Raw genomic sequence first — 72,089 nt, 5'->3', positions numbered from 1 at the left:
TATGCAGGGCGGAAATATCTGGCGTTCAGCTGGGACAACATACAGTACAGCTGGGGACCCCAGAGGAATCTGAGGTTTTCTAATCTTCTTAAACACTTCCTTTTTATTTTTTTTTTCCTAAAAAGTATTTCTTTTCCCATGGAGAGATATTAACTTCATGATGTAATGACTGTGATGAGGGCTGTACTGTAAGTAAAGTGGGCTGTGCAGTCACAGAATTATGAAAAACTATGGGAAAAAATATATTTGTTCATTAAAAATAGCCCATTTTCGTTCAGCATCATACAGAACCGATTTTTAAAGCAGAACTTTGCCTTCAGACACATACACCATTCACCAAAATTCACCAAGCATTTTGCATGGCTTAAGTTTTACTTTCTATTTACTTTTCTATTCTTGTACTTAATCAAAATAAAATCCAACTGCTCAGAGGCTCCAAGCCCACAGAAATAGCAGGGAAGAAGAGTCACTTTAATCTACCTTGATAGTGAAGGTGAATATTCATCTCACAGAAGGTGAATGTTCTTGCAGGGAGTTTTTGAGGTGTTCTTAAAGATCTCCAGGTTCACACACTGGAGAAACCAATATCTGGGCGTCCACCAGAGCGGGATGAGGGTGTCTAGAGTGCCCAGTGTCTACCAGGAGTTGCTCATTCCCTTTGTACCCACCCTCGGGCTGGCTTCTCCTTTCCACGCTCACGTAGCAAGATCAGGAGCCTAAAGGAAGTCTAAGGAAGCTCCTTAGTTCCCTGTGCATTGTCCCAGTCTGAACTTTTAATGTGCTAAATGACTGTTCAGAAACACAGTCTAATGACATGCTAAGAAACACCAGACTCCTTGGAAAGAGAAATTAAGGTGATACAGCAACCTGGAGGGATCCTAGAAGCTAAATTCCTACCTAGGCTATGCATGAGGGCTGTCTCCAGTCCAGGAGAGGGAGGAGCAGCTGCGCAGAGTGCGTCAGCCTGCCTGAAGATAGGTGGGAGGGATGTATATTTAAACCAGCTGTCCCCACAGGGATGCACTTAAAAAAAAAAAATTAGCTGCAGATTAGAGCATTTTCTGAATGACTTTTGCTCTCTTTTACAATGTGCTCAGTTTCTTGGGAGCCTTCTGGAAGAAAAGGCCCCTATCACGGCAGGCCATGAGTCACTTGGAGGCCCCTTGGAGCTGGTCACGAGTCTGAGAGCGCTGCGGGCGTCCGTGGGCGCGTAGGTCTCTGCAGCAGTTGGGGGAAGGTTGGGAACGGTGACCAGGTAGGCCCTGAGCCAAACCAGGATGAGGTTTTTGGTCTGTGAGTCTGAGGACCGTATCCAATAGCTGGGGGAGAAATGAGGCAGGAACATCACCAGGATGACAGCACTGGAAACTGCTAGCAAAAGGCGCAGAGCCAATGGAGAGCAAACGGAGAGACTCCCCAGAGAGTATATCCCATGTACTGTCTTCCTGTCCAAGAATATTTATTGGACATTCAACAGGCTGGTGCCAGTTCAGTTTTCCCAATTCTTCCCATGCTCCTTTTTATCCCCGAAAAACACCGCAGATATCTCTTAATTAAATGTCCCTTAACAGAAATTGTAAGTTCAAGTTACATGGAAATAGTGGGTTAAAGGCTCCATGGCCCACCGAGGCCTGCACACACTGTGCATTTTGCAGGGCTCCCAAGGCTCAAGGCCCACACAGCTGACCCAGTGCCCGTCTCCACTGTCCAAGTAGCTCAATTAGATCCAAGATTTTGAGACAAATCCTCCATTTTTGTCTGATGAGGGACACTTTTCTGCTGGAGTTCTCCCATTTCTTGATAACCTTGCTGGAGGCCTGAAAACCTGCAAGCAGCTTCTGCTGCCCACAAGGTCACATTCAGACATTGGGCTGGACAGCACCACAGCTGTGGAGGAAGATGCAGAAGAGAGCAGTGAGCATCACAGGGGTGCTCTGAGCTTGTGGCTAGGTGAAAAAGTGTTATTGCCAAGAGCCAAGCAGGTCCTGCCATCATTGGTGGGAGTTCTGGCACCAACAATGACAAGAAGGAATAAATCACGGCCTTGGGTGGGCCTTGTGAAATAGAACTGTTGGTGGTGGGCAGCCGCTTTGCCTCTGGTTTCCCACCCTCCTGGAAGCAAGCAGACAAAGCAGCAGTATGTGGCTCCCCACAACACGCTGCCTTGAGGGGACTGTGCCAGGTCACTGCTGGGGAGTGGAGATGACCTTGACGTGCAGCTCCCACATCAGCAGAGGAAGCCGTGCAGCCTGGTGGCACGGATCTGAACAGGGATTACATGGAAATAGTGGTGGTGACAGCCTCATGGGAGAGGGGAACCCAGCCCAGAGGGGCAAGTCCTACCCAGTGCCAAATACACCAGGCAGATTTCCCAAAGCTCTGACACTAAGAGTGCTAACAGTGCAAAATAGTTTGGTTGAAGAATACATGGACTGGAGTCACAGTCACTCTCCAGAATTTGCTGGTTGTTTAAATCGCCACTCTGTCACTATTCACCATTTAATAATACAGGGACGTGGAAAAAGTACCAGATCTAAAGATGTATAAAAGGGCTTTCCAGTGTCTTGCAGGGAATGACAAAGGGTTCCCCTTCCTCTCATTTGCAACCAGAGGTCTAAAAATTTGGTATTTATTAGGAGCCACACATCTGACGTCCTGGGATGGAGAGAGACAGGCACTTCAGCAGGACACACCACCTGAAGGTACCATCTCCCCCACTGGCTGCAACAAGGTGTACAAGCTTGGGCTCCAAAACTGATTTCTACATGTCTATGGCTAAGACAAATCCTGCCCAGACTCCGGAGAATGTGGAAAACTAAATATACATTAAGCTACAAAGGCCTTCAACACATTTTAGCGAGGTTCAAGTGAGTTCATTTTCCTGAGGAAGGCTGAGACTTCAAAGCCTGGAGGATGCTCACAGAAACTTTTCTGGGAGAATTAACACGCACGGAGCAGGGAAGAAATGTTTCTCCTAGGACATATGCAGCTGGATCTGGGGTTAAGATTAAGATCTATTTCCCAGGAATGGCTCCTGCCCACTCAAATTATTTCAGAGTCACAGGCACTGATTAGCACTGTTCTGTCCTCTGTTTTTTAGCATAAATTATTTCCCGCCTGAGACACAGTAAAGGTATATTAAAGATGCAGAGCCTACAATTCAGAAGTTCAGAACCAGAGCGACCTAAGAGACCAAACAAAAACTTGGAAAATAAGAAGTGTGTGAGTCGATACAAACTCAGAGTTTTTTTTTTTTTTTTTTTTTTTCCAATTCCCTTCCTTGCCTCAGGGATTAATAATGGGTTGAAGCAACCATGTTCGGCCATTTTCCCAATTGTAACTGTCATTTCTCCCAGCCCACGTTTCCCTTTATGCCACCAACAGCTACTTGGGCCGGACAACCAGGTCATGGTCATTTTGGTTGGTTCCACAATCTGCTGCCCCAGGCAATAGTTTGCTTGGCTGATACCAACAAGTAGCCTTGGCACGATTCCTCACTCCTGTGAGGCTTTGTCCTCAAAGTCTAATCAATATTAATTTTCCTGGCATGTAAATGCACAGTTATCTTCCTTTCCTAGGGATGAAAAACAAGGCCTATGCCATATGAAACACATTAGGATTGTAGTCTGGCCAAAGGCAAATGAAATATTGAACATTATTGTGCCTTGTTTGAGTATTTCAGTTACGTGAGAATAGTTTAAAGGACAGCAAGATTAGGTCAGTTCAGTATTGCAAAAACTGCTTGACAAAAGCTCAGTCTCATTATTTCAAGGCCGTTATTGCAGACACCAGACCAGAAGCTCCATTTGCAAAGCAGCAGCGAGCTCCTGCATTGCAGCCCCAAGAGCTACTACAGAGAGAGACCTTACCTCACCCATTTGGCTGAACCCTTCAGCTGGGTCCCTCAAACTTCAGCGCTACTTCTGGACATGAAGCTCTCACTGACTGGTTTCAGAAGCATCTCCCTTTGTCATGGGTCCACAGAGAGGACTGAATACCTTGGACTCTGTTCAGAAATAACATGTGAACCCTAGAAATAAAAAAAGAGAATGTCTAAGACTTACACATTGACTGGCAAATTCACCTTTGCTGTGAAGCCATACATGCCAAACAGGATACCGATATTCCCAAAAGGCTGTCAAGTGAAACTGGTCAGAAGGAAGTGATTTTAAAGTCTTCCAAATTCACTGAATTGTCCCAGTTCCTGAATATGGAGGTTACTTCAGCCTTCTATGACACTGTCCAATTTACATCCTTATCACATGATAAATATGAACAATACCAAGCTAATCTCATGTTACAACAATTCTGCTTATTGACATGCACAGAAGGCTGTCAGAAATTTAAAAAAAATCATTTAAATACAGCAGTTTGGGTTTTCTTTGCTTTTGATGGAAATTATATCAAATACAGTAATTGTCCCTGGGTACATCTGGGAGCCCTGGAGAGATGCAGTGTTTTTCTGCAGCCCACAAGCATGACATAGCTCTTTCCAGCTCAAAGCACATCTTCAAAGTTAATGCTAGGGTTCTCATCAGGATGGATTAGGTTCTTTTTCCCTTTGGCTTTGAAGAGGAGCCCTGAAGAGACCAGTAGTTTTATTTAATTTATATTTATTTATTCTTTTAGTTTTATTATTTGGTATCCTGCTCTGAACACCATAGCAACGGTGTTGTCGCTACAGGAATTACAGCTATATCCGGATGGAATATGGAATTTCCTTTTTATGGAAAACTATTTTCCTAGAAAGCTTGCAGGATGCTGCAAAATACATAAAGAAAAGAGCTGACTTGGGCCTGAGCACTTGGCAGGTGAGGGCTGAATGAAGCAGGCCGCTGCGAAGCTGCACGCTCCCAGTTATCTTAACAGCCTGTTTATTTTAAGCCTGGTGCCTGCAGCAGGATGAAAGGCTGCAGACGGCACCACATTGCTCATCTCATAAACAGAATTAAAGGTAAACCTTTGCTTAAGAGCTTTGACTTGTGCAGCATCTAATGCTCCTGAGCAAAGCCAGTGCATGGCTGTCAGCCTGCAGCGTCCCCGGCCTCTTGCACTCCCAGCACACGGGAACCTGGAATTTACACCAGGAAAGCCTGAGGCAGATTTCCCAGAATACAGAAGAGCTGTTCAGGAGGCTATGAAGACCCTTTGAAATGTGCAATCCCATACAAACCACGTCCCAGAGCAGTCCGTCTCCAAGCAGCACCGGCACAAATCCGTTCCAACGCAGGACGAGCGTCGCGCTGCCCCGGGGCCCGGCGGGGACACGGGCACATCTGCAGGTGCTCCTGGCACCTGAGCAGAACCATCAAACTACAACTGGCTGATTGCGTGTCTTCTTACTCCCCGGGTTGGCTCTTAAATTGGGAATCATTGCTAACCTTGAGCAGATCCAAAAGCTGCACGTATTAGTCATCACTCTTGAGATAATTCTCAGATGACAAACAATCAGGACGGGACAAAGCTGTCGATAAAACAATTTTCATAAGGAAAACATTGATTGATCTGTGACACTATAGCCAAAGATACCACAAGTTTCAAGAGAGGGAGGACAACTTCCTCAAGGACACAGCCCAGTTTTAAACGAAGGGACACAGAGGTCACTCTGACAGGCTTTGATGAGGCCTCTCATCGCATGTATCTGGGATCTGGAGAAACTATCAGCCAGGAAAAGAAGTGGGAAATGCAAGGAGCACCCCCATACTGTCATGAGGGAGCTGCTGTGTGTCCTGATGCCAAGGCATGGAAATACTGGGATCAGTGTTCATGGTTTGGTCTCTCTCCAATTCCCTGCACAGCCTTTGGAAAATAATTCTTCTCTCCATTCCTAAATTCCCCAGATGTAAAACAGGAAAATTAATAATACCTCTCCCAATTGTTTTATACTATTAAATTGGGCAGGGCTCTTCTCGACTTGGCATAGTGTCCAGCCTGAGGGTCAGTTAAGGCCCCTGGATGCTACTGGAATTCAAATAAATTTAATAACTCATGCAAAAGTTGCAATGTTAAATTACTATAGGCTCCTAAGTGCCAGGCTATGTGGATCTTTGAAATAATGATGCTTTGTAGATTCTATTAAGGCAATCTCACTCTACTGGAGTGAGTGAGGGAATAAGGCCAATTAAATAGAAAATACACCTTGTTGAAATGTAACACCAAATTAGTTTTTAAAAAATACACTCAGAACTATCAGAAGAGTTTTCCTTCATAAGCCGATTTTTTAAAAAAAATCTGATAACATAAGAGCTCTCTTTTTCCATGATGTAGAAATGGTTTGTTTGATAACAATGAAAAATTAGAAGAGACTAAGGCATGACTGCATCCAAAGGAGCCCACGTGCTCCCCGGCATACCAGGGCTGGCTTCCTGTCCTGCTCATCTCCAGGACCCTCCTCAAAGGGACAGCGTGAGGATCTCAAAACAGAGTCATTTTGCTGGCTGGGGGACAGATTTGCAGAGAGCACGTGAAATCCAAGGAAAACCCCAGAGCATTTCATGGAAAGGTTCCCACTGGCTTTAGCAGGCCTTCCTTTTTTGGGCTCCCACCCAAAACACCACGTTCTCCAGAGCAGAGGAGAACGCTCCTCATGCCTCTGCGGTGCGTGGCTGGGGGCAGGACGGGGAGTCCTGTCCCCGCTCTGAGACCAGGAGCTGGGAACTCCCCAGCGTGGCACACACAGACAGGGGTGATGGAGAGGCTGTGCTGTTTCTGCCTTCGTCATGCAAACACAAATCATCTTTCCAGGCGCTCAGCAGCTTGGAAGAGCTGTGCAGCTTCCTAAGGCAAAACCCTCTGGAAGCCACCGTGCTGAGGAATTTCATAAAGAACTGCACCCCGGCCTGTTGTCTTGCATGTCTATATATTGTTTGTTTGCCCTATATGTTCTACACGGCGGAAATATTTTCTATTTCCTGGCAAGCGGAAATCATTAATGACTTCAGAGCCAGAGAAGTTAACAGACCAGATGGTCTTGCCTTGCTTTTAAAATAAATAAAGAACCAGCAAAATTCACAACACCTGTTCCGAGTCCTATGGCCAGCGCTGTTATTGAGAGCCCAGCGGTCCAGAGGGACCCAGCTGCTGAATGTACACACAGTGTCCCAGGGTTACATACAGCCTCCAGCAATTTCCCTTTCTGAGCAGAGGCCGCCCCATCTTTTCTGCATATGTGCCTGGCTAATTCATGCTGTGCAGCAATGCTGCCCTCCCCCTGGTGCAGCTGCTGTGTTTCCCTACAGCTCCGGCAATGGATTTGCATGTGGTTCAGGGATGCTTTGTGCTCTGCCAGGCTGTGCCAGGCTTTGCAGCTTGACAGCATGAACAATTTAGAGTCACATCCTACCTTCTGGAGTCTGGTGCAACTGCTCTGATGGAAAATCCAGCGCCAAGCAGAGCCTGGAGGAGATGGGATAACCCTGGAACAGATACAGCAAGTCAGGTGGGTTAGGTGCTGTACAAGAACACAAGGAGAAACTGCTTCTGTGCAAAGAGTTTACAAGCCAAACAGCTAAAGAGAAAAGTTTTATTCCACTTAACTGCTGGAAAACTGAGGCACATGGGGGTATAAAACACAAGCTTATGGTCACGTGGAAAAACCTCTGGCTTAGCAGTGACCTGAACTCACTGTGCTGACAGAAAGCCCAGAGTCCTGTCCCAGCCCATAACACTGTCTCTCTGCCTGACCCCCAGCATGACTCCCCCACTGGATCCGTCCCACTAAGGATGCCAGCAATGCTGGGGAAACATTTTCCTCATGGAGGAGGAAATAAAGGGTGGGGTCAGATGAGGGAATTGGGGATTATTATTATCATCATTGTGGGGTGTTTGGCTTTGCAGATGGAGGAGAGCTGCAGTTATCACCACGAGAAGTTTTCCCTGGCAGTTTGATTGCTGCCCTGACTCTAACCTCTCTGCGAAGAGCGAGGAGCCAGCAGCTGCAACGCGGCCAGCGTAGCTGTGGCCTGAGAGCACACACCTGAAAACAGGAGTTTCCACAAGAGCTAAAAGCTTTACAGACTGACAGATCTCTGTGCCTTTGTCCTTAGTTCTTTATTCCCAGATCTTTGGAGGTAACTAAAGCAATAATAGAAAGGATACTGTGTCTTTCAGATATTCTTTCCTGCTACACCTGTTAGATAGAAGGTTGAAGTGCTCTCAGTGGGTCTCAAGCCCAAGACAGTTTGGTTTGAAAACCTGCGTCTGCCCCTGGCTCCCTCTGCACAGAGGATCTGGCCAACAAGGACCGGGTGATTTTGGATCCTGCCTTCCGGAGATGAGCAGCTCCTGCTCGTCTCATTAAATTCAACTTAGAGAACTGGCCTGTTTTAAGAAGGGGCTCAAGATGGCTAGAGGAGTCTGGCTTTGGCACCCACAATTTGCCTACCCTCCTGTGCCTTTGAGGATCTGACTGAAGCCCCAAAAGGCAGCAGGAATCTCTCTATTGGCTTGGGCTCATGTCCGCATACTGAGAAAGCTTTTAGGGTTTGAGCTGTGAGTGCTGGCAAGGAGCCCCAACCCGGCTCCAATCAACCTCACAACTTCAACCCAAGAGAGAAGCTACATGGAAACTGCTTTAGGAAGGGGGACCCAGAGCCACTCTGCTCTTCCACTCACTGCTAGCCTTGTCCTGCGATACAGTAAGGCCTGTTAGGGCTGCTAGCTGCTCAGACTGTCGTAACAGGCCTCACCGCAGAGCTCTTTACCTCTGGGATGCCACATGTGTTCAATCATCTCCCAGGAGCCACCCCCAGCTCTCCCAACAGCTGCACTCACAGAAAAATACCCACAGCCGTGAGTCAAACGGCAATAACAGTTCAGACATCCCAAAGCCTCATTTCCTCTGTCATTTGGGGCTTTTTCCCAAGCCTGCTGACTCCCTGGGACTCTTTCCATTGACCTAAAGGTCAGGGATTGGGTAAGTGCAGCTAGTCAGGGAGTCCATCCCCACTGGCTGTAGGGACGTTGGCTCTTCGTGGTGCAGCAGCGTCGCTCCTTGGAACGGCTTTGCCGAGTCCCAAAGATGGATGAGGAAGGGCAGAGGTGTCTGCAGAGAGGTTTGCTCCGCTGCTCCCCATCGTCCTTCCTGCACCTCGTAGCCCTTTTCCTGGAAGACCTACCTGCCAGCCCATTGAAACGTGCCTTTCCTCAGAAAGCAAGTCACATATGTCCTCATCTGCCACCTCCCTGCACCAGTGCATTTGTTAGGAATGAATTCAGCATCCATCTTCCATGCTTCCTCTTTCCCCTGCTGCCACATCAAGCAGGCTGTGGAGCAACCTCCATCTCTTGCACACAGGTGTTGGCAGCCTGTCCTTGCATCCCCTCTAGCTTGTAGGCCGGCTCCTTTCTCCAAGACTGAAGATTTCCTATAGGACAGGAACAGAGAAAAAAGTGAAGCTCTTCCCTGCTTACGCCGTTGCTCCTGCCTGGAATCAGAGTCAATCCTGGCAGTCCCTGAAGGCAGTCTTGCCCAGTTTTGGGGGATCTGCTCACTGTATCCCATAGGATTAATTGCTGCTCTCCCTCTGCTCTGGGAGAGTTTGGGTTAAAAAGAACCTCAGATTTTTTTTTTCTTTCTTTCCATAGGAAAGGCCTTCTCATGCTTATCCACCCACAGGCCTTTCCCTAGCGATGCTTTCAGCATCAAGGCCCTCTCAGAGAACGGACTGAGGGCAGAAGAGCAAGGAAGATAAAAATGAGGCTCTGGATCCAAATGGCAGGGCCGGGATCTTGCACAATCAGAGCCACGGGGAGGTCAGGGCTTGATTAGAGAAGAGCCTGTCTTTGGCAATGACATTAAAGACAGTCCTCAGGAGAGGTGATTTCAGCTCCTGGCTCTGACATGGGCCTCCTGCCTGACTTGGCCAACTCACTTTCTCTTCCCCCCTTCACTCAATGGCAGCAGTTTTGCTCAGGCTTGTCTATATATATCACCATTTGCTTTTTTTCTTCTTTTTTTTTGGAGGAAAGGTAGGATTAGGCATGTGCGTTCTGGGCTTTGCTCAACCATGGCCATGATTTCCCAGATTTGCTGGGTCCGATCCTACTGTGAGCCCTTCCTGGCAAACTGTAAATGCCCCCTTGGCCCAGAGAGGAGCTTGGATCTGCTCGGGTTCTTTAAAACCAATTAATTATTACAGATATTTCTCAGCTATTAGCACATCATTAATCAACATATCACAAGTACAGCAGCCTTTTTTGCTATTTCAGGCCCCTCTCCAAGAGGTTACTCTGATGTTGATGGCTACTTTGCCTATCTTCTCATGCTGTGCTTTCTTGCTGTGTGCTTTTGCATGCATTTTTCCCCCACTTGTCTCATGAAAAATCTTGCTTTGTCAGAAAAAAAAAGGAAAAGGGGTTTTTATTAAAAAGAAATCTGTCTACATTAGGGAAGGCTTTTCATACTCAAGCTAAAATTCCTGGTTATAAGGAACCCAGCCCAACATTTGCAGTGCTGACAACATTCTGCGTAGAGAATTGACAACATTCTGCATACAAAATTTTATTTTTAAGCACGCTAAATTCTGTATTATACATCTCATGAGGCAGAGCAACAGTTTAAAGAAGGCTTCCCAAACTGTCCCAAAGCCAGGATTAAATTCCCAAGGGTGTAGGCTATTATGAGCCAGTCTCTGCCACCATTCTCATTTGGGAAGAAAACAAAACCCTTCCAGGAATTCCTTTGAGATGGCCCTTACTACCATTGTACAGAAAAACTATTTGTCACCCAGGCCTGTGCCATAGGCAAAATGCCAGTTAGCATTGATTAGCTGTCATTATAACAGCCCAACCAAGGAACTCAGTCACCATCATCACGTTGAAAAGAACAAAAGAAGTCTCCCAAGGCAGTAGAGTTGCTGTTTCTCAATGCTGGAGAGAAGAGCCAGCACAGAGGTCCCACCAGTCCATCCTCTCCTCTAGGACCATATGGGAGGCTTCTTTCACAGCCCCTTTAACTTCGTTATGAATCTGCAGGACGCCTGGAGCCTGTGCCTCAGTTTCTTTATCCCTGCTGAGGGGAGGGAGCTGAGGCTCTTGTTCCTAAGCGTGACCCTACACCAAGCAAATCCCATCTTTGGGAAGACACATTTGGTGCATCAGTTTTCAAGCAATTGGATCCCTCTCTTTTGCTTCACAGCAGTAAATATCTCGTGGTTAACCTCAGCTGTGACCTAAAAAAGAAAAGGAACTACATTCCTCCTGCTTGCATCTCTTTTCCTTCTCCTGAGCCAAAAGGCAAAGCTTTAGGAGTTAATATTTTCCACCCCTACCTCCCCTGTGCCCCAAGGTTTGCAGCAAGCATGTGCCTCAGGGTTTCACTCGCTCAGTCCACGAGAAGCTCTTACACGATGTGCATGACACTGTCCAGGCCCAGGTCTGCACACTGCGATTCCCAAGAAGAGCAGAGCCAAGATCTGCATCTCAGCTGCTGATAGGCAATGCGTTCCCGACAACTTTCCAGCACCGGTCCCCAAAGAGTGATTCAGGGCTTGGAAACTGACACCAAAAGCCAATGGCTCAAGACAGACAGGAAACAGAGTGCTATTTCTATTAAAAAAGAAAAAAGAAAAAAAGAAAAAAAAAAGAAAGGATACTCCTGAGACAGGCTGGGATGAGCCTGAGGAAAGGCCTTCTCCAAGACTATGGAAAAGCGGGAACTGTTGGTGTTAACAGGGTTGCCTTAAGTTTCCTTCCCCCCAATTTCTGCAGGTCCTTTTAACAGAGATGGAAGGTATGAGACACGCAGCACACATGAAGGCTTTCTGCAGGCTTGTCCTCCTCACATTGCACTTTATCTCTCCCTGATCCCAAGGAAATCCAGATTAACATCTTTCTAGCAATGTATACATCTACATATGGGCCCTCGAGACACAGCGCTTCTCGTGCTGACAAAACAAACGACTTGTTCTTTGAGGAACCGCTAACTATTGACTCAAAGGGAGCAACAGAACTTATTTTTGCTCACTGGCAATATCTAACCCTTTAAATGGTATCAGATGGGCATGAGTCAACCTCCCAGTCCTGAATAATGTGTCGCTCAGACTGCCTATAAATAGGTTTTCCTTTCCCTCTTTCATATAAAGCCAGCTCTAACGAGAGCTATGCAGAGCAAAGGGGGCTGATGGGGAAAGGCAGGAGCATGCCTGAAACAAGGGGATATTGAAGTAACTTCATTCCCTCTCCTCTCCTGCTGGCAGAAAGGCCCCTAAACATACAGTAGCCAAAGAGTTGTCCTAGCTCTCACCACGGCTGGGTGGTGCGGGAGTAGGGAAAGCAGCCAAACCCTTAATATCTCCTTAGTCTTGGCTGAAGGGAGCTCAGAAACAGATGATAATTAAATCCTTAATATTTCCAATAAATATAAAGTATGGCTTTTTTTTTTTTTTTTTTTTTTAAACACACAGACAGGCAGAGCCTGGACCACAGGCCACACACAGGGAGCTGCAGCTCGGCTCCACCTGCTCAGGGAGCTGCAATCTTGCAGTCTTTACAGGGGTGCATCTGGGACAGAAATCTCAAATAAAAGACAGCTCTAGTGCCATTTAGGCTCAAGCGCCAGTGATCTGCTGAACCAGATGCCATCAAGGGCACTGGACTTCTTCAACCAGCTAGAAGAAAAAGCCTCATTGCTTTTATTTGAGGGGATGCAGCATGGTCCTTGAGTTGGGACTCAAGGCATGGTCCCAGAAGCAGTAAAATGGCAGCTCTCTCTTTCCTCCGGCTGAAGGAGAAGCTACACAGGTGCCATCAAGTGACTCTGGGGTGAATTTCAGTGGCAGCCTAGACTGCAGCTTGCAGATACTATATCCACTGTCCCCCTGACAGCCAGAGTCAACTGCAGAGCAGAAAAAGGGCCTACTATCAGAGTTCAGGTCCCCCTTGCACCATACTATGACCTTGCCCATTCTGAACCCTAAATTCATGCCATTTTGCCATTTTAGAGGCACAAAACCAACGCCTAGTGAAGAAATTCTGTTTCAGTGAGGTGCTAACCCTACAGCTTTATGACTCAGGTTTGAGGGCCAGGCCTGTTATTGTGGTAATTTTAGCAGAAATCCATCTCCCCTAGGCTTGATGTCAGTAGAAATACTCTATTTTAAGCAGAGGCCATTCACAAGACATCCTGATGCTTCAAGGCCAAGTCCTTTCATTTCACTCATGTTACATATTTACACATCTGGAAGTTCATCTTTTATTCAGCTTTTTGTAATGCATCTGTTCTACAGCATAAAACCAAAGTAGGAGTATTAAGACAAGTTCACAAGAGTTCTCTGCTTCCAAGTTGTGCACTGAAATGAATGGAGAAGACTTTTATGTTCACTTAGGCTTTTCTGTTGGGATTTTCTTTCTTGTTTCTAAAGAGAATTCAGGGTCATGAATACTGAAACCTTGGCTGTATCCATGGGACTTTATGAAATTTCCATTGTTCTAACTCGGACACATGGAAATCAAGATAATTTACTACTGATTTCAAGAGAAGGAGTTCGCCACAGAGTACGTGCTTTGGAAATAGCCCATCCTACATGTCACATCTATTTAGAAATTACAAAAAATTGCTCCTCATTAAGGACATGCATAAGATATGAGCTGTTTTGAAGAAAAATATCCTGAAGAAGCTGGAAATGACAATGAGGAGACCAATACCGTGCAACTAAGTCTACAGTCTGCCCATCCATTGCCAAGCATTGAAAGTGATGAAGCCCTAACTTCACACTGTGGAGCACAAGGGAGAAGAGAATAATCAGAGGACTAACAGGATGTGATTTTGCTGCATACAACAACTCCCATCAAGTACAGCAGCAAAGTGAATCTGTGTGTCAAATACTGTATGTGCTGGGGCAGGGTGACCGACTCAGCTGCGAGTCTAAATTTGGCAATGAATAATTTCCTTCTCAACCTGCTGAATGGGACCCAAAGGTTTACCCAGTTAACTTGACAGAAACAGCTACCAACATAACAGCTCTGTGGTCATCAAACACATTTCCTTCTCTTGCAGCTCAGGGGGGACCAAGTGGCACCAAGACATAAATCAGCAGCAATCTATACTCTGTGAGATAAAGAGAGGCAGGGTCATATCTCTTTCTATGCGTGCTTTTTTCCTGTCCAGAGATGGAGTCTGATAGTAATTTATGATGCTCTCCATGAGTCAAAGATTTGAGGAAGTATCTGACAGACCTGTGCAATGTCGAACAGCAGCTCAGTGAAATCCATCTCTCTTGGAAGCTGCACATGTGCCACCCAACAGATCTGCGACTCCCGAGCCTTCCGTGCAAGAAGCAGACTCACCACAGCCAGCCTGGGGGCACTGGGAAATCCCACAGCAAACAACAGCCATCCCAGGAAGGGGAGGCCCCAACACTGCTAGAGGTCACCCGATCCAGTAAACAAGGGATTACCCGAGGAGCCAAGAAATCCCCAGGGAGCTGTGGTCAGCAGGAAACTCTGCGTTATCAGCCCAAAGAGCAGACCTAGCAAAAAAAACCAAACAAACAAACAAAAAAAACCCATAGTCTTGCCTAGCTCTTGCAATAATTTCAAGTAATAACAGTGCTCTGAGACACAGCAAACAGTGCACGTTCTTCCTCCTTGACCAGGAGTCCATCACACAATAGGACAGCCTCTTTCCTGCAATTTAGGGCTGCATTCCCCCTGTCCTTCACACTTGGCTACTTTCCTTAGCAGCCACAGATTTGACACAGTGCATTTTATGTCCTTCAATTATAAACTCAGAGATTTTAAAGCATCATTAAATCACCTCACCAATTGCTATTTTTAACCCAGTTATCCTTTTCCACAACTGCTTTTTAATCTTATTTTCAACTCCACAAGAGGTGAAGAATCTACCATATAAAGGAAAGGATCTACAAACATTTTGAAGAGACAAATCCAAAAGAAAGGCCAGTAGAAATATCTTTTTGTTGCTCCATCCCATGCTCGACCTTCCCAATCCTGTTATTTTCTTTACTCTGGATGGTGGTAATGATTGAGATCCACAGATAAGTTAAAGACAAGGCAACCTGCCCTTGGAGTACGTAAGGGAAGGAGAAAACCTGAAGGACCAAACGGGAGACATGCCTGCATGAGGAGGGAGAGACACGGAGCTTCTGGGGCACGGAGCTTGCTGAGGAGCGTCAGAGGTTTCTGAGCGAGGCAGTTGTTTGTTTCTCTTGGGATCATAGCAACAGGACTCCATGTACATGGTCTGCAAGTAACTCGTGATTTTTCCAAGGAATACCTCTCTCCAAATAATATAATCAATTTCTCCTCTTAATGGAAAAAAAATCCCACGAACCTGCCAGGCCAGAGGGACGACACTCTCCTCATCCAGCACATTCTCTCATTTTTCCAGAAGCGTTTCCCAGCTTTAATTCCAAGGCAGTGAGTCCCCTTGCCCAGATAGATGAGCAGCCTATTTGCAAGCTACATAAATCACAGATAAGGAGGCTGTTTAGCCAGTTCTTGGAAGCAGTGCAAACCCCGAGTTTGTTTGCTTTCAGCTACTTCCTCCAGGCCATTCACATGGCTGCAGCTGGATGCCGATCAGGCCCTTTCGGAGCTGCTTCCAGCACAGATGAAAGCCCTTCTCCCACAGCAGCTGGGCAGGTAATATTCACCAGAAGGCTCTTTGTTGTGATCCCCCTTCCCTCTGACACTGCAGCAGCCCCCAGGCCTAGACTAAGCAGAGCATTGCAAGAGACTGGGAACTTTCCTGCAGTTGCTGGCTTGGGCTTCAGGCAGAGATCCCTGGAAGGCATCCCAGGTTACTTCCTGCCTCGCTGCAAGGAATGCGCTTCTTTGACCATCTCTTCTCCCTGCAGAGCACAACTGAAGACAGGCAGTTACACCACAGCATATCTGGATTGCAAAAAAACATAAACACGCCGAACACGTGAGCTACTTGTACAACACACGCAAAAAGCACGGACCTCAAGGTTGAATTCAGCAGCAAAGGCTGAATCCAGCAAACGGCTCACGGGACATCACCAGCTATCCCAAAGGGGGCTCATAGCAAAAAGCCTTCCCATGTAAAGGGCTAAGTCACTTCCTAACCAGTGTTGCACTCCTTCAGCATATTTCTATTTGCATCCCCTTTTTCTTTTCCAGCTTCTGGCTTTGCATGCAGGAAGAGATAAATATTATAGCTAACACATGCTTTCTTCATTGCATCACTTCAAGTAGTGCACTTCAAGGGCTTTCTTGGAAATGCTTGCAGAGGGGGTATATCCCATCAAAGACAAAACAACTGTGACCTGATAGCTGGGAAAACTGAGCGAAAGTCATGCTAATCAGAAGCTTAACTGAACTTTTTCCCTCCTTGGGCCTGGAAGCATATATTCTTCCTTAGGTACGTGCAATACCCTGCAAAACTGCTAAAGCAGAACTGTAGTAGTAAAGGAGTAAACACTCGCCAGGTATCCGGCAACAAATAGCCTGCAACACTGCTTTGCAAAAGTGTCTCACTCTTCCCTAACACCATTTCAAAGACATAGAAATCCCATCTGTCTGGGGAGTTCCTAGGAGGCTGGAAGAGCCTAAGGAGGAAGTATCCCAAATAAGAAGCCTGAGCTTTGCCTTCCTCAGACATCCACTCATGGACACTGCCGGAGACACAGCACTGAGCTAGATGGACTCTTGCAGCAATCTAATACAGCTATTTTTATATGGGTAACACCACATCTGCCAACAACAGCATTACACAAGAGCTTAAGAATAGGCAAGAAAAAAATCTATCCACTCTAACAGTTAAAAAATAATAATAATTATATAGAAAGGCTACAGAAAGGTAAATCATAATAAGGGCAGGTCTTTTTGCATTACTCTGCACCTTGTGTTTGGGCAGCAATAAAGCCTGAGGTGACACACATCACCCCAGCACAAGGCACACTGGGTCGTACCATGGGTTTTATAAATATTATTTCATTTTTCCTTTTGCCATTTAGAAGTGGTTTAAAATACTGAGAAGTTAGCAGCAAGTGAATCAGGACTGTACAGGCCTGTTATTCAATGTCTTTCCAAAGACTGTGATGTCTTTGGAAGGAGTAGGGGAGGTTCTTTTTAAAACTAAATTCTCAAGGGACTGTATTTTTTCCAAACTTGAAGACTATAAGAGATAAAGGATGGTGGTAAAAAGTTGAACATATTTGGGAGTCACTAGAAAACAATTCTATATATAAACACCTTCACCTTTCATTTTACAAAGGCATCCTCTGTCAATAGCTGAGGGGCTGGTGCTGATGTTAAGTTAATGCTGATGAAGTTAAGCATAAGGGACACAGCCTGAACTCAGGGCCAAGCCCACAGCTCACTTTTGCATTGGACAGCAGCAACAACAGGGGCAGGAGAGACTTAGAGACCCAGAAGGCTGAACCTGTGCAAGCCTCATGGTGCAGGTACATGTTTCCAGAACCCCTGTGAGTTTATGAAGTGCAAGAGTTAGGCCTGAGTACTCAGCTGCAGGCATTTGCTGCCAAGTCTTTGGTAAAAGTGGTTTTGATGACAAGCTCAAAAACACATTGAATTAAAGCTGTTTACCACACGTGACCCCTACACACTTCACGCTCCCCAGCATGCTTACATTTTCTTTGCTCCCCATACTCAAGTATTTCAGAGCAGAAAAGCAAATTGCAATGTTGCTTCAAGTTCACATTGAACATAGAGGATGGGGCCGGCCTCTTTTCAGTGGTGGCCACCAACAGAACTAGAGGTAATGGCCACAAACTGAAACACCAGAAGTTCCACAGGAATTTAAGGAAACATTTCTTAACAGTGAGGGTGACAGAGCACTGGAACAGGCTGCCCAGGGAGGTTGTGGAGTCTCCTTCTCTGGAGATCTTCAAACCCGCTTGGACGCAGTCCTGTGCCACGTGCTCTAGGTGTCCCTGCGTGTGCAGGGGGGTTGGACTAGATGATCTCTAGAGGTCCCTTCCAACCTTAAGCATTCTATGATTCTATGATAGTAACCCATTCCTTTTGCACATAGATTTCTCTCTGGTTGATCCATTTAATATGCACAATGGTTGCAAATCATCTGTAAAGGTAGCAACCAGGTACTAAAAGCTCCATAAAGTTAAGGTTTATGGTTTATGTCCATAGAGGAACTCAGCCTGGGCAGCACATTTATGTCCAACATTATCAGTTGGACTGTTATCCCATCTTCCATCCCAATCCAATAAATACAGGGTTTAGTGGAGTAAGTCCAGATGGTTATATTAAAACAACAGAGTTCAGAGAGTTTTTGGTTCAAGGTTCTCATGCTGCATCCAGACACTTTTCATGACTTCATAAGCACAACATAAAATATATCCAGATTTTTCTCTGGACGTCCTGTTCTCACAGCACTCTTGAAAGCGGACTAACCTGAAAGGCCAGGAGAAGCAAGGCTTTCTGCTTTTCAGAAATTTCAACAAAAAACTCTGAGGAAAAAAGCTAATTCCTTTTAGTCTGCTTGTTCATAAACACAGCAATTTGCCACCAACCCTGAATTCTCATCATGTAACCAAAGGATTTGGAAATAAATTCCTATGTCACCCATTACATGTCCTTTGTTATGTAGGGCTATAGACATATATGTCTATGTTATCAGAGAGAAAAAAAAAAAAAACAGTTGTTCGAGGGCACAAAAATAATTGAAGCCAACACACACATTACAGGGACAGGGTTAAATAACCGATTCCATTGCTGCTCCAGATTTTAGAAGAGGGAAGGCTCAATCCTAAAGATATGAATTTAAGAAATCTAAGGTAAAAAATCACATCTCTGGATGGGAAAGAGCTGGATGAGGGGTATCTGCCCTTAATTCTCATCCAAAACGTTACTTAAGCAGGGTACTCTAACTTAAGCCTAACCTTAAGAACATAAAAAGTCTCACTGGGCCCAAGGCCTCACCTCTGTGAGTAGATATGTGCTTAAACACCTGGTTAAGCTTGTCACAGACAGTCTCATGGTGGGAGCTGCTGCTATCGCTCTGCCACTCGTTCAATGGTGCCCAAACAAGAGGTCTGCTCCTCCATCTTGGTTCAGCTGTGGTCTCCTAAAAGCTCTGCATTAACATCACATATCATAGCTAGCAAAGGCAGGCGTCTTTTTTTTTTTTTTTTTTTTTGGCTCAAAACCCACCCATTTTACCTGGTGTTCTCTGGGAAAGAAGTGGCTCAGCTCTTTCTGTAGCAGCACTCGCAGAGGTTAGCCAAAGCCTGAGTCACGGCCAGTTTGGGACTCGGCGAGGCCTGCGCGCGATTAGTCACTGGAATTTGGTGGCAGGCTATATTTAATAACACCCTTCCCTCCAGGGCACCAGGAGCCAGAGAATCTTTAAGAACCACAAAGGCATTATAAACCATTTCCACAAGCGAGGAAATACAGCCAACAAGAAAACAGTCAAATGTAGGCAGGAGGGCCCTGGCGCTTGGCTCCTACACTGTGAGGCGAGCAGAGCAGCGCCTGAAGAGGATAACGGTTGTGATTTTTGCTCCACATAGGCCACTTTGAAGACACGTCTAATAATATTTGGAGATGCTCAGACACAACAGAGATTGGTCCCCAGTCAACAGCAAGTGCCATCAAAGAAAGATTTCAGTAGAGTCCAGGGGCCTTGGAGCCTTCAGCCCTGAACACAGAGAGGGTGGCACTGGGAGCAACAGGGCTAGCAGGAGCTTAACGTCACAGGAAAGACATCTCACAGGGATGCAGCTTGTTTAACATGTTAAACAAATTTAAATGTGTTTAGTCTGGAAATGATTATTCTGGTTATTCGGATGCATTTGATGTTCGGCCACACATTGCAAATACGGGCAGTTAACCCCATTCCAAATGAGGAAAAAGAGATCATGGCAGCGTAACCAAAGTGCATTACATCGGACTGAATAATATATCCACACCATAATTAAAATCCCACAATTTAAACTGTGGAGTCAACATTTTATAGTGGCTAAGATGAGTATGATACATGTTCTCCATTTTCAAATGCTACAGTGATTCGTGATACACGGGAAAGCAGATGTTTTTAATAGTCTGAGCCCTCAAAGAAGCTTATTCTTCAGCACTAACAAGAGGCAGTCAAGAACAAACATCACTGCTAGAATGGGTCGAGAAGTTCTGTCAGTTTTTACTGTGGAAAACAACTTTCCTCCCCAAAATAGATATTTTCACAAGAAACCTTATTTTCCCAAAAGCAGTCAGATTATCAGGTTCATGTAATTAAAACAATACATATACTTCTCTGTTTATTTATACTTCTTAAATCTAAAAGTTTTCCAACAGTAATTCTGAAAAAAAAAAAAAAAAGCCCGGGAAAAAGCAATTTGCACAAACCCTATGTTTCTACTGGTATTTTCCCTTTTTCCCCATTTGATTACAATATGAAGCTCTGCATCCCTATGAGTACCTTTATGATACAGTCTTTAATGACCTGGTCACTTACTATCACGCCTCCCTTGAGCCATCCTTATTCATGCTAAGAAGCAAATAAACACTGCCAAGTCAGGCACCCGCTGAAGTGTTACCCAAGGCAGAACCAGGCCCGGCATGCAAGAAGATCCCAAAAGTTCCAAGTGTCCTACATTCAGATTTGAGAGAGGATGCGCCCACTGAAGCACAGGGCTTTTGAGTTCTGAGTGGGAAGAGAGTGACCACGTTGAACCTGAGAAGCTAGGCTGTTTGATGGAACAAGAAGGAAAAGTAAGTTGGTAAAATACTCGTGTGATGCTTCCTCCATAGCCCTTACTCAAGGTGAGGCTTTCTCACCCAGCCTGCTACACTGCATCATGGCATTAGAGGGAACCTAAATCACACACATGGCTTTCGCTTGACAGCGTGTCAAGGTCACACATGAAAATATGCACTGCTCAGATATCAGTCATACAAACAGCTGGGGGAGATTCAAGCAATTCCAAGGCTACCAAAGATGGCATTTCCAATGGCAGGGAGAGAGTGAAAACAAACCCAGATTCTCCAACTGGAGAATATCAACAAGAGAAAGAAAGTGCAGAAGTCCTTTACTAGCAACAGCTTCAGGAAGCAGATTGCTGCAGGACAACAAGCATTTGACCCAGAAAAAAGAGTTTCAAAATACATGTGGAATGGGGAAGCTCTGAGGCACGGCTGCTCTGATTGTCTTACGTTATTAAGCAAGTCATCTGCTGGAGCACTGCTCCTGCTCGTAAGCAGCAGCGCGCATGGCCTTTCCACGCCTCCCGCTCGACACAGACAACAGCTACCCCTCTTAGTTAAGCCAAGCAAGTCATCTCAAGAGCAAACAACCAGAAAGCACTTCCAAATGACCAGTTAGCTACTCACTCTTCTCCCTGCCCAAACCTTCCCTAGCTCTCCACCCAACTCGGCCTAGCAGGTAACCAGCTCCGACACTGCCTGCTCTGACATCTCCCCTAAATCTCTCATGCCTCATCTGAGTCCAAGTCCATACCCACTGGCCCCCTTGCCCAACGTCAGCAGTTCTGGCCACGTACTGCACCAGACACAATTGCTCTAAACTTGAGGCAGCTCCTGAATAGGGTGACTTGAGGATCTCAGCTTTGTATTCAGCCACCTAAGCCTGCCTGTAGGCCAAATATCAACAGCCGCTTGCTAATGAACACAGTACTCCTACAAATGCCAGCTCAACAACGCTCAGGTGGCGGCAAAGGTCCTTGGTTTCCTGAGAACAGAGGTTCTCTTGTCCAGCTGCTGCAAACAGCAGCTGGATTGCATAGGCAGAAAGCAGGATGTGGCCCTCAGGGGTGTTCTGCATAGGATGCAAGTGAGACAGGCAACAGCAAGGCCCCTGCCTTCCAAACCTCAAGCAAGACACAATCACATCACATGAAACCCCTTTCAGCACATTCCCTTTACAGTGACAGGGAGGAACTGGCAGGTTCCTTGCTCCCAGCTGCATACTCTTACTCCATCTGAATTCTTTTCCACCCGGATTCCCAGAAACATGTGTGGTAGAAGACGCCAAGTGTTTCATTGCTTCCAACCAAAATGACTCTTCTTCTGTGCCATTTTCTACTAGCTGTTTGAGCTCACGACCAGAGTCAGACCAGAAGCAAAACTGAGAGCTGTGGGACCCCAACTCCCTTTGCTGCGCAAGCAAGCCAGGTCCCTTGATGGAGTAACCTCTTGCCTCCTCCATCCCAGATACTTTGACTTTGCCCTCCCTCTTCCCTTCTGCTCTGACCAAATGCTGCCTCTATTCTCTGGAAACCTTCTCCAATCCCTCCAACATTTGCCAAATGGCTCCGAGTTTCCCTGGAAAGCCTCAGCCAGTCTCCAATTCAGTGACGTGCTTCCCCTGGTCTGCTTACTGGAAGCCAGCAGAAGAGGGCATCACCTTGTCCTTGGGTAGGCAACACTGCACAGCAGGGCCAACCGCTTTTCCTCAGCACCAGCATATACTATCCTAGGTTAATTGGGTGCTATTGTAGGTAAAAGGGGCTTTGAACTTGGTCCATCAGTCCTGCCTGGTTTCAAAAGGATTGATACCAGGAACTTGAGGACAGAGGCTAAGTTCTCCTGAGTCTGCTTTAGAGACAAGGGGCCTAGGGAGATCTTGTAACTCAGACTAGGAGCAATTGGCCAAGTAGGGAGAAAGGTAGAGGGACCTTGGGAGGCATGGGCTCTCCTCATGCTGCCACTTGCCCCATGAAAGTGCTTGGCGAGAAGCCAGCATCTTTCTCAAAAGCTTCTCTTTTCTCCTCTCATTTGTTGACATGTCTCATCTTTTTAGCCTGATTGCTCTTATGTAAGTGAAGTTTTCAGTGATTTTAGAGGTCTAACTGTCCTCCCATATCTTTCTAGGAGAAAATTGACACAAAACCAAAATGTCTGATCCTCAAATACCATTCTATGCAGTGTGAAGAGCTCCCTTGGACACACAGACCAGGCATTGCCAACCTGCTGACATTACATTTGGTAGGAAATAAGGAAGGACTTGGAGCTCCAGGAGAAGAATGCTCTGCTGCTGCCACTGCCGGGGAGCAAGGACCTCCCAAAAGAAAACAGGGCAACTGCCACTGCTCTGCCATCGTCAGCTCTGTGCTCAGCATAGTGAGACCTCAATATCCAGCAAGGCAGGCAAAGATGGCACAAAGGGCAAATTGTTTCCTCTCCTCCATCTGAAGACCAGGAACACAATACTGACTTCCCAGTTCTGAACTGCTCATCTCCATTTGCTAAATGAATTTCAAAATGCCAAGTCATATTTTCCACTTCTGTGAACATTTTCCCAAAATAACCACAACCAAATAACAGAAATATAAATTATCTTTCCCCATTCCCCACTCCTGAATTCCCATTCCAGAGCTCCCTACCAGGCCTGGTGCTAATAAGAAGAGACAGCAAAGCACAGTTTACTACATATGTGCAAAATGGCAAGGACAGACAGACACATGAGGTATTGCAAAACCACCAGGTTCCAAAGAAATTAACTACAAGATGCCAATTGCTTCTTCAGCCATTTCCTGGTATTTATGTTTTTATGTTCCCATGAAGCTACTACAAAAAATAAAATAACCTCAACCACTTTTTTGGGGGGGAGCGGGGAAGAGTTGTTTGCAGGCCTTTCATTATTAATAAACCCCATAATAACAGGTTTTATTTGTTTGTAAATGTTCCCTTTCACTCTATCATTTGACAGTAACCTTGGCAAGGCCAGTCCATAATTCTTACAGTGTGTGTGCATGTGTCTGCTGTTTGAAATGGACCGAATTAAAGCAGGGCTGGCAGTTAAGGCTCAAGCATTTGGTTTGGTGCACAGAAGGGTAAGGGAGGGACTGAGGGGGCACATCAGTTTGTAAGTATCAGTGTCCCTATTAGCATGGCAGCTCACTTAGACTGAAGTCACTCATTTTGTGTTAATCTTCTTAGAATCAACCTGGGTAATGTATGTGACTAACTCATGCATGGATTCAACTCTGATGCTAAGACCTCTCTATCCACTTGGATTTGAATCCTTATCACCTCTCCCATTCAAAAATCTTGCAACACAACTGAACTATTGTCAGTTCACACAGCCAAGTAAATATCATGGTATTTCTTTCAGCAGTAGATAAGTAGAAGAATTGAGAGAGGTGATTTCCCATTGATTACACCAGAAAGGAGACCACTGCTGAGAATCATTCTGCTGCATCATATCACACTTTAGATAGAAAGGAAAAGTTTGGTTTTCCACCTGGATACTGCTGCTATCAGTGGGATGCACTGAACAAAGTAAAATGCACCTTGTGCACCGGTCATCTGGTCTTCAGACTCTCCCTGGTCTTGCAAAACCACAGCAGAAACCTCATGGTGGAAAAGAAGAAGATTGGAAGCTGTGGGATTTGGGACCAGATGCTGAAGTCCCTTCTGTTCTCTTGGCTTGGCTACCCAGGACACTTCTGGAAAACAGCATCAGGACCCTAGATGAATATTCTCAGGAAACATTTGACTGAGAAACCTGGAAAACAGGTTTTAACTGTCCCAGTGATTCATGACAAAGCTAGTCAAGGAATGCCTTCATATGACATGAATGTGTTATATTTATTAACTTGCTGCCAGTTGGCTATTGCAAAGCCCTCAGAACACAACAAGCATGACTTGTAGTGGCATCTGGGAACACGGCAAGGGCTCTTTCCTGGTAGGATTCCTGCACACGTTTGACTCCATGAGCCTATGATACCTAATGCAGATCAGACTTGATTTGCTGCAAAGTAGCTGCAAACATCCTAGGCAAAAGTCCCCATTGAAGCAGACACCTAGCTGTGCTTCGTGTTATGGAGATGACACCAAGGCACCCAGGATAACTTTATGAAGACAGTATACATATGGCTGTTTGTGGTGGTGGGAAACTGGATTTCCAAACTCAAGAGGAAAAGCCCTCTCCACAGAGAGCAGTCCTTGCAATTACAGTGAGACATATACCAAGCCTGAGTTTCCTTATTGACCAGTTTAAGAGCTTAGAAAGCTGCCCTCTTCCTGACCCTACTCCTGGACAAGGCTGGAGCGTCTCTTCTTCATCCTTCCTGCTGCCCTCTCAAACCTTCCAGGACCTGCACTGGCACCACAGGCAGCAAGTCACAGGTTACTCCTGCAGTCAGGCTGACCTGCATGCATGACAGCTGCTCGGGAGCCCTGCCCAGGAGATCATTTGGCACCAAGGAGGACTAGCCACACCAGCACTTTTATCTGTGCCCACCATCCAACAGCATCTGCAATTCATATTCTCACAGAAGCCAGCATGAACATTTCATAAAATTAAACAAAAATTACTAAAAACAAAAAACAAAAAACCCACAACCTCGGCACAAGAAGTTTCCAAGCAACAACTACTGAAAACATGGAGAATATCTGGAGAGAGTAATATTACTCAGGTGCTCTCTATTTTTAGGCTTTCTCTTGAACCTCTACTGCTGGACCATGGTCTTAAAAACAGACAAGTTTCTGCTTTCTTCTACTATAGGTTCAAATTATGCTTCGCCTCTTTTTTTGCCCTTTTTTTTTTTTTTTTTAAGCTTGACTGGTGGAATTCATAGACAGCCTTAGCAAGTTAATACTTTAATCTAGTCATACCCAAGCTGTAATGAACGCAGCTTTGGGCACTGCCCCACTGCTGGGCTAGCAGCTGGGACATGCATAGGCCCTTCTGTGACAATAGAGACAAATTCTCAAGATTTGTACAGTTTTCTCACTACCTGAGTGACAAGACAGGTGTCTCAGCATATGTCAAGTTTCACATCTAGTCCTGTTTCTACCTCTTGCCAGCGAACTGGAAGAACATCAATTAGATAAGGACAGTCTGGTTGGTTTAAAAACATTAAAAACCATAGATTGATCATCACCCCTCGCACCATCATCTGTCTGCTCAAAATGACTCTTAGAGCCTTCAACTAAATAAACAAAAATAAGCACTCAGTTTGATTCTATTCAAATGCTTTAACATAAAACAGCAGATAGGGAGAACAGAAGAGGGTAAATTTGAAAGATAAAAAAAAAAGGAACTAGTTAATACACTTCCTACTCGCATTGCCTTCGTGTAACTGCAATGTCAGCTGAAAACTGCTGGCAAGGGAATCCCAGAGACGTGTCCCAGCTGAACGGAGTATTTGCTGGTAAGCTGAACGCATGAGCTGACGAGAACAGCATACAACTGTCTCATTTGTACAAGATCAAATATATATTTTTTTATGTCTGTAACAGCTTTTCAAGACTCAGAATCCCTGACAAGACTTAAGCACAGTGCAAAGCACAGTCCAGACTTATTCTAGATGTCCTGCATTCCCCAGCAGAGGATCTTTCCCTACACTGGCCACAGGAAAGTCAGGTACCTAAAGTGATACAAAAGTCTTCCTAACTCAGCATCCCATTTTCCCCCACAAAAACAGAGCAACTCATTGTAGATTCAGATCCCTGCATCACCAAGGCAGTCCAGATTATTATTCCTAACCTTCAGGTAAAATAGGGCTTTGAGCTCAGGATCGGTGCGAAATTCAGTCAGGATCAAATTTCCAAGAGCATTTCAAAGCCTGACAGCAGTTACTGTGATGCTGGTAGCCAGAAACCTAAAACGAGACCAAAAAAAAAAAAAAAAAGCACAGAGTATTCATCACACTGATCTCTTCAGTCTCAAGTGTAGCATCACCCAGCTGATAAGAATGACTGAAGAGGACTTAGGGTTTAGGTGGTCACTTATACAGCCATCCCTCAACATATCTTCTCCCTGCATTCAAAACACTCCTTGAATAACCCTTGCTCCAACTGTAAGGAAGGGATGCTTTATGAAGTGTTGGAGATAATTAAGAATATCTCATTAAAATACTGGAACAAACTAAGGGCTCATTAAAAAAGAAAATATTTGTAGGAAAGGGTTGAGATATTGAAGTTGTAACTTACTCAAGATGTAACATTATAACATCATTCCAGGAGAGAAAGTTCTACAGTTGGAGCTGGAAGTGGCTTTATCTAAAAACAAAGCGTCTTTTATATTGTTTTTCTCCAAGCTCAGCTGTTGAAGCTGAACTCCAGCACTAGAAATTCTTCATGTCCTCAACAGATCCAACAACATACTTTTCTCCTTCTTTATAAGAGGTGTGATTTCTACCCCCTCAGATTCCAAATGGATGGAAAAAGAATGACACAAAATCTTTATTCATTCCTATTAAAAAAAAAAAAACACCTTCCCACCCAGACATAGTGAAGGGAAAAAAAAAAAAAAAAGGTTTGTCCTTGATATATTTGTACCTCCATCTCTCACATTAAAAAGCAGACAGTGCCTCCAGCTTTCTGATTCAAGCGCCTACACTGCACGACTTTACCCGTGAGCAGCAGGGTGCATTTGGCTTGAGGAGTGTAGTGGGTTTTAGAGATTTAGGGTAACAGATAACGAGCAGCTGGTTTGGCTTAGTGAAATCCCACAGCACTTCCCCACAGCCCCTTCGAGTCCAGTGCTCCCAGGAAGGCCACAGCAAGGAGCGTGACAAGACATATGGATTCAAAGCCTTCCCTTCAGTGGTACACAGTAAGCAGTGGCATTGCATCCCACACCCAACCTAAATACTCGCTGTATGTTCCAGGCCATCGCCAAGGCCGTGAGTCAGTTTTTCCTGCTCTTTAATGCTTGGGCAGAGTTACATTTCTCTTCTGCACATAGTGTTCAGCTTCATCTCTGGCAATTTAGCACTGCACTGTAGCACAGAGGCTATTCTCATTCCCACTGGAAGGATTGAATCTCTCCTAATTCCTTCCAACAGGAAAAGCTCTGTCGAGGCAGACACTCTATTTTAGCTTCTTTTCACTCCTCAAGAGGTAATAAATCATGCTGTGAAGAACCAGCTCATAGGTATGAAGACCTGGTCTCTGGAGACATGGGTTTTATTTCTAGCTCTGACACAGGTATCCTGTGTGAAATTCTGCAGATTAAGGGCCTAATTCCAGAAGAATCAGCTCTTAAACCTTGGGCTGCCCATCATTTGTAATGAAGTTGCAAGTAAAATAAAGTGCAGGTCTGTGGTCAAGAGTAAGTCAGCACCACAGCCTGAGTGGTGCTCAAGCCCCCACAGGAGTATGTCTCTTTCCAGCAACCTCTGTCTATTTAGGTTAGCATCTTGGCTATTTAGGTTAGCATCTTGGATCTTCTGCTTCCTAATGCCAACTTTGTTTCCCAAACTCTCACGGTGCCGAATCCTGACAGCCTCACTTGTTCACGACTGGTTAGGGAGAAGATGCTGCCTTTTCCCATGGCCACAGTTCCACCTACCTATCCTTACGCACTGAGCTCTTCCCCATGTTTCCTTAAGCTCTATCACAAATGCAGAGATAAGCCATGTGCAGGGGAATTCACATGTTCATACAGCTGAGCTGTGCCTTTTCTGTAACCCATTCATCCTCAAGACTGCTAGGCCTGGCCACGAAGGAAATAAAACCCAGCATCGATCTTGAGTTTTGAGGTCTTGAGTCTCATCAGTTTGAGGCCGACGTTTTAACCCATCTGTCACTGGAAGGCCACATTAACCAGCCTGTAAGCTGCAGTGGGGGGTTAGCTCACTGCTGTGTTTTATTAAAGACCTGTATGCGAACAGAAGTGCAAGCATGTTTCTAAGTTTTCCATAAATAGCCTCAAGTCTCAGCCAGAGACAACACAGCTAAAATTTCCATGGAAAGCTTTAGCATGAGGGAGGGGAGCAGGGTGGAGGCAATAGTATCAGTCACCTATTTAGTGACAAACTCCTGCCTGGCGGTGCCCCCTCAAAGCATGAGCCAGTGGCAGTCGCTCCTACCAGCCTCCAACACCACCACCCCAAATGGAGCGGCCCTGTTCACGTTTGAGCAATGTTGGTTTAGCAGCCAGATTAGGCCTTATGAATCTGAGGGTGAGAACGGCCTCTGGGGTTTGGCCACTTCATTTCACTGGGTAGCCAAATACCCAGTTCAAAGCACAGGACAAGCATCTTTCGATTCCATCCAGGAAGATTAACAAGCAAGTAGACCATTACCTTTTGCATTGATATAAAAAATTAAAAGGCCTGTGGCAAGAATACCACTTCTCTCTACCTATGGTGGAAAACGCTAACAAGATCAACAGTCTCCTCATTAACATTATAACAATTAGTTACATCTTTGCTTTTCACACTAGCAGACACCACCATCTTTTCCTTTCCAGGCTCTGCCAGTGACCCAAGATCATAAAAGCTTCCCATGGTGCCAGACACTCGGTTCTGGTAGACCCCATTATCTGCCTTTTCTCCACACAATTTGCTCATAAAAAGTTATGGAGAGAGTGTCTGACAATCCTCCCTATTTTCTGAGGCTGAACTTCCGGCCCATGAGAGCTCAGGGATTCGGAGTGATACTGTGCTCTGACCCCGGCAAGATGCTCCTCATGTGGCAGAGCAGCAGGGTCCAGCTCCGTCTTTGTAGTTTCAGGCTGCCTGTCTCTACGCTGTGAGTCTCCACGCAGTCGTGTTCCCATTTACTCCAAATATTACCCTGCTGCCTCTGATCCCAGTGACCAGGCCATACCCACCCTCGATCCCTGTCCTTCAGATGGAGCCTCAGAAGCATCTATTTCATATGTTCCCTGCACACTATCCAACGTGACTTCTCATAGACAGCTCTACACAGACACCTTCCATCTCAGACCTGAACAGAAGAAACCAAGAGTTAAACCACAGACATCAGGAGGCACAAACACTGTCCTGGTGGACATGATTTTAGTCTTTTATCAAAGAGTTCTGACAACGACCAGAAGGTTTCTATCTGGCACCAACATATATGTATCTATTAAAATCAAGCTATTTTAGAGTGTCTTCTGCCAATCGACTCAAACCTGAGGTGCTTAAAACAGTACTACCACCAGCTGCCTACTGCTACACAGCTACAGATCCACAGGAAAGATCCTTTTTGGCTTATTATTAGATATACATCTGATAGAGGATTAACACAGCCCCACTGAAAGCTAGCTGAGCCGAGAAAGCTTCTCAAAACACCTACTTAAACACATACTGCTTCTTGTTATGCTGAAAGCGGTTCCTACAGCTGAACTGAGAGGTGACCATCTCCTTCCCCTGTGCCGGTGATGGCAACCGACAGCAGGAACAGAAGCCAACAAGGTAGCCTGAATGTCTGATGCAGGCACACATGTATTTTTTGCCTTATGTCAACCACTCTTGTCTTTTCAGAGAAGTGTCGGAGTTCTCGGCCTCCTTTCTGCTCTGCGGTTTACGGGATAGATGGAATGGATTCTGGAGTAAAGGTGGTAGCTGGTGTGAGTAAGGGTGGAAGTATTTTGGCTGGGAACTAGCGGGTATGCAAGGGCGTGGGGTTGTGATTCACTGAATGTTTCCCTTCCCCAGTGGTTAGTAACAGCTCACAGTCTGCAGCAGCTCCCACCTCACAAAGCAGCAGCAGTTGAAGCCTGGGAGCAGCAACTCGGTGACTAGGCATTTGGCAGAAGCATTTCTGGAGCAAGCGCCACGGCCCGAGCTAGGTGCCAGCCAAAGCCTCTCCCCAGAGCAATCCTGATGGAAGAGCACCAGCAAACAGCTCTTCCTGAAGCTATTGCAAAGGAAGACAGTATTCATACAGCCCTTGATCCAAGCAGGCGTAAAATGCTGGATGATCAGGTTCTCCCTCCAAAATCAATTACCCCCTCCCCAAACCCAGAGCACAAACTGACTTACTGTGGCTAGAGATTTATTTCTGCCAGACACCATGGGCTACCGTAAGGCCAAAACGGTCTTTCCCAAGTGTGGCTGTCCTAACCTCAGCTTCCCTGATAGGGAACACACATACAAAGGGACACTCCTTCAGTACCAGGCAGGCTGAGCCCAGAATTTAAAGGCTGGAAAGCTCATAGCAGGGCCATCTGATCTGCCTGAGCTTCAGCCCAGGTTCTTCTCTTGGGTACACAACTTGAGGACAAACAATTCAGTATTTTAATCTGAGCAATATCCAACATCACCGGACATGTGGAATTGGCACAAAGAAAAGCCAACAGGATGCCAAACTACTAATGCAGGCCACCTTTGCAATACCCAATATCTTTACTCAAGACCCTTCTCCTGCTGTCATTGAATTTTGTGTGAAAAATTTAGTAACTCTAGTTCAGCAGTGTCTAGGGAACAGGAACTAAGCCCTAACTATTTAAAATCAGAAAATACAGAAAGAGAAATTGTGTTATTTTTTTCAGTTATTAGAGGTTCTGACCCCAGGTTTCTAAGCCCTTAGGGTGAACAATATCTGCTTAGGATCTTGCCTTGGTAGGAAAGTATCACAGGCAGTGTCAAAGTAAAAACTTGATAAACCAGTTTTAGCTGTTCTTTGGGTAAAACTTCAAGAATAGGACAAAGTCACTTAGCTGAAATAATTACCCATTAAACAGCAAGGGCTGGGTGCAAGCAGATCATGAAGCAGTGAAGCCAAGCAACTTGGATCAGGAATGACACATGCACTACTTGAAGCAATTTGAGATATAGTTGGTGCTCATGACCTAGTAAAAACCAAATCAGCCAAAGCGCTTTGTTTTCTTTGGACTTTATGGTTCCCATCACTTAGGAATATCTTAGAACCACTTTATTTTTGGCACATTTTACTCCTGTAAAGCACTATGTTGTACAGGTGAGACCCAAGGCTGTGCAACATAAAAGGCCAGCTGGAGAATGAGGAATGGTACCTCTGCCTCCCAAACCATGGAACTACAAACCATCAGGCCAGTCATCCTTCCTGGAAGAGTAAGAGCAATCACAGATGTGTCCTGAGCAGAGGGCACTCCTCTGACTGGCACTAGCCTTAGCCAAAATATTACTGACGCAATGCTGAGCAACCACAAGCCTTTTACCATGTTGATTTATGGGTGGGCAGCTTCTGCAGGAAACATTCCTCTACATATATGTAGGGTGGAAAAAGCAACAGAAATGTATGCCCTAAGAGCGGGGAGGATCAAAGAGCAGTAAAAGCACTCAGATTATTCAGTCTTTTGGGTTGAACTGCTGAAGACAGAAGAAAGCTCTCACAAGAGAGAAAGAACCTACAGATTTTATCATAGCCCTCTGTCCCCTCAGCCACACACAAAAAGAAACACCTTTCCCTGAATATTTATTTATAAAAGAGTTAAAGTGGTATTATGACGATTCAGAAGCCTCCATACTCCAAGATTACTTTCACTAAAATGCAGCACTGCTCCTTTTAGCTTATTTCCCTTTCTCCTACAATAAATGATTTTTTCCAAGTGAAAATACTTTCTAAGTGGCTAACCAATCCATTTTAGCTCTTTCAAGCAGGACAGTTTAGATGCCTGTGACAATCCTCACAGGGTAGAGCGCTTCCCGCAGAGTAAAGTTCTAGGGAATTGATCCAGGGCATGAACAGCGTGACTGATAGATGGCCACAACTCAGCAATCACAAAACACCACCCCTGTGCATATCTCCAACCTAGGAGGGCTCACGTTATAAGTGGGTTGAAGTCCTAAGTGGTAGCAGATGTTGGCAGTGTGCTCTAACTCTTTGTGTTTTGCAGATTCCCAGATAAATTGCTACTTCTGTGCTAGCCCTTCTTGAGTAATAACAATAATTAAGTGCTGTTTATGTAGGGTATTTTATCCAACAATCCCAAAGCACTCGATAAATTTAACAAACCAATAACACTCCGCAGATATATCGCTTTACATTTTTTGAAGAGGCTGCCTACATATCAAGCAATCCTCTATGTTCTCTCAAACAATAGGTACTGTCACTACCCTCAAATTGCAGATAAAATAAGTCCAACTGAAGCAACAAGATTTTTTTTTTTTATTAATGCAACTTAAGCTAGCTGGGAGGGAATTCACTAGCCCAGACAGGAAACCTAATGGCCACAGGTAACTAATCTTGCTCAAATACCCCATCTGGAGGACCAAACTCCCCCAAGCGCACCCCGAGGGGACCCTGCTTGGCAGAAGGTGCCTTGCCAAGTTTCCAGCACTGTCCTAGTTTCACCCAGGCTTCATTCTCACACACGCTTGCAACACATGCCAAGCACATGCAGAGAGTCACAACTGCTAAGAACCAGCAGCAAAAAAAACAAGGCAAGCACTTGATTTGCCTCTAATCCTTTGGATTCTGTCAGATGAGGAAATAAGCTCTTTCCTAAGCCTAATGTCCACATCAGCTGCTTCATACAAGCAAATACAAGAAGGTAATGCCTATCTATGAGCCAGAGGCCAGAGCACAGTGCTACTGCCCAGACTATCCTCTCTGTTATGCAGATTTTTTTTTCGACTTTCCTCATGTGCCAGGATGACAGAATAAACTGCTGATAAACTACTGTAAAACTAGACCATCCCTCCACCTCCTCAGAATGGCACCACCTGGGAGATCTTGCTGCTTGGTGTCCATTCAATCAAGTCTCCCGAGCTCAGCACCTCAGCACCCACCAGCAGAACCACAGGAGGTGAGCATCCGTGCTCAGCCTGCACAAAACGTCCAGAACAGGGTTCAGATCAGTCACAGTGTAACAACTACCAAAATTATCAACTATGAGGAGGTTGCAGAGCATCCTCATCTGGAGATACTCAAAACCCACCTGGCTGCAATCCTGTGTGATGTGCTCTAGGTGACTCTGCTTGTGTAAAGGACTGGACTAGATGATCTCCAAAGGTCCCTTCCAACCTCAGCCCTTCTATGATGAGCTACGTGACTAACAGCAATTCCATAGTCCAAGCCCTAACGCAAAGCAGAACTTCTGTATTTGAACGTGATGGGCTGCCTGCAGCCGGTCACCCTTGCCATGCTGCTTTTACCAGGGGCAGTCTGAGCTCTCTGATACCCTATTCGAGCCACATTGCATTTGTCCATATGTGAGGCTGCATGAGGACACGTTTGTGGAAATCTCAGAGAGTTACCACAGTTCGTGTGATGGGTACAATAACTTATACAGAGCGGACTGTGTCTGAGTTAATAATTGCAATAATTTGAACTCAATTTTCTTCTCAAACCTTACCTACATATCAAGAGAAGTGCATGCACCTGGCACCACGCTGCAACCAACCACGCAATAAGGCCTGTTGCTCAGAGCATTTTACACTGGACACAGAAAATGCGAAAACTCACGTTCTCTCCTATGCTTCCTTGCCCCAAATTACCCGATGCTTCCTCTCCTTTTGATACCCTACACTCCTGCTATGCACCTCAGAAAGGAATTAGAAGCAGGTACCGTGGCCACGAGCAGGGCTTCTTTCTCTGCTTTCTACCAAATATACTTTGGACAACGGAGCAGGAACACATCCAGCTGACAAGGCAACTGAAAAGGGAGACTGCCAAGCTGTTTGCAGCTGAAGTGGAAAAACAGCAAATAAATAACATGGATTTAGAAAGTCACAAGACTAGTCTTTGGCTCCGACTGGGGGCGAGGGAGAAGGCAGCCCATCTGAGGTGACGCCCGATTCTTTTCAGCTGAAATAAATTGAATTTCTACCAAGGGGAGCCAGGTTTCATAACCTATACTAGGGAAAGCACTCATTGGGCAGACATGGTGTGCAAGTGCATAGAGGAGGTTAGACTGGGACCCATTTTTTTTTTTTCATCGTGCAGACATGTAACAGCTTTTATTTCCTTTGATGACTCAGAGCTCCCAATGGAAAGCACACGCATCATGGGTTTGGCACCGCGCGCCACTCTGCTTCCCACCAGCCCTGTCCCGCCACGAGCTGAACGCAGCCCTGTGTTAACCTCTTCAAGCAGAGCGGCTCCTTCCAGCAGCCTCCTCCAGCAGCACTGAGGGACATCACAGGGACACGGCTCGCCGCACGCAGCTACAACCAAGAGGTGCCACTCTAAAGAAAAAACACAAGTCCAAAGGAAAAACGGAGCAAATGAGGGGTCTTCCCCCTCATGAGAGGTCTTCCCTGGCATGAAGCAGCATCGCAATAAAGGAGCCAGAGGCCCTACACTGTTCTGCAGAAAGGTGTTGCTCAGCTAATTCAGAAGCCAATGAAGCAGCTCTCACCTCATCTCAAGCCTAATAAAACCTGGTCAAATTCATTAGGAGATTAAGGTCCATGTTTTTATTTTCTTTGCACATCTGAGCAACTTCCCCAGGATACTTTGTCTAAAACTACCATTTCTCTCAGGTGCATCCTTCCACAGGGCCCAAAACAATTAGCAACAGGAAAACGTGCCAAGTTACATTGGAAAAGAGGATGGAGGGTAATGCTCAAGGCCTTTAAGACTTCCCTTTGTGCCTTTTCCTTCACGCACTTGCTTTGGGAAGATCCCACTAACTACCACAGCTCATCCCCAAACACTGTGTACCTCGTTACCTCTGTCTGCAATTAGTATTTATTACATTTTGCAAGTTTTTAGTTAATTGAGCTACCCCAATTAGCAACTCGCCCAGAATACTGACTATAAATGTGACAAGGGTGTAATTTTACCCACTTACTTGCCCTATTGCTTCTGCCACCCTGGAGCTGCCTGCACACAAGCACTGCAATGGCAAGTACTATTCTCAGGGGGAAAACAGCATCATCTGTCACTGTGCTTTGCTTTGTGTGATGCAACTGGGAGGAATGTGGGCTTGGAGTGTGCCATGAAGTCGATCTGACCCTGGATATGCCAATATTTCTGGAGTTCACTCCCCTGGGTTAAGAATACTTTTGGTGCCTATATCTTGGAAATTTGCTCACTTTGTTCTGTACTACATGCCCAAAGCAGCATGAAATTTAGAGGCAAAGGGAAAGCAGCAGCAGCACCACCTCCTCCCTCTTAGGAAAGAAGCAGAGAATTGGAGGAACAAATCTGAATCAAAGGTTAAGCATGTCCATTTGATTGTTTTCCTCCTCACTTTTCCCAGTGCTGTTTTCTCTGGTTTAGGCAGTCTTCCTCTGTGGCTTCTAAGCAGTCCAAGCCTGCAAAATTCCTTACCATAATTCTCCCCATGTCATCTGGTCAGAAGTAGTCTCTAAATGTTTTGCTAGACTACAGGTGGGCTCCCTGTCCTCTCTGAAGTCAGTGGGAGACTTCCCTTGGGCTGCAGTGGGAACACAATTCCACCTTTTGTCTTGCATGCTCTGGAAGATTCATTACTCCTACTGTTTGGTTGGGTTTCAAAACGTAGATGGTGCAGCCAACTCCCAGTCCTAGTCTCTTCCCCAAAGCACCACAGCAGGACTTCCAAGTCAGAAATACGAAATGCTTCAGTTTGTCTGGGGCTTAGGTGGCCTAAAAAAATCTGTAAAAAACAAACAAATGAAAAACCCACATACAAGAATAAATGTTGACAAGATGTACAGAAATTTATACTGTAAGATTTATCATGCCTGTTCCCCAAGCAAAGGTGAAATTTGGTGAATAGTGAAGCCTGACACTTCCTGATTAACATAAGGGAAAAATATTGGTGCTAGAGCAAGAGAACTCAAACTGCCTTCACACTGGTATCGCTTGTGATCTTGGGTATGCACTGTACCAGAACACAATGAGGCCCATGTATTACAAATATCACAGGATAAATAATGAATCAGTTTTTCTAAAGAGCTGACGTTGGGGTGTCTGAATAGCTCCACACATATGGTTTAACTGCTGTCTAGGAAGAATGAGATTCCTTGTTTTATATTCAAGCAAATACTGCCCCTTACACTCACCTTGGCTGTATTAAGGCCATTTTTTAAAACTTTGAGCTCAGGCGTCTTCATTTCTGTTTATAATAGCCTACATCACTGTTTAAAAAAAAAAAAAAAAAAGGGCTGGAGAAGATCCATGCTCCTGAGTAGGACACATCTTACAAAGTCTGGGAACTTACTTAACCACAGGAAAAATGACAAGGCTTCAGAATGACTCATAACCAATATTTGCAAAGATGTTGAAAGAAGCTGGGTCACAAAGACAAATCACTTTGGTGTCCTTTTCCCTTCCTTTTTGGACTTCCATCTGCTCCAGATCACTTTTGGAAGACCTCAGCACGCATTTAACTGTGCTTCTTTGCTTGTAGACAGTTCTATCATCAGGACTAGTGTCACTGTCACTTCTCTTTCCAGGATGATAGTGGGAAGTAAAAGCAGCCTTGCTCACCTGGCAAGGTGGGACTGCCCTGGAAACTGAACTGGAATGGCTTCTTGTTAAGGGGTTAATTTTTGAAAAAAGACTAGTCTCACAGAATCAGTTATGCTTCAAAAGCTGTTCAGATTTCAGAGATCTGAAAATTGAATGGTGCAATATGCCATAAAAAATTTAAGAGGGAAAAATATTCTCTCAGCTTGATCAAGCTTTCATACCCTTCCTAGCTTGTTTTGTTTGAGTAGTGTCTCCTAAGGCATTCTTCAAATAATCCTAAAATGTTTTCCTCTAAAAAGTAAATCCATGAAGCTGCTTATAAGAGGAAAACACACTGTGGTAAAAATTTACACCCTTTTATGGAAAAAAAACAGGGATATCATTAATTTCCCCAGTGGACTGAAACAAGAAATGAAAATCACATTGTCCACCACTTGGAATGACACGCAAATGTCAGTGAAAGTCAAAGCTTCAGAGTCAGGATTGCTGCTTGTTTTTACAGCAACTGGAGGAAAGAAAAATCTCTTCTACTTGCCACAACAGAGCCTACATGGTCCTCATTCTCAAGTGAAGATTGCTTATATCAGAGTTCCTCCACTTTGTTAAAACAGCCCATCTTGATCCAAGCCAACTTGCGCTTGTAGCTGACTGTGGCAGGAACGGGACCAAATGCTTAAGAGATAAACTGCATGGAAAATGATTTTTTGAAGAGAGACCTCTTGCCCCCAAGGCTAGACAGTCCTAGCAAACCACAGAAACACATTGTTCTTTTTCAGCCTTCTGCTGAGGCCAAAGGATTTAACACAAACATGTATCTAAGACAGCAAAGGGAAAGTTTTCCCTTCCTCCTCCAGACATTATCTCAGTTCAAACAACCTACTGGCTTTCCTGCTATCACTGCAGAGTATTTCCAGCTTCTGCTAGTAGTACAGAACTGAAATCGTGTATTTTTTAGCATATCTGAGAATGAAATCCCTAGCGCTCTACAAGAATTTAATACTTACAGAAGAGATTCAAACTTCTGAAACGTGCACTCAGCACTTGCACGGTGCTTTGGGAAGCGGGAGGGCCTTTGCTTTGGAAAAACTGGCACACTGCAAGTTCTGAGAACAAATTGGGGTTTTCATCAGCAACACAGTGACAGCAAAATCTTAATGTACCAAGGAATCACTCAAAATGGAAGCAAAGTGCAAGCAGATTCAAGTCTGAACCTTTATGATTTCTCAAGGAAAAAAGTTAAACACACTGACTCCGAAGCAGGCACACACCAAACTGTTCTCCAAAGAACTCTGTAAAGACTTTGTACAAACTTTTGCTCAGCTGAGTCTGAGTAAGCCGTGTTGGTGCAGAAAAAACTCCATGGTCCAACTGAGGGCTCAGAGCTGTCTTCTTGCCTAGGCAGAATCATCATCTGGGTGCCTGGTTCTTCACCCAGCTGAAGAGTTATCCCCAAAACAGGCTGCTTGGCAGCAGACTGAACAAGGTAAAGTCAACTTCACCGACTTCTTCCTTGCTCACGAAAATACAGACCCCTGTTGTCATTTTTCCTATGCCAGATCAATCGCACTGCAGCTTTCCTCCTTTAGGGGCAGCCAAATGGAAACAAACTCCCTATCACCATGAAACCTCCTATTCTGAGCCTGATCTTCCCTGCTTGGCTCTTTTGCTTTGGTGCCGCTCCAGAAGCTCTTATCAGCTCGCAGCTCCCACCCTTGCCTTTTCTGCCCATCTCCTACATCTGTCAGCACCCTCACATTCTGTCACAGTCATGGGGATCACCCACCGTGTTCATTCATGATGGGAAACGTCCAAGAAGGGGGAATATTATGTCCTGACAGCTTATCTTTCAAGACATCTAGCAAGAAAAACTTGCCTGTAGCTAGTGACTGTTAGTCCCTCCAGTCCAGACAAAACCAAATAAAAAACCCTTCAAACTATTAAAGGGCTGGCACTAGCAGCCACCATTACTGTCACAATCAGCTGCTACATCAGGACAAACCACATACAGTTACTCTGCAACCCTCCATTTTTACCATCATCCTCTTTGACAGGCAAAACACTTTGCTGGTTTGCCCATTTTGCCATGTCTTTTAAACTAATGTATTAAGGCATTAAGTCAAATCCTGCTCCAACTGCAATGAATCTTCTTCCAGGTTTGAAAAGAGCACAGACTCACCTCCCCAGCTCATCCAGCCTCAGACCATCAAGGAGCTGAGAGCCCAGGCCTTACCTACACAGCTCTGGCCATCCTTAGCAGCCTCCAAGCTAACCTTTGCTCAATGTTAAACCTTTCCCTCTTCTGTTCCCTAAGGCTCACTTGCCCCCAGCATCCAAAGAAACCTCATCACAATCAATTAACAGCTCAGCTGTGCACTGTTAAGTCCTTAAGCCAGCTAAGCCTGGGCAGGCAACCAAAAGCCTGAAAGAAAAGAGTCTAGATAGAAGTCTAGAGAACCCCTTCAGGTGATAAAGCACTTAAGGCAGCTGCCCCATGGAAAACAGCTATTGCAAAAAGTCAAGCAACAACTCACACAACTGTTTTGGATGAATCGCTGAGCAGCAAAGGGGGATAAAAAATCAAAACTTTGGAATATCAAGCAAATTTCTCACCACTTCCAATTCTATTCCCACATGCTTCCTCACGTGGGTGTTCTGTAAGTGTTAATTGCACTATAAGCACCTGAGGAGTCAACGAGATCATGCTAGACATTGTATACATAAGATGGCCCATTCCTAGAGACACATGGTACAAAAGTGGGGAAAAAAGAGCACGGAAAAACTGGCCACTATTGACACACAGCCAGGAAATTAGTGTGTGAAAATGTTAATTTACTCTTCTGTAGTCCTAAAGAGACTTTTCCAACAAGTAGGACTTAGAGATGCGCCAAATCTTTGGACATTACCCAAACAATTCTCCTTGACCTTAATTTTCTTCTCCAAGCATCCAAAGTGGCATACAACAGATTCTCATACTCTCTTCTTAAAGTTTGATACCATAGTCTGCATTAGGCTGGTTTGAAAATCTAAGATGAAACAAGTTCTTCAGGATGGACCTAAACTGTTAATAAATACAAGTATCTTCTCTTACAATTAGACATTTATTGGTAATCTGCTAGTATTTTAACATGAAAAGCAGAATTTGCAGTTTAGGACCTCATGGGAACATTTATTAATCCTGAGCTTTACTCACCAGATGTCAGAGGCCCACGAACATGTGAGGGCCGTGGGAGGAAAGCAAAATGCTGAGTTAATATGTACCTCAGGTCAGGGTGGATTTGTCCCATTTACATGAGAACATTCAATTCAAGTTTTTCATCCACAGACTGCTTGAGCACATGACAAGACGCTTTTTGTCTAAACCCAGTAGATAACCCCCTTTCTGCTTAAAAAAAAAAACAAGGCAGTTCAGCCCTGTCACAACATGTGCATGCACTTCATTACATCCAGGACCCCTGAGGAACATCAGAAATTCACAACTCCTATTTTAATACCAGCTCTTTCACAATTGTCCTGAAAGTGTCACAGGCCCTTGCAAGCCAGCCAAGCACAGTGCCACATAGGGCAAGGGGGACAACAGCAGAGGGGAAGGAAGCTGCTACCTGGGAGGACAGGGCTCAGTGAGAGCATGTGAAACACCACAAGGTCGGACCAAAGGTTGGTCTAAGCCCACCGGCCTGCCTAGCACGGTGGCAACTGGAAATAGTTGACGCCCAGATATTCTCTGGGGTGCTTTCCCCTTGGGACACCTAGTTTCCTTATATTAGAGATTATTCCCTGCTCTTTTTAGTATCTTTATGGGTGTGTTATTTATGAATTTATGTCATCCCTAAATATGCTTTCTTTGTTCAGCTGTAAGCTTATGTTTAATCAGACATTCATTGTGCATGCTACTTTATTAAGCTTTGCAAGTTATTCGTACAAATATAAAAACTGATCTCAACTAGCCTGGGAAAGCAGAGTGTCAATATTCCTATTTGGTGTTTCAGAATCTTCAAAATAAAGAGGACTGCTGCCAGAGATGGCATATTTTGCCCCAGTCAAGAAAGGCTCAGTTTTACATAAGACAAGAAAAAAGGTTTCGTACCTCATACCAGATCTAAATTATCTATACAGGAGCGCATTCTGCCTTATAGAATCAGAGGTCAAGCTCTGCTCTCAGTGATCTGGAAGTCCTTTCCCTTCAGATGGATCCTCATCACATGCTCTCACACCAGTCTCAGCTTTGAAGGGCTGCTACAACAAAGACACTAGTCATGATTCAGTACTGTTCATTCTATCACAGAAGAATCACGAAGAACCTGAGTTCCTGCTTCTAAAGCCTTCACTTCTTCCCAAGTTTATCCTTTTTAGAACACATGCAAGAACTGAAGAGCCCCACACTTACTGTAACACTTCAGAATCTACTACAAGCATCCCAATTTGTACTGTGTAGTATGTTCTCTCACTTTATTTACACCAAGTTGTGCCACACAGTCCCTAGCACCCTACATAGAGCTCTTTGTTGGGAGAGTCAAAAATTTAGTATTTAATAAATTGCCCTCAAGATGTCAAGATTTTCTAGGCCAATTCGTATGATCTGAGCATCCCAAATATGTGCATTTTCTTCCCATTACAAAGTAGTAACTTGCCTTGCTTTTCACTTGCTGTCATGATCCACTGTAAAACCCTATTTTGTTTGAGCTGTTTAACACTTGACAAATGCAAGGGTTTGGGGGAGCTCTTTTTAGGAAGCATTTCCAGCTAACCACAGTTGGCAGGTACTCCATGCAAGTTAAACAGCCTCCGAGCACAGGGATGATGAAGCAGCAAGGTGGCCAGTGACAACTCCTGCATCACCTCCAACAAAAAACCACAAGGCCCAGCATCAGCATGGAGTAGCATTTCTCACATTTAAGAGAGCTGGCATCAAAGCAGAGCAGACTATTACCTCAACATTTCGGCAGTTTGAAGCACCTCAGTAGAACATCTGTTTGCTTTTAGTTTCCATCATTTCTGACAGACAAAAATCCTGAACTGTAACAAACAGATTGATTTTGGCTTTCATAAACAGACTCCAAGAAGCTCATCAGTCATTAACTGCATAAAGAAAAAGTTCCAGGAGTTTGCATAGTAGAAAAATGAGTATTTAAGTAAACTGGAACAGATTGGTGAGGTCAACAGTGAGGACCTGAACTAGAAGGCTTCACTGTGGGCTTGCAGTGCCCTGGTCTCTATAAAACCATGCCCATTCCAAACGGACTCCTGCATTCCCCTCTTGCTTTCATATGTCAGTCATACGTGGCCATTACCAAGCACAGATTCTATGCACTTTCCAATCCCCTACAAAGGCTTCAAATCAGTTTCTCCCAACCTTGGGAGCCAGACACCAGGCAACAGAGGCTTTGACCTGCTTGTGGTTACTGAACCTGCAGGGCCAAACCAGGCAGCCCTGACAGCCCTCCCCGGGTCAGAGGGAAAATACCAGCACACTGAATGCAGGATAGCCCAGCCAGCTCCAGCAGAGGAGGACACAGGCACAAACTACTCACCCAAGGTACTTCCCTGATTCCCGCTACTTACATGGGATCTTACTCCTTGCACTCCTCAAGCAGCTGAAATACAGACTCAGTGAAAAGCTTTCCTTGTTGGCTCTCTCCTCACCTAGAGTTCTCATAAATAACTTGAATAATCTTCAGCATTCATTTGAGAGGCTCCCTGGAAGAGATTGACAGTGAGAGCAAAGCAGCTAATGAGATCCCCAAAGCACAGTGGTGTCTATCTTGGGCTTGGACAAATCACCTGAATAAACTTGGACCACAGCTGGCCCCTTCACACTGTCCGAGGAATTCATTAGCACCAGGCTGAGCAGACAACCTTTTTATCCATCAAGCTCTCCTAATGCTCAGAAGCTGTAGCGGCCAGTAGCACATCACTGCACACACTGTGTAGCTGAGCAGTGCTTAGAAGCCTCTCCTGGCTCACAAATCCCAATGAGACCACAAAATACAAAAGACCATCAGCTAATGGGGGTATGTGCAGCACCAAAAACATCCTGGGCAGACTGCAGTCAGGTCAGTGCCATTCCCACAGCAAAACTGTTTTCCTCCAAGTGTAAGATTAGATCCTGGAGAACCTGCTGAGCTAAGCCCAGGCAGTTTTCCATGAGGCTCTTCAGCACAGAAGCTTCCTCTTCCCTTCTGCCTCCATAATCTCATTTTCTTAAGCCAAGAGAGTTGTCTACCTCTGAGCTGAAGCATGTTCAGCAGAGATCAGGACTAGAAGTTAAGCGACCATTGTTGACCTATGCAGGAGAGACAAATGCGACATGAAGAATCCAACACTGAATTACAACTGGCATGCAGACTCAAATGCTAAATTCAAACGGGATTTTCTCCCCAAGTCCATCAAGACTTTCCCACTCACATTCTTAATGGTTTATTCATGTCCAAAGGTCCTCCCACTCCTGAGACTGCAAAGACTCCAACACACACATTTCCCCCTTCAATTTAAAAGCAAATGTGACCAAAGCACTTCCTCCTCATTGCTGAACTAAAAACACAGGGTTAAAGCAGCCCAGGTAAGTAAACAAACGCCAAGTGATCTCTTTTGGCATCAATATACATAAGCTGCTTACAGAGACAGGACTCTATTCCGGAAAAAGAGGCACAAAGCTGTGCTAAACTTGCCAAAGCAGTGAATATCTCAGCTGGAATCCTTGAACCCAGTTCATTTATTTCTAATATTTCCATTGAGCAGAAGTTGACCCCTTGGGGACTGTAAAACTCCACGACAAAAAAGGCTGTTTTTTAAACAAAGACTTAAAACATCACACATCACAAGGTTTTGCTTGCATTTTTCCATAGTATTCAATATAGTCACTGATTCAAGTCCATAACTTGAGTTACAGCAAGTCTAAAAATTGTTCCTGTGTTCAGACTACTCACTGCCTGTAAGTGAAGCAAACTCATCTACCTTTGATATCAAAGGCATGCAATTCTCTGCTCTGTGGTAAAGAACAGCTCCATGGACAGATTTCTCACACTATTCAGAGAATGATGAAGTCAATTTAATCTTTTATTAGACACTATATTACACAGTAACATCCTTCTTTCTACCTATTGATCACTTGCTAATACTGAAATACATTTTCTGCAATCATTAAATTGTGACTTGTCCTAGTTATCTACTATAACTTCAAACTTTTTGATCTGACTTTAAAACAGAAGCCCATCTTTTCATAGTACTTTGAGGCAGCCATCACTCCCATTTTGCAAGTCATCTATGACAGAAGGAAGTTCAGAAACCAAATCACTCAGGACAGCCTCACAACCTCAACAGGGGGCTACAATAAACTGCCCACTACATTACAATTTCCTATTTATAGTTACTCTGAACCAGATGATAAAGTCACCTGCATGATAAAATGGTTCGTTAATTTTAGGAGCTTGTGGAGAAAAATTTAGAAATTTGACTTTAAGAGCTCAAAGGTCAAAAAAGTTGCTTAAAGCTCTCATGACAGCTTAGCAGCAGTATTTCCTATAAAGCCAATTGTATTAAATTATCATGGGTAACAGATTAAGACTTGTCAAGTGATGCTTCAGACTAACATCAATACAGTAACTGACAGAAGAGCATAGTGAGCAACATCCTATTAGTAAAGAGAAAAATATTACTATGCACACTAACCAGCTGCCAAGGAGAGATACTGAAATCACCATCACTCCTACTCAGAGCAGGACAGTATTTAGGAGCTGTTAAAACAGAGCCAGCCCTAGGAAGGATCAAGAAAAACAGAAAACATTCTGCCAGAGCAGCAAAACATGCTACACCCACTGCACAACAAGCACCCCAGCTCAAAAATATTTGAGCTAGATGTCATACAAAGAACAAGGATAAAAACAACCTGGAGTATCTTAGATTCAAAACAAAAACGAAAATAGGATAAATGGAAACAGAAGGGGTTATCCCTTAACTAAGTCTAGCCTTCACTGTTGCAAGACTTGCTCTTGGATGCAGTGACAGCCCGAAAGACTTGCACAATATATATTTATATGCAGAAAGGGGAAGTGGTCTTAGTTCAAATACTTTATGCCTTTCAATAATGTACAAAACACCTGAATGACACCACCTTTTTGTAATATAACTCATACATTCTCCCCATATGCAGCTGCTTTAAATACTGGCCCCAGCATAAGGTAGCACACTAATATTTAACCAACCCAAGTTAGACAATTAAGAGAATCCATTAAGAAACTAGCCAAACTGGAACAACTGCACTCTGAGAATTAAAGAACAAGCACACAAGGTCAGCATAAACGTGTTCTTTAATATCACTGAAAAGGAATATGCATCATATTTAGAAGACCAAGTCTAGGTGGGTTTCAAATAAATAATCACTTTGAGTAAGTGTAAAGCACAATGCACAGTTTAGACTTCCTTCTCACCAACATCCCCCAGCAGGAGAATGTACAGTAGGTTGTGCACACTAGGAAAACCATCACAGGCAGCACACGCCATGTCTTGACAAGCCACTGAATACCATGTTGGAAGGCCATGTGAAGGGGGAGAGGCCAGTGAAGGCAAGCACTTCACTTTTAAATGCCACTATTTTCCCACTGTCTTTTTACCAAAAGAAGCCTGGAACTCTAAGTCATCTTCTTTCTGCTTCTGAAGTCCACTCTGAACTGAAACAGGAATGCAGCAGTGCCTTGTTATAGAAAATTTTCTCCTCAAGTTAACACTGCAGCATAAAATATCATCTCCATCCTGTTGGCTTTTACTCTGGGACACCCACTCTAATTTTTAAATTTCTTCCCAATGACAGCAGAGGTAATCCAGAAAGCCAAGACAGATGAGAGCTGCTTCTAGCAGACCCTGGCCCAGAGTACTGACGAGAACCATGATATTCATATTCTTGAAAAAGGGATAAATGTTACCCATCAAAATATCTGCTGTCCAATATGCAGACACACAAAAATGCCTTCAATAATAGAAGTGCGTTCTCTAACCGAATATTTGACTTTCTGAAATAGCTCCAAAACTTATCCTTTAGGTGCCCCCCACACAATGTTGGGCTGCAAAAAAATATACCCAATGAGAAACTTCTCAATTCAATCAAAACAAGAAAGATTTAACAATCCAGAAAAAAATAAGCAAGAAAGTTATCAAAACGCCAAAAAAACTGCAAAAAGTTACTGCAAATTGGTTTCTTACATAAAGTTATTGTTTCATCACTATGCTCCCTTTCTACCGATACAGGAGGAGCAGCCTTCCCCTCTTCGCATTTGAGTTCAAGATGCAATTGATCTGTGACACTGCAGCACTTGCAATAGAAGCAAGTAAGCCACTAACACAAATCCCTCAATACACTTAACCTGCTTCAGTACTCAAAGTTTCTCTTCTGCAATTTTTATATACTTGAAAAAAGTTCCGCCTTTCTTGGCTACAAGTCAATAAAAAAACTTACCATGTAATACTGCTGTGTACCTACCAAATAAATATTACAGGAGTCAAAGGATTTTTTTCAATTACTAACTCGGCTTTGGCAAAACACAACCTAGACAATATACGCTGTATGTTTTATGCATTTCAATAGGGGATGCTGCAACATTTAACAGAAATAAAATAAGTCTTAGATTTCTAGAACTCTGTCAGTACACGGGATTCCCAAGTTGTTCTGAAGACAGGAGCAGGGTTATCAGTTTTCAAGAAAAGCCACATAGTCAGTCAATCTGGCCAACTGTTGTTCATTTGGAATTGGAGGAACTGGAGTAGGTTCTACAAAGAAAACAAACATATAACGAATGAAATTAAGAAAGCAAATCAGTCCCTGGCGCCACCCAGCAAACCAGTACTCAAAAAATGCATCAGACTAATTATCAGTCTTATCATCAGTCTCTTAACCCTACCTCCTTCATCTACAGGCTTGGCAGCCAGATTACTTTTCTACTATCCACAACATTTAGAATAAGAGTTTCTAATATAGGATACACTTCCAACAAATTCAAGTTTTCAGGAACCTTCCAAATTGGCATATACTGAATCTGTAGTACAAGGAGTACTTGTAAATAATAAAAAAGTGAAAACAATAGCATCTCAACAGAAAGGCTCCTGGAACTCTTTTGCTGCATCTTTCCATTAAGTTCCCACACTGAAAATAAATACATCTACCAGATTATCTGGGTAACAAAACACAGCAGAAAGCATTGCACAGGTTGCAAGAGAAAGCAGTGCACATGCTGAGTCTTACACAAACAACAAAAAACCTGAGACCTCAAGGCTAGTGCCTATAACAGGGAGCTAAGTCAGGATTTAAAGCCAGAAGCAAAATAGGAGGAAAATTATGTTTACTCTTGCAAAGACTGCAAAGACAGGCTTTAATATATAGAATACAATTAAACTAAATGCATTCCAAGACCATGGAAGATAGAAAACTGATGATTAAAAGAAGAGTTTCATAAAGCAAAACCCTGGCTCTTCAAAGCAGCTTGGAGTTAAGCCTCCTGGGGATAAAAGACAACAGAGGCATCTTTATTAGGCACTGCAAAGCAGCAGTTCAGAACTAGTACCACAGTCGTTCTTTGATACCTGGAGACTACAGCGTTCTGAGCATCAGCACGAAAAAAATACTACAGCTTAACCTATGGTTGAGTTCTGAGGAAGAGTGGGAAAGGAAAGAGGCATTTCTGAAGTTTTCCTTGTAAAAGAAGATTTTTACAAGTTGCTTATTTGCCTTCAAGACAAAAGCCTTAGCCAAGATCCTTTGTTTCCAGAGGCTGACAGAGCCTGCTTTGAAACCTACTGCACCTAAAAACCTGGGACTCTTGGGCACATTCCTATCTGAGAGAAAGGCAACTGAAGGAGAAGCAAGTTTTAAGTAGCACCTGATTGAGGTTTTTTGTGGTGGGGATTGATATTTCTCTAGGACCCTCTTTCTACTTTGTAGTACTGGTAAAGTTTTATTTATGTTCAAGTCATGCAAGGGTTAAATATATGCAGCTAGATTTATACAGAAACGAGAAATACCTGATGAAGGGATAAATCTGTTAAAGCAAGCTTCCAGTACCCCTGAAAAGAACAATATGAAATTAGCTTAGTGGAACAATTTTAAACATTTATATATGGGCACACCAAAACTAACAAGCTATTAAAATTAGGCCTGCTCATTTTCCATGTTTTATTTCATAGCTAAAATAATCAGGAAACCTTAAGGCTTAGAAAGTTAGACATGCAGCTTCAGAGCTAAGAGGCTTCCTGTCTCCTTCATTTGTTTCAGTGATAGCTCTTCCATTCGCTTTTGGAAAACAACCATCAGTAATTAGCTCTAAGTACTTGTAAGCACAATATTTTGCAACCAGTTTATGAAAAAAGCTGATCAGCAGCAACAGCTCAGAACTCCAGTTGGTAACACACCCCTGAGAAACGAATTTCAGCACCTTGCCTGAAGCACGTTTAATTCCATGTTCTGGGCTCTGAAAACCTCAAAGTTCTGCCCAAACAAACACTCTTTTTTTTTTTTTCCCCCTCCTCTCTCTCCTCTCCAGCCTAATAGATGTTGCACTTTTGAACGAAGGAAAGTCTGCCCCCCACTCCCTTCCAAAGCTTTACTCTGGAATTTAAGGATGGTCATTTCATTTCTGCCTTCACAGCTTAACATTTTCATTTTTACCTCAAAGAGAAAGCAGCCATAGATATTGCATTTTCCAGGCTGAACTTTGCAGTAGCAGATTTTATCACCACTATAACTGTTAAAAAAGGGAGTTTTTAAAAGCAAAAGAAATTATACCAACAGCATAATCTTTTCATAACACAGGAAGACCCTCTAGATACCTGCTTAAAAACATCCAGCTTCCCAAAAAAGTTTGCACGTTCAAAATGATACTTTTAGTCATCTTTATTAAATTTAGATATGTCATTTGAGGTCATCCAACTTCTGTTCCACTGAATCAGAGCCAGCAGCAGAGGAGGAGCAGCAGAAGTTATAGCATATTCTGTCTGCTTTTGTTTAAAATGTTAATGGAGGATCTGGTTTAGTCCCTAATGTTGGTAACACCAAATTAAAACTTGCGTTTCTCACATTTCATAAACATTCCATGTTTAACAGCTGCATAATTATGCATAAGAGTAACTGAAAAAGTATCCAGTATAATTTTGATTAAGCTAATCCAGAATTATTGGAAAATGCCAAATTCAATTTATCATGAAATAGCAGCTCCACCTACCAGGCTTTTTAGGCATTACCATACGGGTTGCAGAGTCTGCTTGCCAGCCCTGTTCCAATACACCTGAAAAGGCAATTTTTACACTTGTAAGAACAAACCCATCTTGTAACATTTGCTAGATATGCAAGATATGCAAAGACCATCACAAAAATATCCCAATACACTACCTATATACCACAACTTCAAAGCCCTTTTCTTACAAACATTTATACGTTAAGTTCAAAAACGAAACTCATGAAAGTAGTAATACATAAGACTAATTCAAATATACCTTTACTTTTCTCATTGCTGAAATTCCTCAACACTTTTACATACAAAAAGGGATTTTTGCAGTAGTAAATACGGCAAAACAAAAGTCAAACACTCATTCAAAATTAAGCCATTATCTCTATTTATTACTCCATAATTTCTCTTTATTACAGTTTCTTACAGCTTACTTACAGTCACTTACAGCTACACCTTTTTTCTCAACTCCCTGTAGAAAAACCATGCAACGAATAAATGCAAAATACCTTTCACTGCTTCTTCTACAGGAAGCCCAACGAAGGCTGCAAAATCATCTGCAATGATTGAGGTATATGCCTGAGAAACCAGACCAAAGGCTCTTCTCCTAGTTGCATCTAAGAAAAACACCACAAACACACATGATATCTCTAGAAACAGAACATTTGAGAAAAGATTTTCAGTTTAAACAGCACAAAAAAAAGTCTGTTTGAAAAGCCACTACTGCCCTTGACATTAACACTTTAGACCAGGAGTTCCCCCTCGCTTTTCACACTTTGTTCAACCACCACAGTCACAGCCAGAAACAACAGCTCGCTCTGTGCCAGGACAATCCCTCCTCAGAGGCAGGAGGGACTCCCAAGCACAGTTTGCAGCAGCCTGGTACAACTGCCAATATGTAAACCACAATTTGGGAAACACTGCTTTGACAGCACTCAACACTCAAGTCGGATCCCAAGAGAAGTTTGTACTTCTGCAATAGTTCAGAACTATAAGAATTAGTGCAAAAAACAATTCTAGTTCACAGCAACTATTTATGCCCTTTCGCTATGGCGGTTTTGATACAAGAGCATCTGTAAATCTTTTTTTTTTTTCCTTAAACAAAGCTATGCAAAATATATTGTTATATAAAGCATTGTTAAGATAGCTTACAAGCTTTTTTCTGCAGTCTCTAGCACCCTCTAGTAGTGAGAAGATTTACTTGCATAGTACTGTTACATAGTCTTAACAATCTAAAAGTCGTCTAATATCAAAAGAATTACTTTAATAACTGGTACCACTTTTGGAAATGCCAAGCCAAGTTCCCTAGAGTCCTGTTTAGAAATTGGATAACAATAATCTATTTTGGCATTACAGAATCAAATATATTAGACATGAAATTGCACTACAAAAGAATGTCTCATAACATATGCACAGGCAAAAGCACTTCAGCCCATGCTTGTAAGTTTTTGGTGGTAAGCTTTTTTTTTTTTTTAAACCATTTGCTACCTCAAATCCTCTGGTATCCTGTAGGATATCCTCAAATCCTACAAGACTTGGCAGTAATACTCCTGGTGACTTTACCCTTAATGCTAAGCAGCAGTTTCTGCAGAGCGCACAGAATTCGCTCCAGGCACCCCGACTACATTTGCTCAGGCTGTACCTCTAAGAGCTTCCATGATGGGTTGGATAGTCTCAGACCACTGGTGAGCACTGATTGTTGTATAGATTCCTGGGAAGTCCCTCTGCCAGATTCTTTGTCCTACTGACCAGACTGCACCAAGTTCAGCATTTGCCTAGAGTGAAAAAAACAACCAGTTAGCCCAGAATTGTGCATTCTCCACAGTGACCATCCTTTAGAAAACTCGTATCTACTCCCTTCCTCTCCAGCAGCAAGCAGGTATCAGAGTTCTGTGAAGAGGAGCAGACAAGTCCCGAGATATCCTGCTGCATTCTCCCTGTTCCACCTTCTTGCCAGAAGTCATCCCCCTCTGTCAGCAGAGTTTAAGGGAGTCTGCTCACATGGAAATTGTACCAATTCAGCTGGCACACTACCCAAAACAGAGAACAATTTGCATTCAGACCCCATGCTGAAGTTGCAAGCACCGCTCATTTCCAACTCACAGACAAACATCTTGCAATGCAGAGGCCTTGCACCTTACAGCACTGTGGCTATTCACCCAATGAAGAGAATTTTGGGCTTGAAATACCAGAACACTTGACCACATGCCTCATTTAGTAAGGTGTCATAGTCACACTATAACTATTTGCCACCACTAGTTTTAAGAGCTCCTTCTGCTTTGCTGCATATTGTTCTAGATAAGCACCTCAAAACCATGGACTCATCAACAAAAAACAAAGTGCCTTAAAAAGTCCATTTCAAGCTGTAACTTATCTGAAGTTCCTCTTTACATCTCCGCCTTCATTTGATATTAGACTCTATAGGAATGTAGTCCTGCCTCAGAGACCAAAATTTCAAAAGGAGGTTTTTTTCCCTTCAGCTGACTACACTATCAGGAGGTTTTCCAGCAAGAGCCTCACTGATTTACTGAATTCCTTTTTACCAGATAATTTGGAAAAGGAAGGAGATGACAAAGACCTACTGCATTAAATCTTAAAAGGACCCGTGTGCCATCTGCTGGGCAAGTGCTTTATAGCACAGCATCGATCCCCAAGCCAGCGACCAAACAGAATCCTCAGAGGAAAAAGTCATTTGCAAGCTTAGATGAGATGGCTTTCACGTGATTCAAAAGGCATTTTACAAAGTACTCACAGATTTAATAGCAGGAGGAATTCTTTTCCAAAGATATCGTGCATTATTCCTAAAAAACACAAACAACTTCTCAGTAATCAAACGTTTGCTGCAAAGAGATTTCAAAAGCTTTGTTCAGATGCTGGAACTTGTAACAAATCTGGAGCTACAATCTCAGCATGTTAAAAATCTTCCCTCTATGTCTAAAATAGAACAACCTGTGTCCCTCATTTACCTTGGAAATTTTAAAGCCATCCTACAGTACCTCTATAGCCACAAGCAGTAGCACAGTGACACACAAAACAAGCAGCCTTAAAAAGGTACAAAGCAAAACATGGGAGCACTCAACACCTTCCACAAAAGCCACTTTCACTACTTAAATAATCTTCTTCTAAAGTATGTTTCTCTATCTTAAAAAAAAAAAAAGCGTAGGCAAGGGCAAAAATAAAGGAGGACAGTTACCCTAATAAGGGGAAATAATTCCCTTTTGTTTCTACCTACATTTATTTTTACACAATACTCCCTACATTTGTTTTGTTAGTCACACAGAATCCTGGCAAGTCTAGATCAAAGTAATGAACTTAATATCAATACACTATTCAGTATCTGAAGAGAAACATTCATAAACACTTACATGTCATTATGCAACAAATATAAGGCTAGAAGTTGGCCGTAAACCAGCGGCGTCGCAATTCCTCCAGGGGCCTTAAAAGCAAGGATAAGAATTTGGTTACATATAAAAGCAAGGCACCTTAAGAAACAACATGAAGTAGCTGGACTCAATGGAAAAATAAGAGAATTTCTGGTTTCCACATCAGATAATGGCTGCAGCCAAATGGTCAGAGTTGAGGTATTACAATAACTGCTGTATCTTAAGATGCAAAGCAACTTGAACACACCAGAAGTTTTTCTTAGAAAGCTGAATTATATTTTCTGCACAAGTAAGACAAAACAACATCCTTCACAACACTGCCATAGCTCATCAGAACAGTGACCATCCCACTTGGATCTCCCTGCTGTCAGGTGTCCCTGGGGACACAGCATCTCTGCCACATTCAGCTGAACCTCCGCTCACTTCAGAGCGCTCCACAGGAGCAAAGTTGAGCCGCTCACTTGAACTGCTTTTCTTAAAATAATCCCATCAGCCTTTGACACTAGGTGCACTCCAGCAGACCTAACACATCACACAGGTGGCAAAAAGGCATTGCAATACAACTATAAAAACTCTGAAAGTACATAATGACCTAAAGGTGAAGAGATTTCCCCTAAGCTTTCAACAATTCATGAAGAAATCGTGCAGCAAGTACTCACAGGAAGCCAGTTGGCAGCTATTTGGTCTACTTACGTGTGAGATTTATAGTCTCATCTAAGCCAAATGCAGGCAATTAACTGTGTCACTGAACAGATATTATCATCCCAGCCATTCTTCTTAACCCTTTTCCAGGATTTAGTACCAATCTATAATTACATTTTGAGCAAACGTTCCCCGGATTATTTCAGGTAAAAACAAACCCGGAGCAGTTTATATCACCTGCTCGAATTGTGCAAACCCAATCCTGGCAGCTCTCAGTGGCAAATTAAAGAAAATTAACTGCTTCTGTCAGAGGAACCCCCGGCACAGCCAAGCCCGGGCCTTGTTGCGGGCGCTGACACAGAGCCCGCCCAGCCCCGGGGCGGGCCCTGGGGGACGAGAGGCGCCCAAGGCCGCAGCCTCGTCTCGCCCCGCCGCTCCGCGGAGCCCGGCGGCACCGGGGCTGCTCGGCCGCCCGGGTCCCTGGGGCAGCGCCGCGATCCCCCGCACCCGCGCGGGTCGCCCGGACCCCTGAGGCAGCGCCGCGACCCCCCGCCCCCGCCACGCGGCGCCGCTGCCCCGGCAGCACCTCGAGCTCCTGCGTCTCGCACTGCTCCAGCAGCTTCCTGAAGCTGAACGCGCCCTCCGCCATCACGGCCACCGGCATCTTCCCCGCGCCGGCCCAAACCGCCTCCCGCGACGGCGGCGGCCGCCACGCGCGTCACTTCCGTCCCGGCACGGAGCGTCACTTCCGCTCTGTGGGCGCGGCCGCCGCGCTAGCCTCTGCCTCTTATGCTCTGGAGGACTGAGGGGCGGGGCTAAGGCTTGTGGGGGCGGGCGAGAGTGAGAGGGCGTGGCCAGCGCATGGAGGCGGGGCCAAAGGTGGCGGGGCGGGGCGAGTTGGTGGTTGGGGCGTGGTCAAAGCAAGGGGCGTGGCCAGGGCGAGCAGGGGCGGGGCGAGTAGAGGAGGGAGAATCTTATTTCTGCGGGGGCTTTATCTTTTGCCCCCGTTTTCCCCCCGCACTAGAAACCCCCCCTGCACTTCACCCCCGTGTTCCGCGGCACCCCGCACACCATTTATTTAAGGGTGAATGTGCTGTAAATCAATGCACACGTTTAAGGCACCCTGTGCCATGCAGCATGTCACACCCGCAATGCGGAACCCAGAGCGCGGCGCGCGCGGGGGTCTCGCGTGAGGCCGCGCACCGCGCAGGGCAGCACCCAGCGGGCTGGTGGACGCTGCGCTGGGCTGCGCCGTTGCAACGCGCGGTGCAGACGCAGGAGCTCCCTCATGCACATGCATCCCCGCCAGCGCGCCCCAGTGTGCACGTGCGTCACAGAATCACAGAATCACAGAATGGCTAAGGTTGGAAGGGACCTCTAGGGATCATCCGGTCCAACCCCCTGCACACGCAGGGTCACCTAGAGCACGTGGCACAGGACTGCGTCCAAGCGGGTTTGGAAGATCTCCAGAGAAGGAGACTCTACAACCTCTCTGGACAGCCTGTTCCAGTGCTCTGTCACCCTTACTGTTATCCTTAAGTTCCTGTGGAACTTCTGGTGTTTCAGTTCCCGGCCGTTTCCTCTAGTTCTGTCAGTGGCCACCAGTGAAAAGAGGCCAGCACCATCCTCCTCACTGCCTCCCTTGAAGTACTTATATACGCTGATCAGGTCCCCTCTCAGCCTTCTCTTCTCCAGGCTGAACAGGCCCAGCTCCCTCAGCCTCTCCTCATAGGGCAGATGTTCCAGGCCCCTGATCATCCTTGTAGCCCTGCGCTGGACTCTCTCCAGCAGCTCCACATCCCTCTTGCACTGTGGGGCCCAGAACTGGACACAATACTCCAGATGCGGCCTCACCAGGGCTGAGTAGAGGGGCAGGATCACCTCCCTCGACCTGCTGGAGATGTCCTCTTAATGCATTGGCGTCCTGCCCGTGTGTACATGTGTCCTGCCAATGTGTCCGCAGTGTGCACGCTCGTGGATCCAGTGCACCCCAATTTGCATGCACGTGGATCCAGTGCACCCCAGTGCGCACGTGCGTCCCTCCAGTGCACCCCAATGCACTGCTGAGCGCTGCGCACCCTGCAGCACCGGGCTGGGCTGGGGGTGCTGCCGCGAGAGGGCACCCGCCGCCTGCAGCGAAGCACCGCAGGCCGGGCCCAAGGTCCTGCCCTGGGTGCCAATGCGCCTGCGGGGCTTCCCTCTCCGAGGGGCCACAAATCCCCGTCCTCATGGAAGCCACCGCAAGAATCAGATGTTTAAGTGCCCGGAAAAATGGGGATATTCGTGAGGATGCAAGTGATGCCGCTGGGACGGAGCCGCCGGACACAGCCAGACACCTGCGCCGGAGCCTCGGCGCCCGCAGCAGCTGCTTCTAGGAGCGACGCCTCGCCGGGCCCATGGTCGGGCCTCAGCTCCGTGTCCCAGGGAGAGGTTAAACACAAAACGGGGCTTAAAACACCCGATCCGCTCAGATGCAGAGGCGAGCGGCCACCTGAGGGCAGACAGCGCAGATGCCGGTGCTCCCATGATGGGCACCGTTGAGCCGGGCAGCTCAGCGGACACCTTGAGCATCGGAGGGCAAAAATAACAGACTAAATAATAATGAATAAATAGCAGGCAACATAACGCAGCTTCTGCTGCCCACGTTAATCTTACGTGCATAAAAACCATCAAGCCAGCTGCAATCCAGGGCACCCCCGCACTGCCCCTTTCCAAGCGGGAAGGCTGGGAAAGCCCCTTGGGTAAATAACCCCACGGCCAGGAGCGGATCGGGGCTGCACATAAATACACAAAGGGACTAAAGACGAGCGGCTCTGCCTCTATGGGATATTCTCCTAAATCCCCTGCATGCCGGCTCCGTTTGCCAGAGCAAGGTCTCAGCAGGGCCAGGGCCCGCCTGTAGTTTTTGTTGGTTACCTCGATGGCAGATTTATGGCTATTTTGTCCCCCGCTAAGCACTCACATTTCAGCAGCAGCAGAAGCGGGTCCCACGCTGCTGTCCCCCTGCAGCTACACGCGGCCATCGGGCAAATGGGATCCCGGGACTAAGCACGATTAGGAGAGGACTAGGAAAACACCTTAAAATAAAATGCGGCCTCTGCCTCTGAGGGAGGCTTTTCCCCTGCGTTTCCCTCCTGGCATCCTTCTAAGATGACACCAATTAGACCCCCTGAAAAAAAAAAAATGGATGGAAACAATTTGGACGAGGTCTCTATTAGATTTTCTCTCATTAGCACCGCAGGCTGTTTTTGCAGCTGTTAATTGACAGCTGCCTTCCATACGCAGGGTCAAGGAAAAGAAAAAGCCCCAAACGTTATTACAGGTAATTTTAATGGGGCCCGTCTCATTGGGCACACACACAAGCATGGGAAGGGAGATGGTCACACAGAGGAGGCCAAGGCACCGTCGAGCTGCTGAGATGGGGTGGACATGGGCACGACTGCGTCGCGGTGGAGAAGACCGCAGGGGAGCATGAGATGGGAGCCTGGGTGCCAGGACGAGGCGTCCCGGGGTATTTAGCCTGAAAGGGGTTATCTGGCTCCCAGTAGGGCCTGGCAGGCAAGGAACCAAACCATCAACGTAGAGTGAAGGCCGCTTTGGTTTGCCGGTCACATGGACAGAGAAGGGAAGTTCTTGTGTCCCAAGTCAACAAACTCAGCCTTCTCGTTTGGAGGAAGATGGCCAAGGGCTGCAGGGAAGACAGCCAAGAGAGAAGCCACCATTGATTCTGGTCCGAGCCTGGCTCCCAAAGGGAATTCAGGTGCCTGGATGCACCTCCAAGTCCCCGAGGGGAACCAAGGCAAGTGAGTAGAGGGAGACAACGTGTTGCACTGACGTTTGCCCAGTGAGTTTATACAGTGGCAGCCTCAGGAATGACCCAGTGCACACACGGTGCGCCAAGGAGGGCATCTCACTTATTCATTGTTTTAACAGCTCATTCATGAGTGGCATTCACGAATTTTTCTTTAAGAGCTACCCTGGCATCCACCCCAGACCATCCGCTTCCAAAGTCTGCTCATTACAACCTACACTTAGGACGAGCTGAAGATGTTCCCGAGTTTCTCCGTGCAGGTGCACGCTGGAAGCGTCCGTTAAACGTGAGCAGCTCCCGGACAGCTGAGGTTGGGCTTCCTTCCTTCCTGTGACGGCAGCCCCACGGCCGGTGCCACCCGGGCTCCCCCACAGCTCCGCCATTTGGCTACCGTCCCGCGGGCTCCCTGCCCCCGCGCTCCAGCCTGGCAGTGGTTACGTTCCCGGGAATGTTCCTTGGCTTTCCTTCTAGCTGAGCGGCAAAGGTCGGCGGCGGCAGGAAGTCATCGCTGGGAGAGGCACGAATCCTGCCCTGCCCAGCTCCGGTGATGCCCTCCGAGATAGGATGGGTCAGGCCGCCTTTTCTCTGGGAAGACGTGAGGCTGGTACAGGAAACGCACAGTGAAACACTCCGCTTTGGTGCTAAATAGCTGCTTTCAACCCAGCCTTTGATCTTCAGAAAATTACAGGCCTGGTGATGGCTGCTGGCTCTGTTTAGCCAACGCCGGCATCGCCGCGCGCCTCCCATTTCCCCTTCGAGCTTTCGAGCTCACTTCTGAGAAGGAGACGGCTCCGACCCCCAGGGCCGGGGAGGACCCTCTGTGCACCACGGCGTGACACCAGGACGCCCTCCCTCCATGGTCCTCCTCAGAGGAGGGATGGGCAAAGGCAGATGAGCTGGAGGCACCGAGGCGCACGGGCGCTGTGCTGGAGACCGCGGTGCCACCAACTCCGTTTATCCCCATCCAGCACATCTTGAATGAATTCTGTGCCAAGCAACCAGTTTGCAGGTAGTCAAGACAGATCTTATTTTCCCACCAGAAACTCGGCACCAGCACAGAAGAAAACAGGTTGCTCCAAACTTGGACAACCACCAGCAGGGCCTTTTCAAACTGCCTGGAGCGACGGAGGTTGTTTCTCAAGCCCCAGCCTGCAGTCCTGGAGCGCTCCCTCCTCCTGGCCCATCAGGCCCGGGACCTGCTCACTGCCACGTGGAGCCGCGCGCGGGGCTCGCCGGGACGCAGCGGCAGCGCCGAGCAGAGGACATCACACGTCACCCCAAACTGGAGTATCTTTTATCGCTGCTCCACGCTGTAAATTTGTCTTCACGCGGCATAATTAACGGCATCGCCTTACACGGACAAGTTAATTTACAGGCACAAAAATAGCGGCACTAAGGTCAGCGCTGAGGAATTCGGGGAGAGGCGGCGCAGGCGCACGAGAGCGCAGGGCCCCGAGAGCCACGACTCAGGGCCCCGCGCCATAACCCAGCGAGCTGCGTCGCTGCACGCGGTGAGTCCACGAGACCAGCTCGGTCCAACCAGCGCACCTGACGTGATCATCAGATGAGCCAGACTATTGCATCGAGAAAATCATTCCTTGGTCACCAAGGAGAAACGCAGGCTTCCCCGAAGCAAGTGTAGGGACTCTTCTAAAACATAAATAACCATAAAGTCTGTCAAGGGTTCTGCTTCTATTAAAGAAGAACTATGCAAAAGATTAAATTCTGCAGCCAACTTCACTAATAGCTGGCTGCATAACTGACATCTCTACATAAACTCGCCCCTAAATAACCAGGCTTCAGAGCTTACCAGGAGGTCTCCATCGACATGACTTTTTGGGGTGGGCAAATACAGTTTCTGAGAAAGTGGAATTTTCTGCAGGAAGCTGTTTTGGAGAGATCCAGTTCCCCTTTGGGAGAAAACAACAAAATACACAAGCTAAACAATATTCAGTTTCAGCTCAGTTTCCTTAGGAAGAAAGCCCTTCAGTTGCCTGTATGGAGTGCTTGGGCAGGTCAGAGAATCGTACACCGCAGGAATTTGAGTCCAAAACCACAGACATCCATCCCTGGACAGAGATCGTTTTATTCTGTTATATTATAACTTCTCTCTGGTGACTTCTTCAGCATTTAGAGAAAGCTTTTCCCATCCAGGAGAGAAGAAACCTCGCTAGCTACCAGCCCATGGCAGGGGCTCCTGCTCAGCACTATTAGCAAGTAGCAAATTCACTAAATGGCCCCCAGTCACCCCCAGGAGTGCCACCACCCATGGCATTTGCTGCAGGGACCCTCATCTGCTAAGTCCCGGGGCAGAGCAGGGCACCAGGCAGTTTCTGCAGGGAGGCAGTGAGGTGGCACCATCCTCGGGCTGGTTTAGTGTGACCACAGAGCCACAGGAGGGGCTGACCAGCAACAGGCTGGGACGAGTTGACATCCCAGCTGTCCCTTCCACACAGCACACCCAGGGCAGCTTTCCAAGAGCAGCTGCTCACCAAGATATTGCAGAAATCCCCCCAGGTCCTGTCTCTCCCGTCCTCCCGATGAGTCAAGTCCTTCCTCGGCCCCCTTGAGCTCAGCATTTCAGGAGGGTGAGACCTAAGTCTGCACAGTGTCACACACAGACGTGGTATTTTGAGCCCCCAGGGTCTGCAACAGGTGCTGCTGTCACGTTGCCCATAGAGCTGCCACGTCAGAGACATCACACAGGATCTCCTGATGGTGACAGACGGCTCCGAGAGGGCTCTGGGCCTCTTTGTATTCCTCAGGCATATCAATGATATATTTTATTTACCCCTCTCAGACCTAGAGGGCTGAATCTATGAAGACGAAAGCACCAGGCTTCACAGGTGAGGGGGTTTCACGGTATCTGCAATAACACACGATAACGGGGTTCAGCCTGAACATCTTACTGGCAGTAGCTTGGCCCGGTTGTCATTAGCCAGTGCTGCCAGGGTGCAAATAAGACTCCTAGTCCTGGCTCATATTTTTGCAGAAACTCTCATTTATCAGGCTGGGAGCTCTGCTCTGTCAGAGCACTGCAGCTAAATTGCCAGCAGAGAAGGGGTCCTTCCTCAAAGTGAAGACCACCAGTGAGAAATGTGTGTTGGGGTACAGGACCCCCCTCAGGGCCTGTAACTTCTTCTTTAGCTGGGAAATGGAGGGAGAGGAGGAGAACTGGAAGGTAACACCCACTTCCCCACACTTTCAGCCTTTCTTACAGGAAAAGGAAGATTTCCCAGCAAAGTCACTTCTAGCTGGGAAAATGAAGGTTCCCCATGGCCATTTCCACAGGAAGATTCATAATTTTCTGGGAAGCATTAATACAAAAGCTGTTCGTAGAACTGTAGAATCATTACGGTTGGAAAAGACCTTCAAGATCATCTAATCCAACCGTAGGCCCGTCACCACGGGCCTGCTAAACCACGTCCCTAAGCGCCTCATCTACACGTCCCTGAGCACTGCCGGGGACGGCGACTCCACCACTTCCCTGGCAGCCTCTTCCAAGGCTTCACCACAAAATCACGAGGTATTTTGAGGCTGCTCAAGTAGATCAGTGGGTAGGAGGAGGCCTGGGCTCGGGAAGCCACAGCACCCTTGGGTGACCTTGGAGAACCACTGCCGTGCTGCTTTCCCATCTGTTCGCTGGGAATAAGGAAGCGTTGTGCACAAGGTAGCTGGATTATTAATAGAGCTCCCTGGTTGGCATTTCAAAACAGCCCAAGGGACTGAGAAATGCTTTGCTTGTTTTGACTTCTATACTAAAAAATATCAGCTAGAGATCTAAACCTCAGCTTCTCTGTATGCTATGGTTATGGTATAAAAACAGATATAGCCAAAATGAAACATTTTGACTATATGGAATGGAAATGTTTCCATAATTTCCTGTTGAGGATGTAGATGAAATTGATACACTCACACAAAATGTTTGGATTTCTGTAAATTGCCATTTTTGGCTAGATCCAAGAGCAGCAGTAGCATAGATTTGGTTTAAAAACTATCAGTGAGGGGATAGAAGGGATTTTCTCTAGTGTTGCTGTAAATTGCTCCCTAGGACCCCTGCTAAAGCCCTAGTTACAAAGGCAAACCAGCCTTACGGGGACTTACCGTGCCTTGCTACTGCACATTAAAGGGAGCAGCTAAAGCCCAAGGGCAACAGATTTCTGCTACTTTTAACGTGCAGTAGCAAGGCAACGTGAAAAGAGAGATCACACTTTCGTGAAGCGAATGAAAGAAAAAAAAATCAACATTTCTTGGCATTTAAGCCATACCTTGAAAATATATGAATGCTTTCAGGGGCAGGGTATGGACTCCAGGATCTCTTGTCTTCCTTTCCAGCCTTGTTTTTAATGGTGAAATGGATACACCCTGGTCTCATTCCGACTTTTACAAAATCTGATATGGCTCTGCAACATCATTAAAAAGACATTTAGAAACAAACACACGTGCACAAAAACAACCAGAAATCTGTGCAAGCTCATTTTTCTTCTGGAAAGTTTTTATTTTGACAAAGGGGAGTTTACCACAGGAAAAAAAGGAAACTCATTCCCTTGGAAAGGGCTCCACCAGCTCTTGTGTCCCTTGGCTATGGGCTGGCTGCAGTCGCACGCACAGCAGCACAGCATGGGGAGGCCAGCGCTGCCCTTTAAACTCGCTGCTGTGTCACCCCTTTCGTCACCACCGTCAATCTACAGCTCTGTTCCCCGACCTGCAAGGACAACATTTGACCTAGGATGGGTGTTGGCCGCCTACAGTCAAGCTACACACGAGTTAGTTCCTAAGTGCCTTCAGCAGACGCGGTGCCGCTTCCTCATGGAAAATCCACAGCTAGGTGGGATTCAAGGAAAACGTTTTATTCCAGGCAGAACAGGCAGCCCGAGACCATTTTTCTTCCACAGGTCATCGCGCCGATGCACTGGAGATCCTAAAATAAAATAAAATAAAATAAAATAAAATAAAATAAAATAAAATAAAATAAAATAAAATTGAGCAAGGAGACTAATGGCTCCATTTGCTAGTATTGCAGAAGCCAAACTGGGATGGATTGCTTGTGCTTGGATGGAGCATAATTAAAAGGAATTTGTGAAACAGATACACACGGGGAAATTCCTAACAACATAAAAGGGAGGAAGGGATGGCTCATAAAAGAGTGATTCCCTCTGTTTTTCTTGGCAGCCCAGCCAAGCTCCCCAAATGCGTGGCCGTAAAAGGACTCCATGCTGAGCAGAAGACAATAACAAGCAGGTGTTATGGAAAATGACCCTTCCCTAAGCAAACAGATTTGATCTTCCTGCCCTCTCCGTGCATCCTCTGCCTGCTCCCGAAATCTGTTTCCAATGAGCAGATGCAGCCCTCACCTCGAGCCAGATGAACGCCGCGTTCGGCTGTGCTGCGTTGGCGGCGGCGCTTGCGTCTCCGGGCTCGGGCTTCACCACCAGGCGCCCGGCCACAGAGCTTCATCCCACGCCCAGACCTACCCATCACCTGCATATCTGGGCAGGAAGCGATGCACCAGTCAACGAAGTTCGCGCCCGAGCATACAAAAATCAGTAATTTATACCCAAAGGACAGATGAGCGGAGCAGGAATTCCCCAGCTCTAATAAACACCTCCAAAGTTACAAAGATTTCAGTTTTTACATTTAGCAGGGGCCAAATCAGCCCCGAAATGAGCAGGAATATTTTCCTGCCTACTGTCAAGATAATGCACATTTAAATGTTCTGCACTTTCTCATGAGTCGCTAGGTAGTAGTTGGTTTTGAGCCTAAAAAATGAAAAGCTCGTTCTGAGCTGTGCCAAACCCACGAGCCTGATCCTCACATCTGCTGTTTACAGTATCAACAGGAAAGATACCCCAGTGTCAAAAAATAAAGGGAGAACAAAGGGCTGTCCTGGCATTGTAGCACTATTGAGAAGTCAGTTATATTGGGCCATAGGAATGAATGAAATCTTCACAGTGCAATTCATTCCTTCTTGTTCCTGCATATTTATGTATTTAAATAAAAATATAAAAATTCAGCTTCAGTTGGGAATCCTGAAAACGGAAGCTAAAATTAGCAAGTTTGGCTCGGATTCACGCTGCTACTCGATTTTCCAACGGTTTCTCCCCAAAACCACAAATTAGCACCACACGCCTCGCAAACCCAGCCCCGTGGTGGGGATTTTCGCCGCTGCGGGGTCACTGTGGGGCAGGCTCCGGCTCCCTTCTCACGTCTCCGCTCCATCCTGACCACTTGCGAAGGACAAGGACCTTTCGCGCTTTGCTTCAAGCCTTTTTCCCCTCCCTTGCATCACGCTGGCCCATCCCAACATGCTAAATGGGATGTTTTCAGGTCCCCAACAACTTCTTACAGCTGTGACTAGCGTGGGGAGCTGGGAGCGAGGGCTGCCCCTGCTCTGTTTCTCTCCGACCTGCCTGGATTACTGCAATAGCCTTTGAAGGCGGCGTTAGACGAGGTGACTAAACACGTTTTGTTGCTTCTTTCGCTGTCTGATCCTTTGCTAGGGGCAAAAATGGTGTTTGGGACCTTTTCTTTCCCCATATAGCTGTACACCTGCGTTTACATTGATGGCGGCAGCACTTGGAGCGGACAGCGCGGCGCTGCTCACCTTTCCCATTGCCTCCCACGAGACTCTGGGCCTCTGCCTGGGACAAGGGTGTTTTGTTCTCTGCGGCCCAGAAGGATATCACTTTTCTTTTGGGAAGTCCTATTGCATCCCAGGGCTTTGAAAAGATCTTTATCCAGGGATTTTCAGGTGCGCCTGTGGACCGCTGAGCTCCTTGAAAAGGCGGGTGCAACCTTTGAACGGGATCAAAAGTTTGAAGCACTGGCAGAGCTGGTTAAAATGAGCATTGTGTGATCTGTGGGTGGATTTTGCACGTAAAACAACGGATTTTTATTAAAATACAGCAAAGCTTGAAAAAGCCTTGTGTTGCTCTGGATGCTCTCGGGCAAGGTACAATCTTATCTTTAGTCTTCTTTTGGTAGTTGCTACTGCTGATGTTACTAACAACGTTTTTACAGTCTAGACAGACTGGTTGGGCTGCGCTCTGCAGCCATCCTAGGAAGGGCATCCAAAGAACCCCCAAATCGATCTGAGGATCCCCTGCCCTCCTGCCATAGGGTGAAGGGGGAAGAATTAACAGTATTAAGAGATGAACAAGAATTGAAACGGGTCCCAGTTCGAGGTGGCAGGAGAACCCAGGAGAGGTTGTGGAATCTCCCTCTCTGGAGATCTTCCAAACCCACTTGGACACAGTCCTGTATCATGTGTTCTAGGTGACCCTGTGCATGCAGGAGGTTGGACTAGATGATCTCCAAAGGTCCCTTCCAACCTTAACGATTCTGTGATTCTGTGATTCTGTGACTTTCTGCATCTGCCACGTTTGGTGTCAGCCCAGTGACCAGCATCTCTGGGAGCAGCAGCAAGCCCACGCCAAACGCTTCATCCCTCACGTTGCTGGGCTGGGTTTCCCTCCGCTTCCTTCTCAGCCTGGGCAGCTTATCGTTTTCCTGCAGGCCGGGGGGCACTTCTGGTGTGGATGCAATCTCTTACTTGGCAGGGGAGAGGAGAAAATAAAATTTTAAAAATACATACTTTTTGCAGGTCTGTTGAAACCAAATCATTCCTGTTGAAATTCTGAGAGAGCTTATGTAGGTGCCAGCATAACTGGCCTGGTGACACTGTTCTGGTTGCTTTGCAGCCAGGAATAAGAGCTGCCAGCTCCCTTTAGCTCCACGCTGGGCAGAGACCTGTAAGGATGCTGCAGCAGATCCCTGTGTGTGCCTCTGCACTGACTCAAAACCAGGGGCCAAACGATGGGTCTTGGCAGCTTGTGCTAGCACAGTTTGGCCTCAATCCAGCCTGAGTTCAGCTTCCTTTTGCAGGGGAAAAACCCTGTGGTTCAGCCTGACTTTTTGCTTAAACTCTAGTTCCCAGGTAGGCAGGAAACCACGTCGAATGGGCGTTAGTGCTCTCTGTTTTAACACGCACGTGACATGGGTAAATGCCCAGAGCAAGAGCGTGGGCTTCCCCTCCCAGCAGGGCACGTAGCCCCTCGAGCCTCGGGTGCCTGAAACCTGTCAGCCTTTACCTCACGCTCTTGCTTAGGTGGCACTGGAGTCAGATGCAAGCACGCACCTAAGCAACGAGCTACAAATACTGAATTACCAAAATTGAATTACCAATATGTATGTATTTATATGGCAAGGCACTGCTCAAGAGCTCAAGATTGCTCCAGGTCCTGCCAGTGCTGGGGGTTTAGGTGCTGACAGAGGCTAAATGGATGGAAAAGTGCCCATTGGGCCCTTGAATCTCAAAGGAAGCAATGAAAGCACCCATAAATTAGAGTGGTAAAGATTGAATGGAAACAAAAATGTGGGTTGTTGTCAGCTTGGCAAAAGCAACTAAATGCAATGATTTTTTCCCCTTCTTCCTAAAAACACCAACTCTTTGACATTCTGAACTTGCTTTTATCCGAAACCAGTAGGAGCTTTTGACAGGTTTAAAGCAATGAGGTCGTTTTGCTATGAGTAATCTCAGAAAAACCCAGAAAACACCGTTCAAATAAGTCCAAGGGCCACAGCCAACCTCCACACAAAGTTGAAGCAAATCCCTCAGAATTATTCTCTTTGGCTCCAAAAAATCTTGGATATGAGGAAATTTTGCATTTGGGGAAAAAAAAAGCTGAATTATTAGCCCAAGGCAAGTGGTTAACGAGCACTAAATATACATGTCAGTGAGGCTACACAAACTGCAAGTGGCACTTTCCTTCCAGGAGATTATATAGGGCGGGAAGAGACATAAATGAAATCCATCAATGGACCCGTGGGGAGGGATCAGCGGACGGGAGCGCCAGCACACCGGCCTCCCGCTCCCATCTGCTTTTCCCATTTCTGCCTCCTTCTCCCTCCCCCAGAGCCTCTACAAAGTTTCCCTTAAAAATAAAGGACAAACCTGGTGAGGCCATGAGGAGCAGAGAGAAAAACCTCTCACGCCGCCAGCATCTGCAGGCTGGGCCAAGGAGGGGACCTGGGCTTCGCTTGGAGACCTTCAACACTGTCCTGCTGTTTATCCAGCCCTGCCAAGGGGCTTCTTGGCTCCTTTCGTGCCCTGGGCTAATGGGGCTAGGGCTTGCCGTAGCCCACGCCGGGCGATTTATCACAGCTTACGGGGCCCTGCATCGCAGCCCGCTCCGAGCGCCGCGCGGGGCAAAGGGACCTCGGGCCGTGTTTGTTTTGGATGTCAAGACACAGCCATAAATCGGGCCGCAAGAGCAGCACGTGCGAGCGCTGAGTCAACGCGGGGCGGCAGCAAGATAAATGATGTCGGAGGTGGAGGGGAGCTGGCGGGGCGGCTGGCCGGGGCTGCCACCCGGGAGCCTTCCCACGGGACGTCAAACCCACGGCAAGGGCCTGGCAGAGAGCGGGACCGTGAGGCGGGTTTGAGCCGCCACCTTCACCCGTTGCTGTTTCAAAGAGACCTTGGCTTTGGTGTCAGCTGATGGAGGTGGTGGAGATCACCGTGTCCAGGAGGGACCGCCAGGCTGGACAGGTTGTCTTCTCCAGACAGGAACAGGCTTCTTTTATTACCTTCCAGCTCTTGAAAAGCTTGTTCAGGGGATGAGAGATTTTTCACACTGCCCACACCTTGTGAAAGGGGCCAGGAGCTAAAAGGGTGAAAGCAAAGTTTATACACAGAAAGCTACAGCAATCTGCCTTCTCCTGCAGCATGTGCTTTGGTCGTACACGCCTTGCTGCTTCCCTCTCCAGTTAAGGCAGCGGGTGAAACACGGCATCTCAAATCGCCCGAGATTTCAAGGCCACCGTCGGGGCCGCTCACCACCAGCCCCGTGTTTCACAGAGGGCCCAGGAGGGCGGCCGTGCGGGAGAGGGTCACACTGGTGCGTCGTCACCTGCCAGCACCAGCACGCGGCTCCGCGAGCTTGGTGAGCTCTGCCAACACGTCATCGTGCCGGAAGGAAAAGCCTCCAGAGAAACGTTTCCTGCCCTAGCACAGAGAGACACGCCAAAGCACAAAGCCGTAACTCCTGGGAAACAGGATCAAAAAGCCCATCCTACGCCTTGGAGGTTTTGGAAAGAGAGGATCCAACCCTTACATCCAACAACAGGGACTCCCAGGCTCCAGCAGGGACTCCTGCTCGCTTGAAGAGGCAGGCAGGTCTGGGAGCCTCCTGAGGAGGGCTGCTCTTCCCTCTTCACGCAGGCGGAGGTGGGCAGAAAGCATCAGTCACGCTCGGCAGCCGAAAGCACAGGAGACATCCTGGAAACGCGAGAAGAAGGCACCCAGCGGGGGAAGAACCGCAAAACACCTCTGAGTTCCTCTCCCCAGCTTTGCTGTCCTTTGCACGGCAGATCTCTATCTCTTCTCTGGGAAATCTTATTCACATCGTGAGTTACAGGGCAAGAAACATGATGAAACCCAACTTCACGCGACAGCCACATGTTCCCTCTTTTCCCCTTTAAATGGGATTTTGACATCATTAGTTTTCCTACTGGAAGGAGGGAAACCTTTACCAGAGAAGCCAGATGTGCTTCGGGTTTAAAAACACCAGTTTGGGTGCTGAACTTGTAATTTATGGCAGGCACTTCACCCATTAAATTAGTACATGTTTTCCTACTATCCCTTCCAGATTCGGGACCACTGGTGCTAGACTCTGTGCAAGAACATGCAAATTCCCCGGGGGTGAGGGGTGTAGAGAGGAGTCACCCCAAGAATGAAGGGAAATAAAAGGGTGAGAGGAGGAAAATACTATCCCAGTTTGGAGCTGGGGAGCTTAGTGCAAGGTGTGATTTACGAATGAGCTTCAGTGCGTGAATCGCTACTTACCTCTTTAGTGAGCACCATGTGCACCCCTTTCCTTTTGCCTGGGTGCCCCACATACTCCAAAGGGGACAAGGCTGAAGCGTTTCTGAAAGGTCACTGGTCCTGACAGCCTTCGGGTGCTCCACAGTCACTGAATTGACTTGGGGCTACCTGCAGACTTGAAGCACTTGAAGTTTTCGAGTGACCTGCCCGGGGTCGCAGGAGAGTCTGGGGCAGACATGGGGACAGGAGGGGGGTTTCCCCCGGCTGCTGTGAGCTATGAGGATGTCCTCCCTGCCACCTCCTATCTTTGAGCAGCAAATTAAAGCCAGAGGCAAGTCGGGACCCTCCGGACAGATGGCGAAACATCAAAGCAAGCCATCCTGAAACACGAACCAAGTAGAGAGATTTCCCAGTAGAAACAAAAAAAATATGTGGACAGGTGAGAAAGCAGCTGGCAAGGTGCTTGAGGCGGCTTTGCCTGCAGCCTTTGAAACTGCTCAGGTTTAAAACAAGCAAACATGCAAGATATTCACCTGGTTGGCTTGGAAATAGCCAGCCAGGCAGAGGACATGACCAAGCACAGACTCCCCTTCTGGGGAGGGAAGAGAACTTCCAACACTAACATGTGGGTTCCCTGTGCTGGTGTTGTGGCTTGCTACAGCAATTTTTCCATGTTTTTCAGGTCTGTGGTCTGCAAAGAAGCTTGGACCGCAACGCTGATCTGAACCCAGCTCTCCTGACGTCCCTCAAGGCAGCCCCAATCTTGTTCTGGGCCACCCAGCTCTGTGCTGGGCCACCCAGCCTAGCAAAACCACACTTAACAGCAGCTCTGTGGTCACCAGGACCACCGACAAGCTTCCTGAAGTCTCCACAGGCTCACATCTTGCTCAGGTAGTTGGGCTCCTGTCCTACTAAGTGCTCACCAAGCCAACACAACCACTAATGAACAATTTGTCGTTCAGTAATAAAACGCCACCAAGCCTCAGATGGCAACCAGCCTGTGAGCCTCTCCCTCCCTCCCAAATAACATGGCTGCAGCACCCAAAGCAAAGCAGGCATGGGAGGCGTTGGAGACAAGGGAAGAAACATGCAGACATTTCATCTTCAGAGACACCAATCTCCTCTGTACAGTTAACTTGGACCCTGAACCATTTCAGTGAAGGCTGCCAGGGCTGTTCTCCTGGAAGGAGCGGCCCAGGTTTCAAGTGAGGGTTGGAATCCATTTCATTGGCAGACTGGGCTTTCTCCTTCTGGTTTCTGTCTTGCTGTATAACAACATAGCTCAAAAGAAAAGGAGCTCGAGGGCAGACCGTGACAAACTGAGCCTCCTCTGTCTTCCTTCCAAATACTCCAGAGATATTACTTCATTCTCATTCATGATATAGAAATAATATTTATCTCAGCTGCTGCCAATATACAGGGTCTGCAGCATATACGTAGATATATCTGTCTCGCATATGGATTCCTGGAATGACGGAGATGAGTTCAAACGCAGTCCTGTAACATGAGTCCAGCAGGATCTGCTGGCCACCACCCAAGGTAAATGGCCAGGAGAGTCCATACGCGGTGGTGGTCAGCCACTGATGTAGCTCTGCTCACACCACGCCTGCCAAAGCAAACTGTCCGCTTTGACCCTGCCCGAGATTCCCAGCGCAGCCCTCCTTAAACAAGCCACGGCGGATCTGGAACACAAATAAAGGCTATGAGATGGGAAAGCACTATGAAACTGTGCTCCGTGCAGAAAGTTCCACAGCTCTTCCCCACACTAGCTCCAAGGGAAGAAGCATGCCCCAGTTCACCTGGGACTCCGCTTCTCCCAGACCTCTTTCCCAAGGACCAAAAACACAACATACTGGACCTACAGTCTCCTAATTTCTTCCACATACACATAGGCAGCTTTATAAGATCACAGTCCTCTTACCATTACTCCTTCATCCTATTTCCCTTAATTCCCTGAGGCAAACACAATCTTGGTGTGAAAATAAGTTCTTCCTAGACAGACCAAAGGTAAATGCAGGTACAACCTGAGACTTCCCAGATTTTCTCATTTCCCCCTAGGATCATAGGGCCTTCCCTTTACTAGTAATACATTTTACTCACATAGCCTACAAAGGGCTTTTAATCTTGCAGAAATTTAGGCCTAAGAAACCTCCTTGACATAAGGGAATTCCATTACAGGCAGTTGATATATTGAAGCTATCTTATTACCCCGAGTGGTTATTCTGACCTTGTTTGTGGCCAAAAAAGAGAGAAACGAATGATGTGATAAATCCAGTTAGTGTTTGGATTGTTTGCTAGATTAGTAACCTACTGTGGCCATTTTACTGTACACGCGCCGAGAGTTTTGATTAAGTGATTTGTGCAGCCAGTAATGTTCTTCCACCAACATAATAATTAATGCGGTTAAGAGGCACTTGGAAAATGCATGGGGAAAGACAGCAAAACGCAGCGTAAATGTTTACGAAGGTGATAGTTCTGCATTGCCCACAGGCTCTGCTTGTGAATACCACACTGCGCCCGGCCTTGGGAAGGGTAACAAGGCTGTGAGGGTGCTTTGATTTTAGCCATAAATAACGTTCACTCCAGCTCTTGGGTTTTGCGCAGGCGATCAGTCACTTTTGCTAACAATGTTAGCATGATTTGTCAGAAATAAATCTAGCAAACGTTTCTAGTGCTCATTAATCTTTGCTTTCTTGCTGACTGAAACCACCCAAGGACCCACCAAACAGCAAGAGCCAAGGGACACGTCGGCTTGTTCCACACACATATGCTAAAAGATAATGGTTAAAATATATCCCCTTGAGGGCCCTTAGATGTTGGCTAGTGGGAGAGCTTGCGACCATTTGGGAATATATCTCTCTCTCAAAAACAACAACAACAACAAACCCAACACACCTTAGTAGGCATCAGTCACTGTTTGAGAAGCACAGAGGTGAACCCAGACAACAATATGAACACTTCATCGCACACTTCATTTTCTCAAAAAGCAGTTTCTCCAACCACCTCCTCTGCAGATCTCAAAGGTGCTTTTTATTTCTCCTGTCCAAGCCTTTGAGTAGTTTCAGCCAAGCTGGGTTACTATGTCAATGGGATTTATCACACACCAGTATGAGGCCTACAATGTTTTACTGTTGATAAACACAAAGTGGTGAATCAAAGCCAAAATAGCAAGAGTAGATTTACAAAGCAAAAAGAGCAAGAGTGGATTTAAGAGAACTAAACAAGATACTCTCATAGAGAGAAAAAAAAATTACATCACAGCTGGTAATTTTTTAATTTAAAAAATTGTGAAAGGAAAGGAACACAGAAGATGGAGCTTAGCGTAAATCCACACTAATTCCTCAAAGTAACTCAACTCCCAAAACCTGTGAATTAGGTATAAAGCAAAATAATGGATCACATATATATTTTTCTTACTGAACAGCTGTAGCTTAATTTGACTTATCTACCCTCTCCTTCGTGATGATTCTATTGGGTTTTATCAAAGGTTTGAAAAGAACGATATCTTCAAGATGAGAAATGCTACACAAAGTGCAAAACTGTCTTTTTCCAAGAAATGAGAGGTGCTTCTCAGTTTTGACGTAGAAATTTTATATTGTGGACTGTCAGTGCATCTCAATACTGTTCTCATCAGAGTTTTCTGCTGAAATATTACATTCTGTGAAGCTACCTTGCTTTTGGAGAGCATTGTGCGCCAAAGCAGTTTTGCACAAACTTACATAATTCAGATTAATACAGTGAAAAATAACTCATTTTTTTTTATCAATGACTGATTTTTTCCTCATAAAGAAAACCCATTTGCAAGAAAATTTGAAATTTGATCACCTATTTTGATACCAAGGGGAAAATTTTCTTTCAAATTACTTTTGAAATTATGAAATTTCTCAAAAAGGGAACATCTGGTTCCCACATGCCTCTCATTTTTACTGTGCTGAAGCCCTCAATATGGTGTCTCTTCACATCACACAAGATTAATTCAAGTTGGCGTGGATGGGAACAGCCCATGAAGGCTACGAGCTAGATGGGAGAAAAAGCAAAGAGGCAACTAAAGGAGTATATTGTTGGCAGAGCTGGTGGATTCCATAAGGAGGTCAGTGTTAGGTTTAATATTTTTTTACATCTTTATTAATGACATGAAAATGCAACCTGATATGGCAGTAAAACAAGGAAAGAAAGAGAAAAAAAAACAGTGCAGCTGATAGCACAAAAATAATAGTTTCATGGGTTGCTGGTTA

The 72,089-nt window shown here is 45.9% G+C and overlaps 1 protein-coding gene across 1 annotated transcript; it reads right to left on the bottom strand.

Moving 5' to 3' along the window:
* Positions 1–46,526: 46,526 nt before the first annotated feature.
* COPS8 (COP9 signalosome subunit 8) lies at positions 46,527–53,883 on the bottom strand. Its single transcript, XM_088523674.1, has 8 exons — positions 53,805–53,883; positions 52,559–52,629; positions 51,946–51,994; positions 50,836–50,968; positions 49,703–49,810; positions 49,191–49,253; positions 47,995–48,036; positions 46,527–46,746 (listed from the first exon to the last, which is right to left on the bottom strand). The coding sequence occupies exons 1-8, from the start codon at positions 53,880–53,882 to the stop codon at positions 46,667–46,669; spliced, it is 624 nt and encodes a 207-aa protein (XP_088379800.1). The 5' UTR covers position 53,883; the 3' UTR covers positions 46,527–46,666.
* Positions 53,884–72,089: the final 18,206 nt, after the last annotated feature.

This window comes from Tinamus guttatus, unplaced genomic scaffold (assembly GCF_059628265.1).
Source record: "Tinamus guttatus ecotype Peru unplaced genomic scaffold, ASM5962826v1 Tinamus_guttatus_pri_ptg000197l, whole genome shotgun sequence".
Classification (NCBI taxonomy): Eukaryota; Metazoa; Chordata; class Aves; order Tinamiformes; family Tinamidae; genus Tinamus; species Tinamus guttatus.
This window is presented reverse-complemented; position numbering and strand designations above follow the sequence as displayed.

Excerpts from the sequence above, each read along its gene's own strand:
- COPS8 (XM_088523674.1), bottom strand. The coding sequence starts at position 53,882 with ATGCCGGTGGCCGTGATGGCGGAGGGCGCGTTCAGCTTCAGGAAGCTG. Across the intron at positions 48,037-49,190 it reads GGTAATGCCTAAAAAGCCTG|GGGTACTGGAAGCTTGCTTT; the intron begins GTAGGTGGAGCT and ends TGTTCTTTTCAG. Across the intron at positions 46,747-47,994 it reads CAGATTTATCCCTTCATCAG|AACCTACTCCAGTTCCTCCA; the intron begins GTATTTCTCGTT and ends TTTTCTTTGTAG.